The following is a 72,089-nucleotide window of genomic DNA, read 5'->3' on the forward strand; positions in this document are numbered from 1 at the left end:
GGTAGTTTCACTTGACATGACATTGTCAGGTTTTTTTTTTTTTTTTGAGAAGGACATGACATTGTCAGTTAATTACAATGTTGGCAAAAGAATCCTATAAAGTTGTGTTGAATAATAATGGAACCGTGTGGAAACGTTTGAAAATCAAGTGGGAAATAATAATCTCACCGTTTCCTCCCACGTGTTAATTTGCTTATTATTATCAGGAGTCAGGACCCTAATAGTAATTTTTATCATCGCTGTTAATGTAAGAAAGGAAACTTTTCCACAGCTTCTCTAAAATTTATTTATTTATTAAAATGGAAATGAGAAATTAAAGAAATCATAGAACTAATAATCTTTCACTAAATATTAGTTTATCAAGTATTCATTGACACATTGTATAGGCCAGAAAAAAAGAATATATTTTGATGGATTAATAATTTCAGTTTCAACTTAATTATATTATTTATATTTGCATCGTTTTGCTTTGTTTTATAAATTTCTATATTAATTAATGACAACATATGTAAGAGTAGATAACCGACAAGAAGAGCTCCACACCTTGGGCTGGCAATCCACTATGAAGAGTGGGGCCACCAGTTTTCGCTTTTGCTTTAGAAAAATAGGCTTACACAAAAATAAAGGCATTCCCTAAATGCCTTTTGTTTTGGCTTAGTATTTCCTAAAGCATTAATCCTCCTGGCATTTTGGTTTCTTTCCTGAGAAGTTTGAAGCTGAAGTAGTGAAAAGTTTTCTTCCTCCTTGTATAAGTATTTTTAGTTGAAATGTTGTCGCTGTGACTGAGTTTACTGCTAGTACGTATATCCATCTTTCAAAGTGGTTGGAGAATATGCAAGATTCTGAATAGACAAGGCTAAGGTATGCAAAATATCAACTAATTTTGACACAGTTATTCTACTTTCTTTAATCATGTTACTTAATTTCCTCTGGTGCCATGGCCCTGAATTAACTCGATCGTATGTTGTACTCCACACTCATTTCATTTTATTTTTGTCTATACAGAAAGGGGAAGAAAAAAATACAAGTAAAACAAGAAAAGGGGACATTGAAGATCAAATAAGGTAATTATTGGAATTATATTCATCCAATTTATTTATTTTTTGACAGTAAAAAAAAAGGTAGACATATTCAGCCATGTTAAAGATCAAAGGAAGTAAATGAAAAGTGACAGATCTAAGCCATCTCATTGCTCTTAGGAAAACGATAATAATATGCCTTCTCTAAGTTATTATACTAGTCAATTTAATTTAATTCAAGAAGGTGCATCAAATTATTTATTTATTCTCGTTAAACAATAAATTTTGATCATGCGTTGTTAGAGATATCCTATCCAGACTTGGACCCGGCCGAATCGTTCATCTTGGTGGAATTTGAATTGAAGGTTGTTCGATCCGATCACTTGGTCTATCGATGGTGGGTCTGTCCCGAGCAAACTCAACTATCTTGAATCAATGTAGGGTTTCCTCGTCTGAAATCCAACTTCAATTTTGACTCCAACTCCGACTTTGGCCAAAATAGTGCCATTCTTAGTACATATGGTGACACTAAAACCTGCCATGAATGGGTCGATCGCTTGGTTGACACTAAAACCAACTTCAGTTGACCCATGGAGAGCCCTATGCATAATAAAGTCATACACTTAACCCTACATTGGAGTTTAGTTTGTGAAATTTTTTATCCATGGAATCACATCCTAACTATATTAGAATATAAGATTATCACATTTGGTTTCCTATTCATATTGGCAAAGCTTGGGTCTAGTGCATTGGATCACTAGAGCCAAACCATGTCCTATTCATATTACATTGGAATCTTTGACAAAAATATCTATAAACCACTAAATTGACCAAAATAACCCTGTGACCTAAAAACTAATCAAAATAACTCGATCTCCTAAATGATAATAAATCCTCTTGAAATCTTTAAATGACAGAAATACTCCAAAACTTCCAAACTAAACAAAATATTTATGAAATTTCCAAAATGATCAAAATACTCCCCACCAACTACCTAAAAAACTTGAAAGTAACGAAAATACTTCCCAAAATCTGCAAAATAACAAAAGCCCTCCCAAAATAACCAAATAATTCATGAAACCTCCAAATAGCCAAAATATCCCCTAGATACCAAAGTCACAAAAATGACTAAAATATTCCCAAAGATCTCCAAAAATACGCCCACAATCCTTCAAAATTATCAAAATATCTTCAAACCTCCAAGATACCCCTAAAACCTCTAAAATGATAAAAATAACCACAAGATACCCAAAATACCTCTCCCCAAAAGCTACAAAATGCCAAAAATATCCCTAAAATTTTTTAAATATCAAAATTATATATATACACCTTATACAAACACAGCAAAATGCAAATGCTTTAAACATTTATAAATTATTTTTATTCTCTAATAATATAGGATATATGTACAAGATACATTTTAGATCCATAAACCTCCATGTGTGAAGCTCATAAAAACCAAAAAAATAAATAAAAACTGCCAAGTGAAGTCAAAGATTCCAACTTCTTAAAGCCCTTCATTTAGTTTTCTAGGATTCTTTACTTCCTAAAAAATGTATTAGGGTGAAGGTGATGGTGCATTTGGAACTAACGATAACTTCAATTCTCTCAACACAATATATATATACACACTCACACACACTCCCACTAACCTCATCACACCCGTTTTGCACGTGCAATAACACTTTTTATTTTTTATTTTTTATTTTTGGTCTAGTGTCATAATTTTCCTTTTTTTTTAAAAAAAAAAATTTGCATAAATTAGTTTTGAAGACATGGATTAGTAGGAGAGCATCCTATTTTGTAGGCATTTAAGGTGGAGTTGGAGATATTTTTTACCGAGTTGTTCTCAAGTTTTTTTCTTGTTAAATTTAAGGTTTCAGGGTATTTTTGAACCACATAAAAGTCAAGTCCAAAGTAGAAAATTAAGAGAAATATAATAAATCATTACTGGCATTATCATTTTCCCTTGGTATATACAATATAGCCTAGAGTAGAAAATTAAGGAAAATTACACCAATCTTTATAAAAAAAATTTGACATTAATCTAAAATTTTTAGGAAATGAGAGTCTCACTCCTAAACTCTGTGATAAATATTATTAACATATTTGATCAATATATGTGATTCGTCTTTGACTTATCCTATTTTTGTTGACTACTTTTTCTTTGTTAATTAATAATGTTTTTATTTTGTCTTTGACTTATTGATGAAATAATTTTTATCCCTAGGTTACTTGATTTTTCCAAAAAATTAGAAAGATTTGATTAAAATAGGATAATCCAAGGGTGTAAAAGAGATTTTATAATATATGTTATATTTATTATAGAGCTCAAGGGGATAATTTGAGGATCGATGTTTCTTTATACCTCAAGAGAGGGGGAAATTTTCCGTTTAGAATTATTTTAGCAAATATGTTGTTAGTTAGTGTGTTTTTGAAACATTTTAGCAAACTATCATCTCGAGCCTTAGGTGCTCTAGTTCTTTGAGGGAATTCGAGTCTTTAATACTCGAGTTCTAAGTGTGGCAAAACTGAGGTGATCATAAAAATCCATGTGTACCTGCTTTCTTCTTCCTTCTTTCTTCTTTCTCCAAATCTTTTTTTCTCCTTCTTCAACCTACTTTCTACTTTCTCTAGCTTTCTTGTTCTTTCTTCTTTCTCCAGATCTTCTTCTTCTCCTTTCTCAAACATCCAAACCCATTTCTCAAGCACCCAAACCCAAAAATTAGAAAAATACTCATTTATCCATACCTAAATCAAAACATAACCCCACGGTACGTAGCAACAAACCTCCATATTGAGGTTTTGATCTTGATACTAGAATGGTGTGAGCAATGTTGGTGTATGTAGCTTGGGTTTGTTTTTGATCCGGCTCTTTTCTCTCTCTCTTAGCTTGAGCTTATTTTTGGTTTTACGGTTTAGGATGAAATGCAATGATGTGCTTTAGAGAACTCGAGTTCCACGTGGATAATTTTCCACATCAGCTCTTACCAGCATATGGAACTTGAGCCTTAAAGACTCGAATTTGATAAGCAATCTCGAGTCCCACAGACTTGAGATTCTAGTTCTAGTTTACAAATATGTTTCATAAATATGCTAACTAACGAAATTGTTCCAAAAACCATGTTAAATAGCAAAAAAATCTCTCTAGAGAGATTGATGAAATTTTCCTAAAAATTAATTAATTATATATATATATATATAAGTTGAAGAGTGAAATTTATTGTTGTTACGTTTCTGTTGAGCCACATCATCCGCTTATTTTCTACCTCTTCTTTCCTCTTTTTAAACTTTTCTTCAAAAAAAAAAAAATTATCTTCTCCTTGTTAGTCCACAGCCCACACTTACTATTACACTTCCTTCAATCTTTCCTCTCCATCTTTGTCTCTTTATCTCCCAACTACTTTCTACTTTACCATTACACTTCATCATATTCTTTTTTCTTTTCTTTTTTGGTTGAACACTTCATCATATTCCCTTTCTTATATTTTGACTCTTCTTCTCCCTATTTTATTTTGTATAAATTTGATATTATTTCTCTCATTTAATCCATATTTTTCTCACACAAAAATTGTTAGTACTCTCTCTCTCTCTCTCTCTCTCTCTCTACTTTCTTTTGGTGGATTTATGTTCTTTCTTATAACTCTAATTAAGTTTGATAGTTTTTATTTTATTTTATAAATATGTGTTTTGGCATTGTGTTTTTTATAACTTTGGTTAAATTTTGGATTGGATTAATACTTAGTTTTTTTAGGAAATAAAAATTTGAGTTTATATCAAAACACAATCTACATGGCTATGTATTTGAATATGCCTACCAATTGTTTGAATAATAAATTATTATGAAGTCTATCTTTTATTTCTTTGGTTTCATTTTAATTTTTGTTAAAATAAAACTGTAATTTTGTGATGAGTTTTGATTATTATGATAATCTCCTTATTCCTTAAAAAATGATAAATTTGAAAACTATAAAATTAGTTGTATATTAAGCAAATATAACATACTACAACAGAAGTGAGAAAAATACAGTTCACCTTTAAAATAAAAAAATCAAACAAACCAAAAGTAATAGAATGATATATTTGTAAAGAAGGAAAATTATTGTAGAAATCTTCTTTTTTTTTTTAATAGTCAATAATTGAAGTAATTGTTACTTTAATAAGGAAAACTTTTTTTTTTTTTTTTTTTGAGAGACAAAATAAGGAAACTAATTGAGCTTGTGTTGTATCATTTATGCCTTACCACTGGTGGACTACGCTTATTGAGGAAAGTAGCATCCATGTAAAGAGAAGTATTATAGACTTATAGTAATAATCTTTTGATTCTTACGGTACATTGAGTAATCTTGATACCAATTGCTAAAGTTGATGATTCAATTCCTTTTATATATATAAAAATAAATAAAAATAAATAAAGGAGAAAGAATCTCTTACCATCTTTTTTCATCTTGACAGGTGAATAGCAAGGAGAATTGGAAGCAAGTGCAATTAATTCCTCAATTTACTTAATTGCGCAGTTGGTGGCAATTGTTTCCTTGTCACTTATACCCACTAGTGTGTCAACGAGGTATACCTTGAATTTTGAAATTTTCACTTTATCTTTAATCTTGTTCCCTGTTTAAGAAGTATAACAGTCTTTTATTTTCAGATAGGATGGACATATTGACGCGATGCACGGGCTCCGTTGCAGCTGAAGTTGTAAAATGCACAGCAAAGCCCGTCATACGTCATGTTGGTTATTTGTTCCGTTTCAAGAAAACTGTCGATGATCTTACCAAAGCAAAAACAGACCTGCAATTAGAGCAGCAAAAGGTGCAAGAGGCTATCGAGCGAGCTGCAATGAACACTGAGGTTGTTGAGAAGGATGTAGAAAGGTGGTTGGCAAATGTGAATCAACTCTTGGAAGAAGTACAGGCTTTGGAAAATAAAGTACAAGTAAACTTGAGGTTCTGTAACGGCTGGTGTCCTGATTGGATTCGGCAATACAGGTTTTGTAAGGAAGCCATACAGAAGACAAATGTTGTCAAAGAACTCCAAGTAGATAAGGGCAAATTTTCTGAATTGACCCATCGTGCTCCGACTCCTGGCATAGAGATCTTTTCATCTAGTGATTTCGAGGTGTTTGAATCTAGAAAATTGGCTTTTCAACAAATTATGGAGGCATTGCATGATGATAACAATAAAAGGATTGGACTGCATGGAATAGGGGGGATTGGTAAAACAACCCTGGTGAAGGAAGTATACAAGAAAGTCAAAGAACTGAATATTTTCAAAGACATTTTGATGATTGTTGTGTCCCAGACTCCGGAAGTTAGAAGAATTCAAGGTGAAATTGCAGATTGTTTACAGCTGAAACTTGAAGAGGAGAGTGATACTGCAAGAGCGAAAAGAATATGCTTAAGAATAAAGAATGTAGAGAAGATCCTCATAATCCTTGATGATGTTTGGAAAGATGTCAACTTAGAAGCTATTGGAATTCCATCTTGTGATGATCACAGGGATTGCAAGATGCTTTTGACTACACGAAGTGTACATGTATGCAATTTAATGCGTTGTCAAAGGAAAATTCCATTAAATTTCTTAGTGGAGGAAGAATCACTGGCTTTGATGAAAAAAATTGCTATAGTTGATGATTGCGCAGTCTTGAATGATGTGGTACTAAAAGTTGTTAAAGAATGCAAAGGTTTGCCTATAGCAATCATTACAGTAGGAAAGGCTCTTATAGGAAAATCTCTTGATGATTGGAATGCGGCAATGCATCAACTAAGAAAGTCTAGACTTGTTGATATTGAAGGTGTTGATGAAGAAAAAAATGCTTATGCATGTCTTAAGTGGAGTTATGATCAATTAAAATGCAAAACCAAGTTATGCTTTTTATTGTGTTCTTTACTTCCAGAAGATTATAATATTCCTATTGAGGAATTGACTAGATATGCCATGGGACTAGAGGAAGATGAAGATTTTCAATCACTTGATGAAGCAAGGAGCCAAGTGCATGCAGCAATCAATAGCCTCAAAGATTCTTCTTTACTACTAGAAGGTTCTAAAAAAGAATTTGTGAAGATGCATGACATGGTTCGTGATGTTGGCTTATGGATAACATCAAAAGGGAAAAATGAATTCGAGCTAAGAGCCTGCACTCGTTTAGAGAGAAACACAAACTTAGAAAGAGCCACAGCAATCTCATTGATTGATTACAACACCGAACAACTTCCCGACAACTTGGTATGTCCAAGACTCAACATTTTGTTATTGGGTAGAATTCGAAGTTCCAAAGAAATCTCTAACGCATTGTTTGAAGGGATGAATTGTCTCAAGGTTTTAACACTACATGGCAAAATCTTATCATCACAATCACTCGAATTACTGACAAACCTTCGAACCTTATATTTGGAAGGTTGCAATTTCAGTGATGACCTCTCTTCATTGGGAAAGCTAAAGAGACTTGAGACTTTAAGCTTTAACGGGTGTAGAATGGTTGCATTGCCAAGTGAATTAGGGGAAATGGCAAGTTTAAAAATGCTAGATTTGACCAATTGTTATCGACTGAAATGGATTCCACCAAATGTGATACAAAGTTTATCCAAATTAGAAGAACTAATCATTGAAAGAAGCTTCAATAATTGGGATGTTGAAGGGCCAACCTCAAAAAAAAGCAATGGGAGCTTCAAGAATTGGAATGTTGGAAGGATAACCTCAAAAAAAAGCAACGCTAAGTTATCAGAGCTGAACTTTTTACCCAGATTGGTTATTCTCTCTATAGAGTTGAACTCGGAGCATTTACCCAAAGGCTTTGTTTTCCCGGACTTGCAAAGATATTGCATATCAATTGACGGCCAGCAACTGAATCCTTTTTCAATAGAAGAAAGAGGATTAGGTTTATTTTTCCAAGAAAGAAATACCAATTTTAGATTTATTAACTCAAGTATCTTAGAAATCAAAAATTGGGATGCCTCCTCAATTAACGCATTTAAGTTGTTGTTTCATACCGTTAAATATCTTAGGATTCAGCGTTGTGACACGAAATGCATCGTTGATACAACTGGAGGAAATGATCAGTATGTATCCTTCAGTAATTTGGTCGAACTACGTCTATGGAAAATGAGACGTCTACGGAAAATATGTGAGGGGCCCAACCAGTATGTATCCTTCAGCAATCTCACAGTTTTAGTTGCACATGGATGCCCGAGATTGATCAGTCTCTTCTCGCCGTCCCTTGCTCAAAGTCTAAAAAAGCTGAAACGACTCTCTCTTGACAGATGCGATGAAATGAAGCAAATAATTTCAGAGGAGGGAATGATATTGGAGAGTCACCGTCAACCAATATGTCTCTCAAAATTAGAGACTCTTGTGGTAGAGAAATGCGGAAAACTGGAATATATCTTTCCTATCTCAATTGCTCGAGGTCTTCAGCAACTAGAAAGGCTAAACTTGCGAGATCTTCCTCGATTAAAGAAAGTATTCGGTCAGGAAAGAGAAGGAGAAGTTGGGGATTGCGAAATAGAGAGTCACCATCAACCTACAGGCTTCCCAAAATTAACGACTATTGAGGTAGTGAATTGCGAAAATCTGGAATGTCTATCAATTGCTCGAGATCTTCCCCAACTAGAAAGTCTATCATTACAAGATCTTCCTCAATTAAAGCAAGTATTCGGCCAGAACAGAGAAGGAGAAGTTGGGGATGGGAACAACAATGTGCAATTAGAGAGTCACCATCAACGGACAGGCTTCCCAAAATTAAAGACTATTGAGGTAGTGAATTGCGAAAATCTAGAATGTCTATCAATTGCTCGAGATCTTCCCCAACTAGAAAAACTATCATTAGAAGATCTTCCTCAATTAAAGCAAGTATTTGGCCATGAAAAAGGAGGAGATGATGGGGATGGAAACAACAGCGTGCTATCTAAGTTGAGAAACTTAAGATTATGGAACTTACCAGAGTTTGTCAGTTTTGGCGGAGGAAATAGTTCTTCAGTTTGGCCATCATTGGAGAGCCTATACATGGTGAACTGTCCCAAAGTGAAGTTGTCATTTTTTGCTAATGTGGAAGCGAATGTGCCAGCTCTGCAAAAGGTAATTTCCTAATTCTATTTATTCTACTCTTTCTTGGGTTTTGCACTTTTTTTTTTTTTGGGACAAAAACTAGTGCACCGGTGTTTGAATTCCATTTTTGTTTGATGATCATGAGGTGAAAATAGTAAACAAACCAAAATAAATAAATCGGAATACTAAAAGATTTTCAAGTAGTGTACTGTTGTTGTACTGTTGCTTAGGACTTAGGAGTTAGGATTAGCACGTATTGAAATGAAAATAAAAAAAGAAACTTGTTACGCTTTTAAGTTTTAATTAAAGCGATGTCCCATACTCACATGTAATAATAATAATAATAATAATAATAATAACATTTGTCATGGGCATCACAAATTTAGATTTTTCCACTAACAATCCATTTGTTTTAAGGAAAAATCTTATGTAAATATAGTTTTTTTCCCCCTTCATATTTTCATATGCTTGATAATATTAAAAAAGAATTATTTTCATAAATTATTTTAATGTCATTACCAAATATAGGAAAATTGTAAATCCAACCCACGTGACTAGCCCAAAGGATTCGCTTGCCATCCAAGATTAAGGATTCCTATCTCTGATAGTAATAGGAGTAGAAAAAGTCAAACATATATAAATGGACAAAGTTTAGCTACAAAATTAGCTATAGTCTAAGGCTACAACCTTACTCAATAAAATAAACATTACTGCATACTTTGAAAATCTAACTGTTATATTGCATATTCTTTACACTCTTAATACGCATGTCAAATTTTGTGTCAATTGAATATTATTTACTGTATGATCTATAAGCTTATATTTTATACATAATTTTAAACTACAAAAATTTGCAATTTAAACAATTTATTGATAACATAGCTATTGATCTTTAATTTTTTAGAAATTTTGCAAATATGGAGAATTAAAAAGATGTCATCTAATGGTGAATTTGTAAAAATTCACCTTCAATAAAAAAATACTTAATAAAGTTATAGCCTAAGGCTCCAATCAATTTTGTAGGTAAATTTTGTCCTATATAAATTATAAAAAGCAGCGTGCAGGGTTTTTTCTAATGATAGGGATAGAGAGAAACAAGTAGAGAGGGGCAGCTACATAAAGAGAAAAGTGAAGTGTGTTGCATGGAGTGAAGGAAAAAAAAAAAAAAAAAAAAAAAAACAGNAAAAAAAAAAAAAAAAAAAAAAAAAAAAAAAAAAAAACCAGTTATACTTTTAATTGAAGCCATGACACATACTCACATGTAATAATAATGATAATAATAATAATAATAACATTTGTAATGGGCATCACAAATTTAGAATTTTCCACTAACAATCCATTTGTTTTAAGGAAAAATCTTATGTAAATATAGTTTTTTTTATCCTTTATATTTTCATATGCTTGGTAACATCAAAACAAAATTGGGTTAAGGAAAACTGTCTTTAATTTATCTTATTTAGCTTAACATGAGATAAAGTTGTTTTCCGCTAAAAAAATTTTAAAAACAACTTTATCTCACACAAAGTTAAAAAGAGAAATAAAAAAATATTTTCTTAAATTATTTTAATATCATTACCAAATCTATATATATATATATATATAAGTAGAGACCTCATGTACGAGAGTATGAGGTTCTGTCAAATGGCGTATTGTATGGCATTTTTTTCATTTGGGCTTTCACCTCATCTAAATTTAGCATTTATATCAAACTATTAAGTAATGACATATGCATTTATTTTGATGTATTAATAAAATTCAAAGAATTTGTATTCATTTATTATTTGAAATGCTTTGGATAGATATGGATGGATCTAAAAAAATCATGGGGAAGATAGGAATTAAGAAAACTTTTCAATTTTATGCATAAGATTAACTTCAATGAAAAATTGCAAGAGTCAAATTCAACAAAGATTGAGTAATATGATCATTTGTCTCCACATTTGTCAAATATAAATCCCCATTTCCTTTGGACTTAAAAATCAAACTTCCATAATTTCCCTCACAATATCTTTGGTTCCCTTTCTGAGAGGTACGTTAACTTTCAAAATATTATGTTCGTCTTTAATTTTTGTTTAGATTTTATGTATTTGTTTTTATTGATGTAGCATTGTAATGTGGTTAGGATGGTTTTTTGTATGATGCATATACTTGGTAATGATTTGGAGTATATTTGGTGTTTTGGCTGCTTTTAGTTAATTTAAAATTTGGAGGTTAAATTGTGATATTATTGCGTCATTATGGCATTATTGTTTTTGTTGTTGTATTCTAGCAATTTTTATAGCTAATCGATTAAGATATCATTCTTTCAACTTTCACCCTATTATAATTAAGGTCTTAGAAAATCAAACTTTTCTTTAATTAAAATATTAATGGGCCTTAATTTTATCTCATATCAATTCTAAAACTAAAGAAAAGTTACTTTCACTAACATAAAAATTATAGGTGTTGATATAGGGGGGATAGAGACTTTAGTGGCAAAAGAAATATAGAAATTAACACTATAAAATCTATATATGAAGCATAAATCATACAAGAAAGACACCTAAGAACTACCAGCATTGTAGGTGCTAATGTGAGCGTAATATGGTGACATTTGTTGGTTGCATGACTTACAAGAATTTCCCCCCAATTTATTTAGTTTCAATTTTGTTTTACTAGAAAACTTTATAGTTGAATTATGACAAACAATAATAGTATTCATGAAATCAATGGATCATAAATAATATTTTACTAAATTTATCAAAATGCACCGCGCATCATGCGGGATATCCACTAGTATAAGAAAATTGTGAGTCCAACCCACTCGACTAGCCCAAAGGATGAGCTAGCCATCCAAGATTAAGGATTCCAATCTCTAATAGTAATAGGAATAGAAAAAGTCAAACATATATATGTAAGATAAAATTCAGAGTTACAGCCAAAAATAAATAACATAAACATACCTCCAGCCATAGTTGTCTAAGTCTTTGAAGAAAAGAAGACTCATTATATGATGATAGTGTATATAAAAGGGTCTTCTAGTCTATGGCCTTTACCTCACACATTTCCTATTGATGGAGACAGGCTATATATATATATATATATATAGGTTAGACAATGGACCCTTTTAAATTAAGATTTGTTCCATAATCTCCTTCCATTAAGGAGTTTAAAACTTGTAACTTCAAGATGTTTATTAAACAAAGGGGTTATACCAATTGAGAGTTACTTAGAAATTGTTAGTCACCATAATGTCTTTCACAAATAAAATACTTATGACATGAGTTTTCATTTATCATTTAAATGTGGGCCATATAAAATTTTCTCAAAATCTTACAATATAAATTATAAAAAGCAGCGTGTAGGGTTTTTTTCTAATGATAGAAGATTTTCTTTAACCCTGAAACATATACACAAAAGAAAATTAATTCAAGTTTTCTCTAATAATAAATTGTTTTGGGTACTACAATCATAGGTAATTTTGTGACTGCAGATTTCAAGTGAGTTTATATTATTCTTAGAGAGGTATTATTGTATTTGGTGTAGATTTCAAGTTAGGCATAAACCTGAGAGCATATTGTAATTGATTTGATAATATTGAAGAGGTAGGTACATTGTCGAATCACGTAAATCTTGTCTTGTGTGATTGTTTCTTTTGGCTCATATTTTCTCTATTTTTCACACCTCACAAATCTAGGAATTGGGCTAAATTTCTAACAAAAATGATATAGTTTTTAAAAAAAATGTTTTTTTGGAAAATAATCCAATTTCCAAAATGTTAATGTCAAAACAAATTTAGTGTTAGTGTCCACTTAGATGACTTTTCCCATGACGATGATATTTAGTTCTTGATAAAATTTGGGTAGTGTTTGAATTTCTTAGAAGAGTTTTGAATATCTTTAGAGTGTAGAAAAGTATTGAGAGTTTGTCAAGTATGTAGATTACATGAAGTACGAAAATTATGAGAAATATGAAGATTAGAGGCTATGAAGGGAGGGGGGGGGGGGGGGGGGGGGGGGGGAACCCAATNGGGGGAGAGTGGGGGGAACTCAATATGAGAAGCCTGGAGAGGGTTTGATTCATTAGGCAGATGGTCTTTGACCACTTTTCTAGTTTTTACTAAGAACTAGTCACAAATTCACGCAATGTGTGGGAATGTATAAATATTATATAATGGGGTGTAATATAAAAAAAGCAACAATTACTTCAAGTATTGTCTATTTAAAAAAAAAAAAAAAGATTTCTACAAATTTTTTTTTCTTTTTAACTCGACAAATATATCATTTTTTTTTTTTTTGTGTATTTGATTAATATTTATTTAAGGTGAATTATATTCATATAACTTAAATTTGCTTAATATACAACTAAAATTTATAAGTTTCAAATTTTTATTCAAAATTTTCATATCTTAAGGAATATGGAGATTATCATAATGATCAAAACTCATCACAAATTACAATGTTATCTTAATCAAATAATAATTAAACCAAAGTAAAGCCGCCAAAATTTAATACAGGTGCGTGCCGCATATCGAAGCGCCAGAAACGTGCATTAGATAGGTGAAAAGACTCCAAATGCTGACCTAGGACCAGACTGGACAAACCACGATAAAGGCCTGAAGATATCGAAATCCTCATCCCCGTCCGAGGATCCGAACAGTAGGATTTTGAGGGGCTATTGTGGGGCCAGAGAATTTGGTATCCCCGGCCCATTTCATATCAGGCCCAAGGCCCATGCCGAGGAGAAGGAAACGCCCGAGGACGAAGTGCGAAAGTCCAAAATTGTCCAAAAACCTTGCTGAGGATGACCCTGTCCTCGGCAAACCGAGACCATGGAATTAGGAAGTAACGGGCCAACTAAAGCAGCCTTCCAAGGCATCTAAAGAGAAGTAACAAGTACAACGTGCCAGCCGAGGAAGCATGGTGGAGGAGCAAGTCCATGATGAACTGTCACCTCTACATTAAATGCGTACAACCAATGTTCTGGCCGCATTAATGAGGAAATGACCTCTGGGCAACGCTTCCTCGGTTACTGCGACTCATAAGAGGTTTGGTAAAGTGGCTAATGGGACAGGCTGTCAAGAGGAGACATGGATGATCAATAAGTGGAGGAAAGAGATCGTTGGAGGAGGACTATATAAAGGAGGAGAAACAGATTAAGAAGGGGGATGGATCCCTATGGAAAAAGGGCGACTAACAAACTCCTCGGACCGGGCCAAGGACAGATTCTTGAGGATGGTTTCGGTTCGCTGGCGTTCAATGGTGGAAAACACTGTGTAGGGCGTTGTCTGCTTGCTAGGGCCTAGTTCTTGAACCCGCTTTCTACAAATTCATTGTATTGGGCTAGCTGGGCTTGAGTCCACTCACTCAACAATAGAAGTGCTCAAACCCAGTCCCTGCATAAATATATATATATATATAAATGAAAAAAAGAAGAAGTGTTTGTCTAGATATTTGGTCAAGTTTCTTGATTTGTGCAAGGTGTTTAGATGGCTAGACCTGTATATGATTTGTCATTTAGTTGGATTTCCTACCGAGCATTTAGAATGTTGGACCTATGAATGATTAGTAATTTTGTGTATATATAATTTAAGATTAAGTTTTGGAAAGAGCAATCGGGAGTTTCCTTATTGTAAGTGTTGTCAAATGTGAGGATACTAACCAAAATACATGCTATACATACTAGCTCATCAGAGGTCAACAATTTGAAGAAGACATGCCAAGCTTCGTATCAATCTTCAACTTTGAACTACATGTATAGAAAAGGTAAGTCTTGACTCTTCGCCATTTGAGCCCCCTAGGAAGAACTTATTTTTTTTCTTTTCTTCTGGCTTGTAATAGAGAGAAATTCTATTTAGCAAATCTAATTTCCCTTAAGTAACAGATTGGTTTCTTTGTCAATGGGTCCCTCAAGCTTGTGTGCTCACTCTTTTGATGCTTTTTGTCCTCTAGTAAATTGAGCTTTGCAAGTAAGGCTACGCAAGGGAGAGAATCAATTAGTTATTATAACATACAGTAACACCACTTAACCCAAAAACCTAAACTTATGAGTTTAGGTCCAACTATGTTATTTTAATCACCAATTCTTCTCATTATTATTTAATGTGGAACTTCACTTACACATATATACCCAACATTATCGGATTCAAAAATGATATTCCACCAATTAGAGCATGCATGGGTCTCATGAAGTTTCTTATTTTTCTTAAATGTGAACTTTTATTGGGAAGGCCAATTCCACGAGATGTGAGAGAAATGATATGGGTCGTGAGCCTTGATTTGTTAATAAAATATATGGCCATGAGATAAATCCGTATTTTAGTCATTTCAAAGTGTTTTAGAAAAAGATAACTACTTTGTGTAATCATGACTTTTAAGACCTAATTTATTATATAGGATCAATCTTATGTCCATACAAGACATGACTTAATCAAGAATCGGATATAAAATAAAAAATATTTCAATAATATAAATATAAATTATTAAAATAAATAGTAAGACTAAAAGAACAAAAATTACTTCAAGTTACGTGACAAGTGCACCTTGCATACATCCAAGTTTTTATAAAACCAAAGATTATACTAAATTATAAAATAATTTGAAATTTAAAATAAAATAAAAGCCTTTTAAATATCTTTAGACTTTTGATTATTGAGTTTAATCAGAATAAGATTCATTTTTTATAACAACAATTGCATACATCCAAGTTTTTATAAAACCAAAGATTATACTAAATTATAAAATAATTTGAAATTTAAAATAAAATAAAAGCCTTTTAAATATCTTTAGACTTTTGATTATTGAGTTTAATCAGAATAAGATTCATTTTTTATAACAACAAAAAAACAGTAATAGAGTTTCACCTGAAGTAAACTATTGTTAATAATCGTAATGTACTTCTAAGGATTTAAATTGTAAAATTATGTTGTACAGCTTGTAATACTTTCATTTTGCCATATAATTTGACATGTAAGGATTTTTTTTTTTTTTTTTTAGTGTATAAATAGATTTTAGTCACAATTTATGTGAATTCCTACTGCTTTTAACTAATAGAGATATAAATTGGTAAATGTGTAGCTTCAAAATTTACAGATCTTGTCTCTGCACGATTGGAATGGAATTTCATTTGATTGGACTCAAGGTTTGTCAAATTTGGAAGAATTAGAAATTAAAAATTGTGGAGGAATCCAAGAGGTGATTAAGCTTGAAGGGCTTCTTACTAGAAAAGGAGAACAACAAGATTTGTTGCTCCCAAGATTGAATAAAATGTTGTTGATTGATCTACATGAATTGTGGTGCATATGGAAAGGCGCAACTAAACCTATAAATCTCAACAATCTTGAAGATTTAAAAGTCATCGGGTGCAAAAAATTGACGCATCTCTTCACACCAGCCCTCGCTCAACGCTTACAAAAGTTGAAATTTCTTGAAATTGCAAGGTGTGACGAATTGGAGCATCTAATTGTTGAAAATGTAGAAGAACGGGTCTCATCAGAGTGTCATCTCCAACCTTTATGCTTCCCTAAACTGGAAAGAGTCAATGTCGGATACTGCAATAAATTGAAATCTCTCTTCCCCATGACCATCGCTGATAGTCTTTTAGAACTACAGGTTTTCCTAGTAAAAAAAAACCCTCAATTGATGGAAGTATTCACACATGAAGGAGACGCTGGAGTTCAGAAAGATGTAACGCTCCCTCAACTAAAATTGATGGGACTCAAAGGTCTACCAAGCCTTGTTGACTTCTGCCCGAAGAACTATCAGTTTATACTGCCAAAATGAGGACGACTTTTACCCGTACTCCAGACAGAAGTGTGCTTATAAATGGAGAGGTAATCCAATATTCCTGCCTCTTTTTTATTATCTGTTCGCTAAATTAGAGTCAATCATAGTAGTAGTATACATATATATTACTACTAATAATAATTATTTGATTTGTAACACCAAATATCCTATATGTGTTGTGCATGTGCTTAATTATAATCAACCCTCACTGATAACTGATAAGTACCGTTTGTCTAGTTGGGAGTTTGAGACGAATTTTATTAAATTTTAAAAATGTTATTATTATTTTATTTATTTCCTCTTGCGTTGCCAGAATATATAAATGCTTGTTGGCTTTCGATTTGGTTGTTCAGGTAGCCCAGATAGACGAGGCTACAGGGATTTCAACAATTTCTCCAGCGCTTACCATATGTCCTGCCAACAACGATATAACATGGGGTACAGGTTTTAACTTTTAACTACACGAACCTTTTATTATATTTAATTTATTTTTTCCTTACTTCTTGCTTTGACAAAATAAACTATTGTTGTGTTCAATTAATTTAGATCTGTGAGACGATCCTACATCGAAAACACCTGTTTTTGACCGCGAATGGCATGTGGATGACGAGTTGGCTTAAATTTGCGGCGGGTTCATGGATGGATGGAGGTGCTACTTCTATGGAGGTCTCCGGCCTGAAGATTGTCATCTCTGTATTTCACAACTCTTTTGCTTTCTATTTATTTTCTTTTAACATCGCTATATCGTTGGTGTATAATTCTACTTTCCTAGTTCCTTTACACTTTATGCTTTCAGCAACACAAGACAAAAAACAAATAATTTATTTGATGCGTGTGTTTTGTTTTATTTTATTTTTTGATAGATAATGTGTTTTTTCTTTTTATTTCTTGAACAAGAGACAAATATTTGTGCAACTTTGTTAAAGTGATTTTATGATTAGAATATAATTTTTACTCTTTTTATTATACACCAATCACGTACAACAAATAACTGACAAATATTTCATTCTATACAACATCCAATCTGAAAGGGATCATAAAAATCTTATTTAGATTTTAATTGGCATTCCAATTTGTCTCATAATAATAGGGCTATGATTTAACAGATTAAAATAAACATTTAGGATGCTTTTGAATTTAATATTTAAATGAGAAAACAATTGTTTCTTTCAAAGAACGTGAAATGTATACAATCTAAAAACAGTCAGCTTGAATTTTCTCAAACCTTAATTGCATGTCTCTCATTTGTAAGAGTTAAAATGTATGGAGCTTGTTATTCAGAAGAGGTGTGGCAAAATGTAAGAGTTAAAGATCTCTTTGAAGGGGCTTGTGGAGGGGTTGTGAGAAAAGAGAAAACTTCTCTTTGTATTAGCTAGGTGCAACCCCAAACTTTGTACCGAGTCCCAACCTTCGTATTGAGAGAGAACTTTGTATTTGTATGAGAGAACACTTTGGGCGTATTGGAATTTGTGCATTGTGATTTGTGAGGGTGCTATTATAGCATTTTGTATTCTCCACCTTTATTAGTGAAAATATCTTCTGTCAATGCCCATGAATGTAGGCTAAAAGCTGAACCACATAAATTATTGGTGTTTTCTCTTGTGTGTGTTTGTGTCTATTTTCTTGTCAATTTTCCCTCGTTTCTATTATTTATTTGGTGATATGTTTCAAAGGTCTATAATATTTTCACAATCAATATTGTGTGGAGTGCTGTCTAGAAGCATTTTCTTGCAATAATTTGGTAGTAGAGCTTCTGCTATTTAGAACAAAAACAAATTGTATATCCAGAGAGATTTGAAGACTTAGCCATTAATAAACCAATAACAAGAATTACAACAAATCCATGAGTAAAATAACATTGGCAATTTGGCATTCGAGTACAACTTTGTTGCCATGACATCCCTGAATACTGGCGGCATTAAGATTTCTGTAATTCTCATTTGATGACTGTAAGCCTGTAACATAATGTTTCAAACCCACCTTCATTAACTTACAATTTACAACCATCATTGTACTAGTCATGTATTTTAATGTTTTGATATATTCACCTTTCTTAAAAATCATGGAGTTCAACTACACTCTGCACACTACCTTTCAGGGCATAAAGTTATTCCAGAATCTCTAATTTTACTAATAAATCTTGGGAGTTTATCACCCTTCAAGCTCTTATAATGCTTTTTTCCAATTCATACACTCCAGATCTGTCCACATTTAAAGGTGATAATACCTGCAAACTTAATGATTTTCTTGAAATTCCATTAGCAAAAATGACTCGAGAGAGTTTGACAAGCATGGAGTTCATCCATCTTCTGTGAATCAGTTAGTTCCAATGAAAGGTCCTTCCATGACCTGTAAAAGGACCCGTACAAAGAACATGCTAGGTCAGACTAGTTTGAAGAAGGATTAGAACATACATATTAGAGACCCAGCCTTCAAATAAAATATAATAGCATTGCTGTAAAAGCAGCCAACATGCAAGAGATTAGAGAGCAGGATTACAAAATCAATGCTGGTAATCAACTTTTTGATGGCCTTAAGTTATTCATAAAATCTTTAGCAGATTTACTAAGTTAGATGAATCCTTTTTTATTTCTCACTAATGAAACCATACAAATGTCAAAGATGCGAAATTGTATATTAAGGCCTTCTTCGAATGGAGTTCTTGGGGATTTTCTTTATGGAATGCATGCTCCTATCGAAGTCATAAAATTGGCACTACTACTTAGTTTAATTTAGTGAGACCACCTCTAGAGAGGATACAACATATTGAAATTAAGGAAGTGAAGGTTTGTTTGGAGATTAAGAAGCTTACAACCTTTAATTAGGCTCTGTTGGGGAAGTGGCCTCAGTGGTTTGGGGTAGAGGTAAGACAATTATGGAAGCATGTGATAATTTTGAAGTTCAGAGAGGAGTGAGGTGGTTGAAAAAAAAAAATCTGTTTGAGGTACTCATGGATGTAGTTTATGGAAGTGAATTAAGATGATATGGGATAAGTTTCTACTAAATATTCATCAGTTTGATGTAAGCCTTGGTAACCAGATCCAATTGCATGACTATTGGTGAGGTGAACAGCCTTTGAGGGTGGTTTATCTTCTCTTCTATGATAACTCCATAAATCGATAGGCTTCAATGGAGTCTATGTTGGTGAGGCAAGTTACAGGGAAGAGGAGGCATTGGGATGTTAGATTTATTCAACACTTTAATGATTGGGAGTTAGACACGGTGGCCTCATTTCTCCATTGTTTAGATTCTCATATCCCTAACAGAGAGGATGGTAGTCAGTTTCTAACAACTTTCTCTAGCTCCTTATTTAATTTGTCCCGTGCATAGGGTTTTACAAATTGTGATTCCATTGTGACATTTATATAGTTGTCTTTTGTATATAGTTCTTTCTTTGTAATTTTTTAGGCTGCTACATGCCCATTGCTTATGAAGTGGTCTTTCTTTAAGAAAATTATACTAATCTATCCAAAAAACAAAATCTCCCATTCCTCAGCAACAATCTGTGAAACTTGAATCAGAAAGAAAACAATTAAACAGGACAATCACCTTGGGTCACAGGCAAGGGCGGAGCCAGAAATTTTTGTTTGGAGAGGCCGATTTGTGTTGCTAATTTATTAGTCTATACAAACTTTTATACACATTCACAAACACATGTATCTATACACATACACAAAAAATTAGTATCTTTCATAATGAATCCTTAAAATTAAATGCTTCATAGAATTAAATTAATCTTTCACCATCTTCCATAGTGAAATCCTTACAATTTTCATTTTCAGTATAAGTTACCAAATTTTCTACCGTTGTGAGTAAAAAAATTTCAATTGAATTAATGAAGTGTTCACAGACATAAATGATCCAAAACTTTAAAAAATATGAGAACACATTTTACCATAAAAAATGAATTTGAGAAACAATACGTTCTCTATAACTACTAGACAAATTGGACAATTTTTTTTAAGATCATTATTGGACCAACTCAAATAGTTGGGGGGGCCAAGTCCCATTTTTTAGGGCTAATTATTAAAATATTAAATATTTCTATATAGTAAAAAAAAAATTCAAAAATGTTGGCCCCCCCACCCTAACATGTATCTCCGCCCTTGGTCACAAGTTAACAATTATTAGTTAAATACCTTGTTTAGTTCCAAAATAATCATCAAACACCCTTCATTCCACATATTGTTTACAGAACAGACAATTGAGAAGGCAAAAAGAAAGAAGCTAGAAGACAAGATGTAATACCATCTCTAGGCAAGATTAGCTTCAGCAGGGCAATGTATCTTCGAACACAGTGATGCCACCAGGGTCTTACGATCTTGGAAGATATCTGATCTGGATTCCACAGAAATATAATATTAAAAGCCAGTAAATTTATATTTTACAAAATGGAAAATAAATAAATGTCTACTCATAAAAATATTTTTGTATATAACATTTGATTACATTAAAGTGGATTCAAATTTTTTAACATTTGCTTTCATAAGAGAAAGTCAAAGCCTATAACTTCAACGGACATGAACGCAAACATTACTAATTACAACATGTCAACATTGCATGTTGTTCATCAAAAAAAAAAAAAGAAGAGAGAGAGAACATAGAATGTTGGCCTAAGTTGTGACAATGAACTCTTCAATCTATCTTAAATTGTAAAAAAATTCCGATAAATAATTTTCAAAATCAAATGATCAAATCTGTTAAGCCACTCAAACAGATTAACAAGTAATACTGGATTTTATTATTTGTTAGTGTAGTGGGCATTTTATCGTAACTCGTCTTATTCTTATTCCAGCTACAAAGGTTTGGATAGACTTAGAAGCTCAAAAAAACTGGCTGTTTATAGAAGGGTATTCTCTATTACAACTGTATCATCTATTCTTTACTCGCAGCACAGAATCAAATTCTATTTGTGAATACACAACAAAACTATCTATCACTCTCTCCTCTTTGTCCTCAAACAGGTATATAGTGCTAGAACTTTCTTGTTTTGTCAAGAATCCCTTGTAGCATTCTCAAAACGCCCATACTATTAAAACATTGTTTCTCAACAGCCAAGCAATTTGAACCATATATATTACTCGACCTTAACGACACCATTAGTCACAAAAACCCTCCAGAAGTATTTCTTCACTTCATCTATCCCACATTAGTAAGCAACATTCTATGCAACTTTCCGTCTCTATGGCAGATCGAATCACAAAAGTCAAGATGTTCAAAGTAAATATCCACACTATCAATCTTTAACATTTCACAATTTTTTTTCTTTTTTTTTTCTTTTTTTGTTTCAAAAGAAATGGAGTATAACATGTACCCGGGCCGGGAAGTCTTGAACCCACAACCTCACCCTCCACCTCGCTCTTACAAGGAGAAGAGGCACCATTTGAGCATAGAGCTTATTGGCAACATTTCAAATTTTCTACACCAATATCAAACAAAATTTATATATTATCTACAGTCAACAAATGCCTCAATATCTTGATGCCAAAGTTCCCAACAATGGTGTACCCTCACCACCAAAAACAAAGTCAATATAGAAAGTAGACCACAGTCACCACACAACTTAAAATTCAAAAGCACATTGGCCCAACTGCCTCCAAGAGACCAAAATGAAATTTAGACCGCACTACATTCGTTCATTCCTAACAAAATCCTATAATTAAGTATAAGAGCAAAATGCCAATCCTTGATGTTAACCTACTGTAATCTCTCCTTCAATTGTTACAAGTCCTCAATCACCATCCCAATCCCCAAAACTAGTGGCTGCCTTTCAAAATTGATTGCCACAATTTATTCTGTCAATCAAAAGTCTACAAGGATGACCTCCCTATCCAGATCAACCACACCTTATGCCTGCATTGATTTCCGCTAAAACTATGTTCTAGGATCAGTTCAACATTCCCCACCAATTACTAAGACTCCCTGCTGGGCAAAGTATAATGTATATGGGATAAGATTTCTCCCATTAAATCCAACTTCCTCCAATTTTTATATAGATGTAAGACGTGGCATTTAAAAATCAAATAAATGCCACGTTTCTTACATTCGACTAACTGACTAAGAATGGGAGGGGAACATTTCCCATAGAGTTTATTTGAAGTACAGACTACAAATTTAACACAGAAATTGAATCTTTCCAGAATCCAAGTCCAAATTCCCTAGCTCCAGCATTCAACCCAATATGCCAAATCAACTAAACAAAATAGCATACCTGAAAAACTGGAGGCAAAGGAAAAAAAAAAAAAAAAAAAAAAAAAAAAAAAAAAAAAAAAAAGCCCAAACAGAAAAGTTTTGGAAAAAAAATCAAAGGCCCAATTGGCCCAAACACCAGGCCCAAAAACCGAAACCGACCGAAAAACCGACCAAAACCGAAATAAACCGAAACCGACGGTTTTTCAGCTATTTCGGCCGGTTTCGGTGGAGACTTTCAAAAATCGAAAATTTCGGTTTCGGTTGGCCGGATTAAAAAAACCGACCGAACCGAACCGATTACAGCCCTAACACCAATATCAAACAGAATTTATATATTATCTATAGTCAACAAATGCCTCAATATCTTGATGCCAAAGTTCCCAACAATGGTGTACCCTCACCACTATTAACCTTCAACATTTCACAATTTTTCTTTTTTTCTTTTTTTTTCCTTTTTTTTTTCTTTTTTCAAAAGAAATGGAGTATGACATGTACCCGGGTCGGTAAATCTTGAACCCACAACCTCACCCTCCACCTTGCTCTTACAAGGAGAAGAGGCACCATTTGAGCACAAAGCTTATTGGCAACATTTCGAATTTTCTACACCAATATCAAACAAAATTTATATATTATCTATAGTCAACAAATGCCTCAATATCTTGATGCCAAAGTTCCCAACAATGGTGTACCCTCACCACTATTAACCTTCAACATTTCACAATTTTTCTTTTTTTCTTTTTTTTTTCCTTTTTTTTCTTTTTTTTGTTTCAAAAGAAATGGAGTATGACATGTACCCGGGCCGGTAAGTCTTGAACCCACAACCTCACTCTCCACCTTGCTCTTACAAGGAGAAGAGGCACCATTTGAGCATAGAGCTTATTGGCAACATTTCGAATTTTCTACACCAATATCAAACATAATTTATATATTATCTGTAGTCAACAAATGCCTCAATATCTTGATGCCAAAGTTCCCAACAATGGTGTACCCTCACCACCAAAAACAAAGTCAAAATAGAAAGTAGACCACACAACTTAAAATTCAACAGCACATTGGCCCAACTAGCCTCCAAGAGACCAAAATGAAATTTAGACCACACTACATGCGTTCATTCCTAACAAAATCCTATAATTAAGTATAAGAGCAAAATGCCAATCCTCGATGTTAACCTACTGTAATCTCTCCTTCAATTGTTACAAGTCCTCAATCACCATCACAATCCCCAAAACTAGTGGCTGCCTTTCAAAATTGATTGCCACAATTTATTCTGTCAATCAAAAGTCTACAAGGATGACCTCCCTATCCAGATCAACCACACCTTATGCCTGCATTGATTTCCGCTGAAACTATGTTCTAGGATCAGTTCAACATTCCCCACCAATTACTAAGACTCCCTGCTAGGCAAAGTATAATGTATATGGGATAAGATTTCTCCCATTAAATCCAACTTCCTCCAATTTTTATATAGATGTAAGACGTGGCATTTAAAAATCAAATAAATGCCACGTTTCTTACATTCGACTAACTGACTAAGAATGGGAGGGGAACATTTCCCATAGAGTTTATTTGAAGTACAGACTACAAATTTAACACAGAAATTGAATCTTTCCAGAATCCAAGTCCAAATTCCCTAGCTCCAGCATTCAACCCAATATGCCAAATCAACTAAACAAAATAGCATACCTGAAAAACTGGAGGCAAAGGAAGAAGACGCAGTGCAGATATAACTAATGAGAGCACTCAACAAGTAATGCCATGAAGCTGTTGGCAGTCAATAATCCTCACAGCCAAATCTATTTTTGATGCTTTCATGACATTCATTTTCAATAAGATCCAATAATAGATTGCAGAGTTCCAAATTTAATTCGGTTTGAAATCTTGGGGTCAAAACCATTAGATTTACAAGAAACCTTCCCAAGAATAATAGCAGCAGTTTAGCCATCATAAAAGTCTAGTATCAAAGAATCCACATGAATCTCTTCCTCCAAAAAAATGGCTAAATGGGAATAAGATTCTTGAAGCTGAAGCATTCGTGCAGAGTCTGATCTCAAAGCAGTGAAATTTCCCACATAAGAAAACTAGAAAACTTTTCTCAATTATGTGAAAGTACATAAAAACAAAATTTCAATATATATCTTGAAACCATAAGGCCAAAAATGATTTGGCACCAAAAAATAAAAACTGAACTATATGGGGAAACAAACAAGAATCAATCTAACAACTTTTTTCTTTTGATAAGTATGAATCACTCAAACAACTTAAATGTGAAAATATATAACTCAAGTCTGTCAGCAAGGTGTTCGGAAGGATACACTAGAGAACCCCAAGCGAAGAAGGCTACATTTATGCACGCTCAATTATTTTTTGATAATTTAATAGCTGGCAATGGGGGGATTTGAACCCTGAATGTCCCCTATTAAAAATATCAAGAGTTGTCAACCAATTAAGCTACAAGGCTTTTGGCTATACACAAGCTCAAGTGTGCATCATATAGGGGAACAGATGGACCCCTAGGATGGCTGAACAAAAATTGACACTAACCAAAGCCAGCAAAATATGCACAGTAAATATAGGTAGAGAAAAGCAATTGATTCCCTAAGGTTAGCCAGCCAATGAAACTGCAAGCAAGCCTAAACCAGCAATCTCCACAGGTTCAATATAGACATAATAACAAGAATATGAACTGAAAAAAGCAAGATGAAGACAGTATCATAGCGCTCTATATGTTCAACAATAGGAGAACATGCTTTCACAAAATTCAAAGTTCTGACTTCATTCTGGATTCCTTGCTTGAGAGCTGCCCAACCCTGCATCATTTGATTGCTAGAATAAGAACCATGGTTTAAAGCACCAATGAAGGAGTCCAGTCCAGCAACTTCAGTGCCTCTGAAAGAAGCCTTAGTGTACCATACTTCACAAGAAAATCAGAGTGAAGCAACCCCTTATTAATTAATGACCAGCTGAAAGGACAAGGATACAAGCATTCTATGATACTCTGCACATCGTCACTATCAAACAAAGCGGGATCATGAGACTGAGAAACAAGGAAACCAAAAGTTCAAAGACCTAGGGGCACCAAGGACTCTTCCACAAGAACCATCTCCTTTAATGTGGACAAAACATAAATAAAATTTTCATCATCATCATCATTCCCAAGACCATGAAGGACACCAGAATACATTTCCTTATGCTGCAGCACCCACTTCAACAATCATGGCCGCCCCATCTCAAAGATGACATTGCAAAGCCAACAAGTGCCTTCCTCAATGAATGTGTCATCTTCTTCTCCTTTTGGTTATATTTATATTCTGTTAGCTTGGAAAATGCCTTAGGTTTTGAATCAAATTTCTTTGCGACCTTAGAGGCCATTCCTGACTGACTCTGAACAATCAAAGCCATTAGCAAAGGTGCGGCCTTCTGGTCTTTGCTTCTTTACTATTTAGTTTCTTTTGAACGGCTACCATATATTCTTCAATGAGCAATCTGGAAAACTTGTTGAGAACCTTACTAATAGCTTTTTTCTCCCCATCCTTGGGATTATATACCCCATCCCAAAATAGTAGATATCAATGACAATACATAAGACAACCAGGTTTCCCTCATCAAAACTTTTGAGCATCTAGAAGCTCCGAGCACTTAAAAGAAGTGCGTACATATAAATGAAGCACTTCACTTTCAGTATTACCTTTAGCAACTTAATGAACTCCTTTACACCATCAGAGCATAACTTAATTTCAATAGAATTAATCTTGTGCAATATTTCATTAAGTTTAGCTTCATGGGTCACTTTAATTTCAAACCTTGGAATTTCTCCCCCTTTAACCTGATCACCACCATCACCATCTACCATAACTGCAATTGAAATATAAAGCAAATTATTACCATTTCATGATGCCTCATCAACAAAAATCATTTTATTTCATATCTTTTTTCTTCATTATACAATCGTACATAGATAAATTAAGCCTTACTTTCTATTTAGAAACAGAGACATTTAAAAACAACAAACATGGAATTACTTTTCCTTCCACTCAGCTGAGCCTAGTAAGCATATCTTGGCCTGATAGTAGGTGAGTCTTTCATTTTTTTTTTTTTTTATTCAACTTTAGAAAGAGAAAGAGTTAATTGACTAAATAAATAAACTGACTTGACCCAGTTTCTTTTCTTTTGCTATATATATTTTCTGAGCAACCAAACATGAATAACCAAATATAAAATTCCAGAAGGGGTATGATTTGAATGTGCACCTTGATTTTCTGAGGCTGAGCTTGGTTCCTCCATTGAAGATTTTAGTTTTAAAAAGTGGAGTTTAAGGACAGAAAGATTGGAGGGAGGGACATTGGGTTGAATTGTTTTGGGTTTGAAACTTCTGCAGAAGACTTGAATGTGCACCTATTTGCATGCGAGGGGATTCATAACCTTCTCGAGAATAGAGTTGTCCTTTGCTCCCCGTAGAACTGTTTGGGGGCTATTTTATGAATTCTTCTTTCTAATGTAAATCGGTTTACGATCAAGTTTTGTTACAGATTGAAAAGTGTAAGATAGCAGAGGATGAAGTTCTCCCTGGTGATGAAGACAAAGAACCTTCAGATGCTCTCAGACTTGCAAAAGGCAAGATGAAAACGGTGTCGTAGTAAGAAGCAGCCAACGCACCGTATCACAAGCCAACGCACCATATCACTAAAACTCAAAACACTGTCGTTTTGATTAAGTCAGATAGTTAGGATTAAATGCAGTGATAATAATGTGTTAGAGGTGGTTAATCTGTTATAACAACCTCCATGATTTACGCTTCATCTCTTTCTCTATCTGATTGTATATATACTTAGTACAGCTCAGTGATGTTGAGCAGAGATTACATTACAGAAATAAAGTTTTCTAGAACTCTCTTTTGCATTTTGTTTTTCTCTCAATCTATCTCTCTCTGCTTTCTTTGTGTCTTCGTTCACAGATTACTACATAGGGCAGCACGTCCTTACCGTAGAAAAAAAAAATATCGGTCAATTCTAGATTTTATTTGTATTACAAAATAAAGATATGAATCATTTGATTTTTAAAGTATATGAAGATTCACATTAATAAAAAGAGACATTAATTTTAAGAATTTTGATAATTATGTCGTAAAAAGTTAATCTAATTCGTTTAAGAATTTTGATCAACCACAAAGTTAGATTAGCTATTTAATATATAAATATTTATTTAACTATAATAGTTTTTTAGTACCTACTTGCTAAAGAAAATATATCTATTCTCTAAAAACTTCTAAGAATTATAACGAATATCATCATCTTCCAGCAATAAACAACTGAGTTTTGGTAAGAAATTTAAAAATAAAAATAAAAAATAAATAAAAAATAAAAATAAAAAAAAAAACCCCTGAACAAAGGGTAGAGTTGCCCATGGTCAATTTTTTATAAGTCAAAATAAAATAATAAAATATGAAACTGTGACTAACTATAACTGAAAATAAATGTTTTATGAGAATATTGTGACACTTGTTGGTAAATGTGTAAAAGTTACAGTACTTTTGGTTTGTTTAATATGTATTGTTCATCACTTTTTTTTAAATTTTAAATTTTTATTTTTTCCAGTCATCGATTTGTGCTCTTTTTTTCTATATATAAAAAGAGCAAGTATTATATGTTTACCTTTTACTTGTAACGTAAGCTTACATTGTATACACACTTGTATATATTTGCAAAAAAAAAAAAATTGTACAAATTTTGCAAATGTGTACAACATTTACCAATTTTTATGTGTTTACAATATAAATTTACATTGTAAATGCAATGTATGTTTATATATATATATATATATTATATAAAAAGAGTAAATGAGAAAAGTTACAGTAATTTCGCTACAGTAGTTATAATTTGTTTAACTTTCTGGCCTTTTTTTTTTTTTTTTTTTTTTTTTTGTGAATGCATAAAGTTGTAGTATATTTGCTATATTATTTTTTGTTTGTCAACAATAATTTTCACAATACTTTCATAACAAATCAAATATAATAAATTGTTATTGGTTCTAATTTAAACTTACCAATGAAACTACTTTTTTGCCCACCAATAACAACTTGTAGTAACCTACTACTTATGATTTGTTGTGAAAATTTCATGAACATAACATTTTTTTGTGTGAAAAATGTTAAGACATCTTGATGTTGTCACAATATTTTCAAAACTGCTGAGCTGTCAATTTTTTACAAGTTGAAATAAAATATAACAAAATTATAAAGGTATTATGAAAATGTTGCATCATTCTATTGTGTTTTTAGAAATTTTTTGTTGGTTTAATCAACTTTGTCGAGCCAAAATTCACTATTCCACATACAATTTTCTTGGGTTGACTTTTTGTATATTTTTTTTCTTTACACACTATTTTAAGTAAAAACACATAGTTTTGCACACAAAAACAAAAACAAAAACTTAGGAAAAAAACATTTTTCATCTTTTATGTTTGGGGTAGTTTACAATTCTTCCTTAAACTATAAAATCATGCAATTTTTCCCTTAATATTTTGGAAAAAAGCAAATATGTCATATTGTTATTCTCTTAGTTAAACCTTAATGAAAGCTTATGATTCTTAAAATATTTTATTGTGTAATGTTTAAATTACTCCTGCTAAATTTTCACATCCTAAAAATTTTATTTACATATTTTGAGTTTTAAATGATAAAAATTCTTAGAAAGTTAGAATGATGATATTTGATGACACAAGCCTTTTGTTATCTTTTTTTTTTTTTTATTTTTATTTTTTATTNCATTTGAACCCCCTGAACAAAGGGTAGAGTTGCCCATGGTCAATTTTTTATAAGTCAAAATAAAATAATAAAATATGAAACTGTGACTAACTATAACTGAAAATAAATGTTTTATGAGAATATTGTGACACTTGTTGGTAAATGTGTAAAAGTTACAGTACTTTTGGTTTGTTTAATATGTATTGTTCATCACTTTTTTTTAAATTTTATTTTTTTTTTTTCCAGTCATCGATTTGTGCTCTTTTTTTCTATATATAAAAAGAGCAAGTATTATATGTTTACCTTTTACTTGTAACGTAAGCTTACATTGTATACACACTTGTATATATTTGCAAAAAAAAAAAAATTGTACAAATTTTGCAAATGTGTACAACATTTACCAATTTTTATGTGTTTACAATATAAATTTACATTGTAAATGCAATGTATGTTTATATATATATATATATATTATATAAAAAGAGTAAATGAGAAAAGTTACAGTAATTTCGCTACAGTAGTTATAATTTGTTTAACTTTCTGGCCTTTTTTTTTTTTTTTTTTTTTTTTTTGTGAATGCATAAAGTTGTAGTATATTTGCTATATTATTTTTTGTTTGTCAACAATAATTTTCACAATACTTTCATAACAAATCAAATATAATAAATTGTTATTGGTTCTAATTTAAACTTACCAATGAAACTACTTTTTTGCCCACCAATAACAACTTGTAGTAACCTACTACTTATGATTTGTTGTGAAAATTTCATGAACATAACATTTTTTTGTGTGAAAAATGTTAAGACATCTTGATGTTGTCACAATATTTTCAAAACTGCTGAGCTGTCAATTTTTTACAAGTTGAAATAAAATATAACAAAATTATAAAGGTATTATGAAAATGTTGCATCATTCTATTGTGTTTTTAGAAATTTTTTGTTGGTTTAATCAACTTTGTCGAGCCAAAATTCACTATTCCACATACAATTTTCTTGGGTTGACTTTTTGTATATTTTTTTTCTTTACACACTATTTTAAGTAAAAACACATAGTTTTGCACACAAAAAACAAAACAAAAACTTAGGAAAAAAACATTTTTCATCTTTTATGTTTGGGGTAGTTTACAATTCTTCCTTAAACTATAAAATCATGCAATTTTTCCCTTAATATTTTGGAAAAAAGCAAATATGTCATATTGTTATTCTCTTAGTTAAACCTTAATGAAAGCTTATGATTCTTAAAATATTTTATTGTGTAATGTTTAAATTACTCCTGCTAAATTTTCACATCCTAAAAATTTTATTTACATATTTTGAGTTTTAAATGATAAAAATTCTTAGAAAGTTAGAATGATGATATTTGATGACACAAGCCTTTTGTTATCTTTTTTTTTTTTTTTTTTATTTTTATTTTTTATTATTTTTTAGTTTTTGAACCCCCTGACATAAAATATATATATATATATATATATATATATATATATTTGTGGGGTCCGTTTTTGTAGCCCAAGCCCAAAGGGTTTGGATTATGAGCCCAACAAACCCTGAACAATGAATTTGTAGAGAGTGGATGAAAGAACTGAGCTGGTTGTGAATTAAACGGTAGTTAACGATGGTATTTAAGAATGAGTTAACATAAGATCATGCTTGAAAAGTTGAACACGTGAATGTCCAAAGAGGCGTTTTATTTACTGGAAGGTCATTACAACTCTTAGTGCTACAGTAAAGATATTTTTCTCCCTTTTTTCCCCCACTACTAGAGATCTCTTCTCTTTATATAGCCCCTTCTCCCATCATCTTCATCGTTCACTTGTACTTCATATAGGCGTCCACTTGAGTGTATGTCTCACCAAGCACCTTTTTCAGCTCTCTGTGAGTTGAGGTAGTTGAAATTTCACTATTCAGGGGTCTTCTCCACATAAATGCGGTCAGAAAAGTTGCTGCAGTGCATTAAATACGGTGGTAGCAGCTTTTCCTTGAGATATTTCTTCATTCTTATCATTCCTAGACATGCCCAGAGCTTATCCCTATCGTTGGGGTTGCTAGGAAGGTTATTCGGACCTTCCACACACTTGTTTGACCAAGACTATTCGTATCCGAGGAGTGAGACCTCTTCGGACCACTGGCGACCTCTTCGGATTGTACTCTCCCTCCATTTTAGGGTTTCTTTCTTCCAGATGGACTCTACAACAACCAGTTTTCTCTCTTCAGACACATAGTAATCTTCAAACAGGGCCCCAGGCCCAATGCGTAGATTTGGGCTTTTACCCCCCCACAATATTTATAATATTTTTTTTGTTAGTTTAATAGTATTTTAATTTATTCTTAAAAATATTTTTGCACACTCTTATTTAAATCTTATACACCCTTATTACAAGTATTTCCAACTCTTAGAGTACAAGTAAGTCTTTGTGAACTGTAAGTGTCACTCTTTATTATAAATTTATATTATTTGTGTATGAGTGTGTTTAATATTAATTGTGTGCATTATTTTTTGTTATAATGTTAATTGTATGAATAATGATGTGTGTGGATATTTGTGTGTACAGTATAAATATAATATAACTTTATATAATTCAATAATTAGGAAATAGGGAGGGTTTATTATATGTGTATATTGTTATCATATTATAATAACTTTTTATTATAAAGTCAGAAAAATTCAAGAAGAAAAATTGTAAAGTTAGTGATTGTTTAAGCATTTAATTGGTTAAGTAGACACATAGTATATTATTTTATGTATGAATGAGTGTGGTTGTGTGTGTCAATAATTAATACAGAACCAATGAGTTAAGTTTATTCGTTTAGTTTAAAATATTTTTATAAAAACAATGACAAATTAATAGATAATAACTGTGGGTGGTCGGGATTTTCACCTCTTTGAGGCTTGACACCCTATACCTCACCTAGGCATGCATGGAACGTTCTAGGCATGCATGCAACGTCCTAGGCCGTCCTCGGATGGCCTTGCATTCACCTCGGCATGCTTTTGCATTCACCTCGGCATGCTTGGCATTCACCTCGGATGGTGGCCTAGGAGTCCCACATCGAAGGAAAACCCCCCCACTTTCTACCTTATAAGCTTTGAAGCGAAGGGAGTAGTGTACCACTAGTTTATAGTTATTCGAATAACTAAACTAGTGGTACACTACTCCCTTCGCTTCAAAGCTTATAAGGTAGAAAGTGGGGGGTTTTCCTTCGATGTGGGACTCCTAGGCCACCATCCGAGGTGAATGCCAAGCATGCCGAGGTGAATGCAAAAGCATGCCGAGNTTCAAGTTCTCTTTTTATTAAATTTTGTAATTTAAGTTTCTTAATAAACCTCCTAAACAAAATTTCTGAAGCCACCACTGAAATTGACACCTCAATAATTGTGAAAATATTATAAAATTTGGTTGTGTCAGTATAACAATATTATATATATATATATATATATGCGAGTTCTTATAAATATTTAAAAGAAAAAAAAGTACAAACAGAAGACTAAAAAAAAATAATAATTAAATAAAAATAATTATAGTTAGCTAAGTGCCACTTGAACAAACTGTAGCAACTATTCAAAACTTGGGGGGGGGGGGGGGGGATGGCTCACTACACCAAAAGGGCATTGTAGAGATATTGTCTCTTCTTATATAGTTAGTAGAAAAAAGAGCACAAATCGATGAAAAAAAAAAAAAAAAGTACATATTGAACAAACTAAAAGTATTGTAGTTTTTACATTTACCTAACAAGTGTCACAACATTTTCACAAAACATTTATTTTCAGTTGTGGTTGGTCACAGTTTCATATTTTATTATTTTATTTTGACTTATAAAAATTGATACCTCAATAATTATGAAAATATTGTGAAATTTGTTGTGTCAGTATAACGATATATATATAAAAAAATACAAACGGAAGATTGAAAAAAAAAAAAAAAAAAAAAGACAAAGTGGCTCAACAAAATGACACTGTAGATGTAAGTTAAAAACACTGAATGTACAGTGTTTACTACAGTGCAAATACGCACATTCGCTCTTTTATGTATAAGACATCAAACGTCTCTGAATGATCAGTTAGATAACTGGTAAAGACAGAATAAGAGTCCATGCTCTAGGCACTAGTCACCATGTGTAAATCAAATATAATGTTCAGTGAATATTAAAAATAGTTAGTGTTGTAGGGAAAAAAAAAAGTTAATTCTTATTCTTCTAAAAAAAGAAGAAGCTAATTCTTATATAATAACGTAATAGTAACTCATATAACTGATTTCCAATCATTTTATTTTTATTTCAAATAAATAAAGAAAATTTATATTTTATTTATTCTTATGCATTTCTATTCACTCTATCATCCAAAATAATTATTTTTCTTTCTTCTTTATTCTTATGCATTTGTAGGGATGAACGGCCTAAGAATGTGTATTGGGCCATGGGCCCTGTCCGAGGACATTTAGTAGTCCGAGAACAAGTATACGTTTACGAGGAAGTACGAGTTAGTGAGGTTCGGACGGATTATGGTCATGAGGGTTTGAGAAGGCAGTCCAAGGAGAAATGCCTCCTTGGCTTAACAAAGTAGAGGTCAGAAAGGTTGACCTACCATCAAGAGCAACGCTCAAAGCAATTCTACTGGTAAGGATAAACATCAGGAGGGAATAGGACAAAGAGAAGCTAAGAAATATCTAAAGAAAAGATGCTACCACCACATTAAATGCTCTGCAGCTAACTTTCTAGCCGCATTAATGTAGAGGTGATACCTGAACAGTATTATATAGCCTTACAGCTACCTCCAAAAACTTAAGGAAGGTGCTGATGAGACAAGGATCAAAGCAAACAACTTGAACTACACGTGGAGGGTGGAGATGAAACAAAAGAGGGGGATATAAGGAAGAAAGACACCATTATAGGAGGGGGGCATCTGAGAATTTGTAGAAGGAAAAAGACTGTACCACTAAGAACTGTAATTATAATCAAGTCTAAGAGAATATATTCAAGAACTAGTCTTTTTGGACTTTGTCGAGGAAGGATTTCTTCGCCATAAAACCTATTTTTCTTTGTTTTATTTCCATCTTTAATCCATTGTGAGTGTTGTCCAATTCATTGAAACCTAGTTTTCAACCCACTCTCTACAAATTCTTTGTATTGGTTTTTTTGGGCCTTAATCCTTTTACCTTTTGGGCCTAGGATCCAAAAACAGCCCTTACAGGATTCTTCCAGGCACAAATTTCATTATTAGTGAGATAATCAGTTATGATTGGCAATTTGGTATACTATAAAAATGACATTAGTGATAGTCCTATATAAAAATAGTTTTGCACTTATTACAATTTGTCCTCTTAATCATTGTCCAAAAAACAAAAACAAAAAATGTATGCAGCATTAGTATTAATAGAGTACATGAAATGAAAGGTACCTTGCAAATCCCAATTTCTTCATCTTTCTAATATCGAACATTTCGCCCTTTTATTGCTCCAATGGGTGTTCATTATTTAAAGTGTATACGTGACTACTGTATTCACAATTTTAAAACATTAATATTACTATTTTCGTGTGTGTTCTAATAAGTATTACTGTTTATTCCCAAAAAAAAAATTACTTTGGCTAATTGAGTTTCATTTTTTTTTTTTTCCCTTTCTTTATAAGGACATGCATAAAGTGTTTTGAGTTTTGAGTGAGCTACTTTTGGTTTTGGCCCATGTTTTACATAATCAGTTTCAATGACCTCTTTTATTTCCTCTCAAAAATAAATAACAGATCCCAACAAAAGCTATCTAAATGGTTTGGAACCATGTTTAATCAACGACTAATTGCTCATTTTCATTTATTATTATTATTATTATTTTTCTCCACATAATGATTATAGCAAAAAAAGAAAAGAAAAAAAAGAATATAAAATAATCAGGAACATGTTTAGTGATGAACCAATTGAACATCTTCCATTTGAGTTCCTAGAGGCTAAAAAAGTTTAGAAACCAACCAAATTGCAATTCATTAATCAAATTTTAGTATTTTGCCATTGACAACACTGGAGTTTCCACTTTAATGTGGAAATTTCCACATTTGTAATCCTTACTAGCTCATAGGTATCAAGCATTAGATTATTTACAAAATATCTTACATTATATAATGATTGAATGTAAAATGTATTATATTTATATTTTCTTGAAAGAAAAGAAAATCTTACAAAATTTAAAATACTTTCAAATAACAAATACGGTAGTTTAGTTTAAAAAATCTAATATATTATATCAACTATATTTTGTTAGAAAATAATCACATTATTTAAAAAGAGTTTGAGATTAACACTTATAAGTCTCATCTACTATTTGCATTTTACACTAACCAAAAAAAAAAAATCTTTAAATTTTTCCACACATCACTCGGGGCAACTAGTAATATTAATTTCTCACCAAAAAAAAAAAGTCAATACAGAATTTCTTATCACCTTTGCATGATTGCACTTTTCACCATCTTTGAAATGCTACATTCCTACAGCTAAAATAACAAACATGAGATCACCTTATACATTAAATAGCTTCATGAATCATCAGCTGGCCCATTCTATTGTTGCACAAAGAAAGAGTGGAAATCAACAAGCGGAGAATAACAAACTTTAGCAAACCAAAATTTATAAAACCCACCTACACACATAAGAATCAGTCCTTGAGAGCACTTAGATGTCTACACATTTCAATCTTACTCCAATAAAAAAGCAATTGGTACTTACAAACATACTACTAGTTTCACCAAAAAGGTATAAGCACTATAGACTTATATTACAAACAAAAACTTGAATTTTATATATTAATGTTATCACATGGTTCTACTTTAGAAGTAAAATTTAATACTGAGTTAAGGCATTAAGCAATAAGCATAGAAATTGAGTAATGCTAAAGGCACAAACTATTTTACAACATTTTTACAAACTGCTGATGTGACTTTAGTATTTTCCAAATATTTATTATAAATAAAAATGTGATGTTAATTATGAACCCATATTAGAATTAGTAAGAATTTGCCATATTAGTAATTTGTAAAAATGTTATAAAATAATTTGTAACCTTTTTTTTTTTTTTTTTTTTTTTTGGGTTGATAATTTAATAGTTGGCCGTGGGTGGATTTGAACCCTAGATGTCCCCTATTGAAAACATCAGTAGGTGTCAACAAATTAAGCTACAAGACTTTTGGCTGTGCACAAGCTCAAGTATGCATCATTTAGGGGAACAGATGGACCCCTAGGATGGCTGAACAAAAACTAACACTAGCCAAAGCCAGCAAAATATGCACAGTAAATGTAGGTAGAGAAAAGCCATTGATTCCTTGAGGTTAGCCAGCCAATGAAACAGCAAGCAAGCCTAAACCAGCAATCTCCACATGTTCAATATAGACATAATGACAAGACTATGAACTGAAAAAAGCAAGATGAAGACAGGATCATAGCGCTCTATATGTTCAACTTTAGGAGAACATGCTTACACAAAATTCAAAGTTTTGACTTCATTCTGAACTCCTTGCTTGAGAGCTGCCCAACCCTGCATCATTTGATTGCTAGAATAAGAACCACGGTTCAAAGCACCAATGAAGAAGTCCAGTCCTGCAACTTCTGTGCCTCCGAAAGAAGCCTTAGAGTACCATGCTTCACAAGAAAATCAGAGTAAAGCAACCCCATATTAATTACTGACCGGCTGAAAGGACAAGGATACAAGCATTCCATGATACTCTGCACATCCTCACTATCAAACAACGCGGGATCATGAGGCTGAGAAACAATGAAACCAAAAGTTCAAAAACCTAGGGGCACCAAGGACTCTTCCACAAGAACCCTCTCCTATAATGTGGACAAAACATAAATAAAATCTTCATCATCATCATCATCATCATTCCCAAGACCATGAAGGACACCAGAAACATTTCCTTATGCTGCGGCACCCATTCAACAATCATGGCCACCCCACCTCAAAGATGACACTACAAAGCCAACAAGTGCCTTCCTCAATGAATGTGTCATCCTCTTCTCCTTTTGGTTATATTTATATTCTGTTAGCTTGGAGAATGCCTTAGATTTTGAATCAAATTTTTTGCAACCTTAGAGGCCATTCCTAACTGACTCTAAACAATCAAAGCCATTAGCAAAGGTGCGGCCTTTTGGTCTTTGCTTCTTTACTATTTAGTTTCTTTTGAACATCTACCATATATTCTTCAATGAGCAATCTGGAAAACTTGTTGAGAACCTTACTAATAGCTTTTTTCTCCCCATCCTTGGGATTATATACCTCATCCCAAAATAGTAGATATCAATGACAATACATAAGACAACCTGGTTTCCCTCATCAAAACTTCCGAGCATTTAGAATCTCCGAGCACTTAAAAGAAGTGCATACATATAAATGAAGCAATTCACTTTCAGTATTACCTTTAGCAACTTAATGGACTCCTTTTCACCATCAGAGCATAACTTAATTTCAATAGAATTAATCTTGTGCAATATTTCATTAAGTTTAGCTTCATGGGTCACTTTAATTTCAAACCTTGAAATTTCTCCTCCTTTACCCTTGTTCGAGATATATTAGACATATTAGCCCAATGTAATAGGCCTAAGCCCAGTCCTACTTCTACTAGTAGTTTAGGGTTTAATCGTCTATATGTACTCATATTAAGATTCATTATAACACAAGTTTTGTACTACACTCTTATAAAGATATAGCCCTTAAAGGGATTCTTCCGTAGATGTAGGCCGTCAAGGCTGAAACACGTAACCCTCGTGTTCTCGATGTTCCTATTTTATGCTTCTTCTTCCACATCCACTCTAGCATGTTAAGATTCATTGTAACACAAATTTTGTACTACACTCTTGTAAAGATGTAGCCCTTAAAAGATTCCTCCGTGGATGTAGGCCGTCAAGGCTGAAACACGTAACCCTCGTATTCTCGATGTTCCTATTTTATACTTCCTCTTCCACATCCACTCTAGCATATACAACATGGTATAACACATCGCGTTGCCAATAATATATTTAACAAACCTTACCACCTTTATCATCTGCAACAACTGCAATTGAAATATAAACCAAATTATTACCATTTCATGACACCCCAATAACAAAAATCATTTTATTTCATATCTTTTTTCTTCATTATACAATCATACATAGATAAATTAAGCCTTACTTTCTATTTAGAAACAGAGACATTTAAAAGCTACAAACATGGAATTACTTAACCTTCCACTCAGCTTAGCCTAATAAGCATATCTTGGCTTGATAGTAGGTGAGTCTTTCATTGTTTTTTTTTTTTTTATATTCAATTTTAGAAAGAGAAAGAGTTAATTGCCTAAAAAAAAAAACTGACTTAAGCCAGTTTCTTTCTTTTTGCTATATTTATTTTTTGAGCAACCAAACAGGAATAACCAAATATAAAATTCCAGAAGGGGTATGATTTGAATGTGCACCTTGATTTTCTGAGGCTGAGCTAGGTTCCTCCATTGAAGATTTTAGTTTGAAGAAGCAGGAGATTGGAGGGAGGGACACTGGAAACTTCTGCAGAAGACTTGAATGTGCACTTGTTTGGATGCGTCATAACCTTTCCGTGAATAGAGTTGTCCTTTGCTTTCCGTGGAACTGTTTGGGGATATTTTATGAATTCTTCCTTCTAATGTAAATCGGTTTAAGATCAAGTTTTGTTACTGATTATATCAAGCGTCTCTGAACGGGTCCTGATCAGTTACATAACTGGTAAAGACAGAATAATAGTCCATGCTTTAATAAGTTATGATTGGTAATTTGGTATACTATAAAAGTAACATTAGTGATAGTCCTATATAAAAATAGTTTTGCACTAATTACAATTTGTCACCTTAATCATCATGTAAAAAAATGTGTATGCAGCATTAGTATTAATAGAGTACATGAAATGAAAGGTACCTCACAAATCCCGGTTTCTTCATCTTTCTAATATGTTCGCCCTTTTATTACTCCAAGAGTGTTCATTATTCAAAGTCTATACGTGAATACTGTATTCACAATTACTTGGCTAATTGAGTTTCATTTTTTTTTTTTCTCTCTTTCTTTATGAGAACATGCATAAAGTGTTTTCAGTTTTGAGTGAGCTACTTTTCGTTTTGGACCATGTTTTACATAACCAGTTTCAATGACCTCTTTTATTTCCTCTCAAAAATAAATAACAGATCCCAACAAGAGCTATCTAAATGGTTTGGAACCATGTTTAATCAACAACTAATTGCTCATTTCTCTTTATTATTATTATTATTATTATTCTCCACATGATGATTATAGGATAGCAACAACAACAACAACAAAAAAAAAAAAAAAAAAAAAATGCAAAATAATCAGGAACATGTTTAGTGATGAACCAATCGAATATCTTCCATTTGAGTTCCTAGAGGCTAAAAAAGTTTAGAAACCAACCAAATTGCAATTCATTAATGAAATTTTATTATTTTGCCATTGACAACATGGTGTTTCCACTTTCCACATTTGTCATCCTTACTGGCTCATAAGTATCAAGCATTAGATTATTTACAAAATATCTTACATTATATAATAATTGAATGTATTATGTTTATATTTTCTTGAAAGAAAAGAAAATCTTGCAAAATTCGAAATAGTTTCAAATAACAAATAAAGGTAGTTTAATTTAGAAAATCTAATAAATTATATCAACTATATTTTGTTAGAAAATAATCACATTATTTAAAAAGAGTTTGAGATTAACACTTATAAGTCTCATCTACTATTTACATTTTGCACTCAAAAAAAAAAAAAGAAAGGAAGAGAAGAAGAAGACAATACAGAATTTCTTATCATCTTTGCATGATTGCAATTTTCACCATCTTTGAAATGCTACATTCCTACAGCGGAGAATAACAAACTTTAGCATACCAACATTTATAAAACCCACCTACACACATAAGAATCAGTCCTTGAGAGCACTTAGATGTCTACACATTTCAATCTTGCTCCAATAAAAAGGCAATTGGTTACAAATATACTACTAGTTTCACCAAAAAGGTATACACATTGTATAATGTAGACTTATATTACAAACAAAAACTCGAATTTTAATAATTTATATATTAATGTTATCACATGATTCTAACTGTAGAAGTAAAATTTAATACTGAAGTTAAGGCATTAAGCAATAAGCATAGAAATTTATTGGCACTTTAAAGAGTATGGTTTGGCTTACTTCCAGTAATTTTTTAAAATAAATATTTTTTTTTTAAGTTAAAAAAGGTCACATTACTCACTAACTAAATAAAAGGTGAGGATTAAAACCTACCACTTACCATTGTATATTTAAAACAAAATGACATATTCAATTAAAAAAGTACTGAAAATAAGCCATACCCTAAAGAATATTACTGGATACAAAACAAAAGATATGAAATTCTTAAATTTTCAACAAGCTACAATATACTTTGTTTAGATGTTGAATTTCAATTTATTGATTGCATACAAAAATAGCCTTTGAGGTCCTACATGCCCACCCAGTTCACTGTTCACCTAGCCTCCATACCACCTGTGTGTATGTTGAGCCTCATATTTCTTGTTAAAGAACAAGAATAAAAGACAAAATTTTATTTCAAACTGGATTAGAGGAATCTCTTCTGATCCGTTATGTAATTGTCTATAAGAACTTTAGTGCACTTCTTTTTTTTTTAATAACTTTTTAATGCACATTTAAAGGAGAGCAATTAAAATGTGCCTTTAATGAACATTTAATTGCTTGACCCATTAAGACATCTTTTTTTTTTTTTTTTATAAATATCAAATAAATTATGTAATTAAAAATACATGTAAATGCTTTTTAGAATCATGAATCATCATGTAATAAGATAAAAAGATAAAAAAATAAAATAAAATAAAAAAACTTTCCTCCCTATGAATAGAAATTGTGTGAAACAATATATAGACCTTAAAATGTGACAAAAAAGGAAAATATGTGAGTTTGAGAGAGTGAATTATGAATTATCCACATATAATCAAGAACCCAATAAAGTTGTTTTTGGTTTTAGCCTTTGTTGTATTTTCCACAAAAATGTTGCATTTGTGGAATAATGGTAATTAATGAAGTAGGTTAAGGTTGGTGAATCTCGTATTAATGTTTCCACCCACTTGGCTTTTAATGGGTCTAGCTAGGGGTAGTAAGATTGGACATGACTTGTGAATCCGACACAATACGATATGAAATTAGCAGGTTATGGGTTGAGTCTTAATGGGTTCATGTCATATTTGGGTTGACACGATTGACCAATTTAATTAATGGGTTGGGTTAGTATTCAATATATGGAACTCGCTTAATTAAATGACATTTTACCAATATACATTTCAAATCCTAGATATATAAACTTATTAGTTGTTGTGGATTATTTTCTTTGACATATAGTGATTGATTATTTGTGATATTGAGATATGTTTTAGTTTTGAATCACTATTTTGTGATGCAATTACTCGTTAGTTCTAAATTTTATATTAAAAATATTTTTCTGTTTGTTTTTTCATAATTTTTTTTTCTTTTCATTTTGAAAATATTTAATAAACAGGTCGACACGACTGACCCATTTAATAAATGAGTCGTGTTAGGATTGAGAAATTTTGGTCCGTTTAATAAACACGTTGGGTTAATGTTGACTTATATAGTCAGATACTCATGAGTTGACACAACACGAATCCGACACGCGAACACAAATTACCACTCCTAGATCTAGCCATCTAGGCATTTGTGGAATAATCCTCAGGCTTTGCTCTTGAGTCTTGACTAATGTCTCTCTCTTTTTTTCTTTTCTTTTTTTATAGTAATTTTGAGTTGTTAGTTTTATGCGGAAGTGAAATTGGGTTGGGCTAGTGTTGATTTTGTATAATTTGGTAGTGGGGTTACATTTCTCTTGAAGGTAAGTGAGCAATGGTGATGACACTAAATGCTAATCAACATGTAAGCCTAAAAAAAGGAGTCAAATAATAGCAATGAACCATTTTTTCGCTTCTTGACTCACACGTTGGGATAACGTGGAAGGGTATGTTTTCCAAGCCTACATGCTTCCTTTTTCCATTGAGCTCAGAAGGATTTTTTTTTTTTTTTGGGTTAAAAAAATATCTCTCTTGGGCCCTCCAAGCCACACCTCCAGAAGTTCCCCAAAATAATTCCTTCAAGTGGCCTTGGGCTGTTTTGTTGGTTGGGCTTTCAAGTTGGCCTCTGTAAAAAAGAGGCCATCAACTAAGGCCCATGTGTCCACCTAGTTCACTCATCCTTCATACTTCCGGATATGTTGAGCCTCTGAGTTTTATTTTTCTTGTTAAAGAACCAAAAAAAAAAAAAAAAAGACAGTTTATTACAAATTGTGTTAAAGGAATCTCCTCTAATATGTGATGTGACCGTTTATAAGACCCTCAATGCATATATGATCTTTTGACCCATAGACATTGAACAAATTTTATAACTATTAAATAAATAATGTGAATAAAAGCACATATAAATACTTGTTGGAGCAATCACTTAATAAGATAAAAGAACTTTCCTCCACTCGAAGGAAAATTATGAAAAAGCCAAATCACATTGTGGGAGAGTAAGATCTTAACTAATTAAAGAAACAAGTCTAATGCTTTAGGATTATGATCATCTAGAGTTTTTAGGGTAACATTACTATAGAGTTCTTAAAATATTATCAATTCATTTTGAAATGCGTAGATTATATTTGACTATGTCATCAATAATTTAAAAAGTATTATATATATATATATATATTTCAATATTGATGATGTGTTAAAATTCAATTTATTCATTTCAAAATTAATGAAAAGAATTTAAGAATAATAAATCTAACTGACAGCACAACAAATTTCACAAATGTTGAGGTTGTAGATTGGGATTAGTATACAATAAAAGCAATGTCAATAATAATTCTATTTGAAAATAACATTACACTAATAATAATTTAACAAGAATGTAAACTGTAAGATCTATACAATCCAATAATTTAATTTAGACTTAGGGCAGTAAGCAAGTGGATTCAAACAAACTAACAACCCCAGCCAACTAACTAAAAAAGGTTTATAAAAAAAAAAAGACTAATTAAAAAAAAAAAAAGGCACAAGTTGTATTTAATGTAATAATGCATCAGACACGTTATGATTTAAACATGTAATTGAATCACCAAAGCCCAAAGAACCCAAAAAGAAAAGGCCCAAAATCCACAACCATATAAGCCCAAAAAACCCCAACAAAACAACCACCACGCAGCCCTGCCCTATCACAACCCCAGCCAATACTTGCAATCCACGTGTCTCTCTTTCTCTCTCTCTCTCACAAACCCCTCTATATAAACTCCCCCTCACCCCTAAAAATATCTCGACTCTCTCTCTCTCTCTCTCTCCCTCACTGATTCCCTATCCCTCTCCTTCTCTAGGGTTCAAAACCTCCATTCCGTTAGATTCGACTCATTCTTTTTTTCTTTTTCTTTTTTAATATTCATATAAAAAAACAAGTTCCATCATGATGCAACAGCCAGCATCCGGGGTGGTCCCACAGCAGATGCCGTCGGAACAGCAGTACCAGCAGGCGCACGCCGCTGCCGCTGCGGCGGCGCAGCAACAACAGCAGCAGCAGTGGATGATGCAACAGCAACAACAGCAGCAGGTCCCACAACAACAGTCCGGGTGGGCCCAGCCTCAACAGGCCCAAGCCCAGGCCCAGTACTCGGCCCAACAGACTGCCGGGTCGGAAGAGATCCGCTCTCTCTGGATCGGAGACTTGCTTCCCTGGATGGAAGAGAATTACCTCCTCAGCTGCTTCGCTCATACCGGAGAGGTATAACTCTTTTGAATTTTCTGCGTATGTGTGAGATTTAGGGTTTTGTTTGGTTTGGGTTTTTGAAATTTTTGGAAATAAAGGTTGTCTTTTTTTTTTTTTTGTATTTGATGTGGAATATTGTCAAATTAGGGTTTTTGAATATTGGGTTTGCGATTTTTGATTGATGGGTGTTTGGTTTGGGTTTTCCTTTTGTTAGACCTATCAAGATTGAATTTTGATTGCAAAGCTGAATGTGGGTATGTTTGGTAGTGATTTCAATTTTCGTTTAAATTTGATTCTGTGAAAACTAGGCATGAAAAGAAATTTCAAAAGGATTGAAATCTTAAATTTTTGAATATTATGGTTTCGTTTCATTTTGTGCTTAATTCAAAATTAACATAAAGATTGATTTTTCTTTTTTGTATTCTATTCCTTTTAATCCAATCGAATTGTTCCATAATCTTTATTTTTTATTTTTTTATATATGTAATAAAAATCCATTGAAAGGAAAAAATGCATAAGGCTCACAACCCTAGTACATGGGGGAGTATACAAATGAAATTGTTTCATTATCTGTTTTATTGTTCCTGTGTAATTGTGGTATTCCAATGATATCTTATTGTCTGTCTCATTGTGTTATCTCAGGTTGTATCTGCTAACTTATCCGCAATAAGCAAACTCAGATATTTAATGGTTATGGTTTCGTTGAATTTTTTAACATTCTCTTTCATAAGAGAAAGTCAAAGCCTATAACTTCAGCGGACATGAACACAAACCTTACTAATTACAACATGTCAACATTGCATGCTTTTCATCAAATTTAAAATAAAAAATAAAAAATAAAATAAAAAATAAAATAAAAAAGAAAGAAAGAATGAAAGAAGAAGAAGTGAACATAGAATGTTGGCCAAAGTTGTGACGATGAACTCTTCAATCTCTCTTAAATTGTAAAAAAAATTCAGATAAATAATTTTCAAAATCAAATTATGAAATCTATTAAGCCACTCTAGCAGATTAACAAGTAATACTGGATCTTATTATTTGTTAGTGTAGTGGGCATTTTATCATAACTCGTCATATTCTTATTCCAGCTACAAGGGTTTGGATAGACTTAGAAGCTCCAAAAAATTGGCCGTCTCCAGAAGGGTATTCTCTATTACAACTGTATCATCTATTCTTCACTCACAGCACAGATTCAAATTCTATTTATGAATTGCAAAACAATAACACATAATTGACACAACAAATATCTATCACCCTTTCGTCTTTGTTCTCAAACAGGTATATAGTGCTAGAACTTTCTTGTTTCGCCAAGAAACCCTCGTAGCGTTCTCAAAATGCCTATACTATTAAAACATTGTTTCTCAACAGCCAAGCAATTTGAACCATATATATTACTCAACCTTAACAACATCATTAGTCATAGAAACCCTCTGGAAGTATTTCTTCACTTCATCTATCCCACAATAATAAGCAACATGCTATGCAACTTTCTGTCTGGCAGATCGAATCCCAAAATCAAGATGTTCAAAGTAAATATCCACACCATCAATCTTCAACACCTCACAATTTTTCTTTTTCTTTTTTTTTCTTTTTTTGTTTCAAAAGAAATGGTGTATGACATGTACCCGGTAAGTCTTGAATCCATAACTTCACCCTCCACCTTGCTCTTACAAGGAGATGAGGCACCATTTGAGCATAGAGCTTATTGGCAACATTTCGAATATTTTATACCAATATCAAACAAAATTTATATATTATCTATAGTCAACAAATGCTTAAATATCTTGATGCCAAAGTTGCCAACAATGGTGTACCCTCACCACCAAAAACAAATTCAACAAATTCAATATAGAAAATAGGCCACACAACTTAAAATTCAAAAGCACATTGGCCCAACTGGCCTCTAAGAGACCAAAATGAAAATTTGGAGCACACTACATGCATTCATTCTTAACAAAATCATATAAGTATAAGGGCAAAATCCCAATCCTTAATGTTAACCTACTGTAATCTCTCCTTCAATTGTTACAAGTCCTCAATCACCATCCAAATCCCCAAAACTATTGGTTGCCTCTCAAAATTGATTGCCACAATTTATTCTGTCAACCAAAAGTCTACAAGGATGACCTCCCTATCCAGATCAACCACACCATATGCCTGCATTGATTTTCACTGAAACTATGTTCTAGGATCAGATCAACATTCCCCACCAATTACAAAGACTCCTTGCTAGGCAAACTATAATGTATATGGTATAAGAATTCTCCCATTAAATCCAACTTCCTCCAATTTTTATATAGATGTCAGACATGGCATTTAAAAAACAAATAAATGCCACGTGTCTCACATCCGTCTGATTGACTAAGAATGGGAGGGGAACATTTCCCATAGAGTTTATTTGAGGTCCAGATTACAAGTTTTTCATAGAAATTGAATCTTTCCAGAATCCAAGTCCAAATTCCCTAGCTCTAGCATTCAACCCAACATGCCAATCAACTAAACAAAATAGCATACTTGAAAAACTGAAGGCAAAGGAAAGAAGACACAGTGCAGGTATAACTAATGGGAACACTCAACAAGTAATGCCATGAAGCTGTTGACAATCAATAATCCTCATGGTCAAATCTATTTTTGATGCTTTCATCACATTCATTTTCAATAAGATCCAATAATAGATTGTAGAGTTCCAAATTTAATTTAGTTTGAAATCTTAGGGTCAAAACCATTAGATTTCCAAGAAACCTTCCCAAGAATAATAGTAGCAGTTTAGCCATCATAAAAGTTTGGTATCAAAGAATCCTCATGAATCTCTTCCTCCAAAAAAATGGCTAAATGGGAACAAGATTCTTGAAGCTAAAGCATTTGTGTAGAGTCTGATCTCAAAGCAGTGAAATTTCCCACATAAGAAAACCAGAAAGCTTTTCTTGATTCTGTGAAAATACGTAGAAACAAAATTTCAATATATATATTCAAACCATAAGGCCAAAACTGATTTGGCACCAAAAAAAAAAAAAAAAAAAAAACTGAACTATATGGGGAAACAAACGAGAATCAATCTAACAACTTTTTTCTTTTGAAGTATGAATCACTCAAACAAGTTCAATGCGAAAATATATAACCCCAAGTGAAGAAGGCTACATTTATGCAGGCTCGGCTATTTTTGGATAATTTAATAGTTGGCAATGGGGGAATTTGAAGCCTAGATGTCCCCTATTGAAAACATCAGGAGGTGTCAACCAATTAAGTTATAAGATTTTTGGCTATGCACAAGCTCAAGTATGCATCATATAGGGGAACAGATGGACCCAAGGATGGCTAAACAAAAATTGACACTAACCAAAGCCAGCAAAATATGCGCAGTAAATATAGGTAGAGAAAAGCCATTGATTTCTTCAGGCAAGCCAGCCAATGAAACTGCAAGCAAGCCTAAACCAGCAATCTCCACAGGTTCAATATAGACATAATGACAAGAATATGAACTGAAAAAAGCAAGATGAAGACAGTATCACAGCGCTCTATATGTTCAACAATAGGTGAACATGCTTGCACAAAATTCAAAGTTCTGACTTCATTCTAAATTCCTTTCTTGAGAGCTGCCCAACCTTGCATCATTTGATTGCTAGAATAAGAACCACGGTTCAAAGCACCAATGAAGGAGTCCAGTCCAGCAACTTCAGTGCCTCCGAAAGAAGCCTTAGAGTACCATGCTTCACAAGAAAATCAGAGTGAAGCAATCCCTTATTAATTAATGACCAGTTGAAAGGACAAGGATACAAGCATTCCATGATACTCTGCACGTCCTCACTATCAAACAAAGCGAGATCTTGAGACTGAGAAATAAGGAAACCAAAAGTTCAAAGACCTAGGGGCACGAAGGACTGTTCCACAAGAACCCTATCCTTTAATGTGGACAAAACATAAATAAAATTTTCTTCATCATCATCATCATCATCATCATTCCCAAGTCCAGGAATGACACCAGAATGCATTTCCTTTTTCTGCAGCACCCACCTCAACATTCATGGCCGCCCCACCTCAAAAATACCAGTGCAAAGCTAGCAAATGCCTTCCTCAACAAATGCTCACCCTCTTCTCCTTTTGGTTCTATGTATATTCTGTAAGCTTAGAAAATGCCTTAGATTTGAAATCAAATTTCTTCGCGACCTAAGAAGCCAATCTTGAATGACTGTGAACAATCGAAGCCATTAGCAAAAGTGCGGCTTTTTGGCACTTCACTTCTTTACTATCTAGTTCCTTCTGAACATCTACCATGTATTCTTCAATGAGCAATCTAGAAAAGTTGTTGAGAATCTTACTAATAGCTTTTTTCTCCCAATCCTTGGGATTATCTACCCTATCCCAAAATAGCGGATGTCAATGACAATACATAAGACAATCAGGTTTCACTCATCAAAACTTTCGAGCATCTAGAAGCTCCAAAAACTTAAAAGAAGCGCGTACATATAAATGAAGCACTTCACTTTCTGTATTACCTTTAGCAACTTAATGAACTCCCAAACACCATTAGAGCATAACTTAATTTCAATAGAATTAATCTTGTGCAATATTTCAGTAAGTTTAGCTTCATGGGTCACTTCAATTTTAAACCTTGGAATTTCTCCTCCTTTAACCTCACCACCATCATCATCTACCATAACTGCAAGTGAAATATAAACCGAATTGTTACCATTTCATGACACCCCAATAACAAAAATCATTTTCTTTCATATATTTTTTCTTCATTATACATAGATAAATTAAGTCTTACTTTCTCTTTAGAAACAGAGACATTCAAAAGCTACAAACATGGAATTACTTAACCTTCCACTCCTAATAAGCATATCTTGGCTTGATAGTAGGTGAGACTTTCATTGTTTTTATTCAATTTCAGAAAGAGAAAATTTTAATTAACTAAAAAATAAACTGACTTAACCCAGTTTTCTTTCTTTTGCTATATATATTTTCTGAGCAACCAAACAGGAATAACCAAATATAAAATTCTAGAAGGGGTATAATTTGAATGTGCACCTTGATTTTCTGAGGCTGAGCTTGGTTCCAGGACAGAAAGATTGGAGGGAGGGACACTGGGCATTGGGTTTGAAACTTCTGCAGAAGACTTGAATGTGTACCTGTTTGGATGCAAGAGGATTCATAACCTTTTCGAGAATAGAGTTGTCCTTTGATCTCTGTAGAACTGTTTGGGGCTATTTTATGAATTCATCTTTATAATGTAAATCAGTTTACGATCAAGTTTTGTTACTGATTATATCAAACGTCTCTGAAAGGGTCTTGATCAGTTAGATGAATTATGTATAGATCATATAATTAGTTACGACCTTTGACAATTGATGTTGAATATTCCTATAAAAAAAGAAAAAAAAAAAAAGAAAAAAAGAGATAACTGGTAAGACAGAATACAACCTTGCGCACTAGTCACCATGTGGAAATCAAATATAATGGTCAGCAAAATTAAAAATAGTTAGTGTTGTATTTGAGAGTTGAGACTAAACAAAATGTAGGGCAAAAAATCTTATATAAAGTTAATTCCGTTGAGAATAATACACAAAGTAATAAAGGAAGAATAAGGATAACACAAACGACAAAAAGAAATAGATAACTTAGAGGTACAAAATTATATTCCTTAGACAATATTTGCCCCCACACTCTTATTGCTAAAGGGTTATAGAAAATTTGTCTCTAGGATACAACCAAGTTATTAGATTCTACAGATAACAATTTCAGAGAATAGCTACAAGATTTCTTGTATTTCTTTCTAACTTACTATTTTGTGGAATTAAGCCTCTATTTATACCCATGGGATTATATTTCATCAAAAAGCACGTACGCAGAGTTAAAATGCTACATAAAACTGTTCATAAGGCTTGAAACCTTTTCAAACTCTCTAAACAGTCAACAGAAAATTCAGTTTTTCAAGTTTCGATCGGTCAAGAGTTCCTTTCAATCGATCAAATGCCTTTTTCAATCAATCAAACAGGAATTGAATAGCAATTGAATCATCTAGAGACTTTAGGATTATTTTCTCCATTATTTCGATTGATCGAGCAAAAGTTTCGACCAATCGAAAATCTTTATTTTCGAATTTTACTTAAAAAATTCCAAAACTTGAATTTTCACTTTATGAAACAATATTCTCCAAACTCAAACATCATTATTACAACCTAACTATGTATGTACCTATATATACAACAAATTATTTATTCTTATATAATAGCATAATAGTAACTCATATAACTACATTTCCAATCATTTTATTTTTATTTCAAATAAATAAAGAAAATTTATACTTTATTTGTTCTTATGTTTTTCCATACTCTATCATCCAAAATAATTATTTTTCTATTATTATTTTTTAAAGTAAACAATAGTAGTTATTTTATTGATTTTTTAAAACGGGTGTATCATTATCTATATTACAAAAGCTAAGCATGGAGGGAATTCATCCAGCCACAAATTTTATAATTAGTAGGATAATAAGTTATGATTGATAATTTGGTATACTATAAAAGTGACATTAGTGATAGTACTATATAAAAAAAAAAATCAAAATTAAAAAAAGTGTGTAAATCAAATATAATTGTCAGTGAGATTAAAAATAGTTAGTGTGGTATTTGAATTGGAGACTAAACAAAATGAAGGAAAAAAATAGAAAAATGCCAGACTAAACAAATCATTTCCTATCATTTTATTTTTATTTCAAAATAAATAAAGAAAATTTATTCTTCTTTTTTTTTTTTCCTTTTCCATTCACTCTATCATTCAAAAAAATTCTTTTATTTTTTAAAAGCAAACAATAGCAGTTATTTTATAGTTTTGTTAAAATGGGTGTATCACTAGTGACATTAGTAATAGTCTTAAATAAAAATAATGTTACACTAATCATAATTTGTCACCTCAATCATTATGGGAAAAAAAAAAGTGTATGTAGCTTTATTATTTTAAAAGGTGTAAAAAGTTTACGATCTTAATAATCTGATAATTGTAATTTCATGTACAACAAGCAATGGATTCAGGCCTAAGAACAAAAAAAAACACCTTTGATACAGTTTTTTGCACAATACATTAGACAGTTTTTTGGATAGCTTCTTTTGGCCCATAATTTACATAATCAATTTCAATGACCTCTTTTATTTCCTCTCAAAAAATAACATAGCACAACAAAAGCTAACTAAATGGTTTGAAACCATGTTTAATCAACGACTAATAACTCATTCCCTTTATTATTTTTTTTCTCCACATAAAAATTATAGCAAGTAAAAAGAACAAAAAATAACCAGAAACATGTTTCTTGTATTTGAGTTCCTGGAGGCTAGTAGTTTAGAAACCAACTAAATTGCAAACTTTGGATTCCTTAATCTTTCTCCTCCATTAAAAAAAAAATCCAGTTGTAATGCCTACTAGCTCATGGTCATGGGTATCAAGCATTAATGGGAATTAGAAGAGAAAATTGAAAAACATTAATAAACCACAGCAATTTGAAAAAAGAAAATTTAAAATTTCATCCATATTCTATAGAATCATGACTTAATGAGTCGATAATTTGTTGACATTTGCATTGATGACTGATAAAATCATGACTCATAACCAATCATAAATTACTTGATGACCGATTAATAAAACAGCACAAAATTGCTGAAACATGAGAAGTAAATAAGTATACATGCCAATACAACCACTTTTTGGTGGAATATGCCACTTGGACTGTTTGTCATGCATGTGGCTTATAAAAATATAAACCCTTTGATTAATTTTCTTAATATCAATATATATATATATATATATATAAATAAAGAGCAGAGACCTCATACAAAAGAATATGAGATTCTGCTATGTGACGCACTCTATGAAAAAGAATTGGAATACCTTAACCCACATCAGAGATAAGAACAAATTAATTATTGATTTTTGGTTTTATTTGGTTCAATGTTTTAAGATTTTCCAAATTAAAAAAAGATATTCTTTGTATTATTTGGTTCAATGTTTGAAGACATTTCAATATCTCTCACACATACACACAAAACACTTTGCATTTTAGTTCACTCTTTTCACCTCTTACACTTCTAGCCCTTTATATATACCTACCTATTGCCCTTCATGCTATCCCATGTCAAATACACATAAACAAAAAATGATGTCATTTACCTTCAATCTTTTGACGACACCTACCTAACTCTAACATTGTTGCTTCATTTATCTCTACCCTGTTTGAGTAGGCTACAACCAAGGAAGGAGGGCTTGCGTTTTATATTGAGTGACAATAGCGATTACGATTTTGATGTCAAAGTCGATGTTGTAAATTTGTGGATTTTGTAAACGATGTGAGTAACCATGAATGTTTGATATGTGTATTTTGTTTTAGAATTAAGGAGAGAGAAAGACACATTCTATAAGAAATTTTATTCTATAATTTTTCTCCAAAGGTTTTTATTTTTTATTTTTTATTTTTTATTACTTCAATTGAATAATTATAATGAATGTGTGTATGCAATTTATAATTGTTGCTTTTTACTAATAAAATTTTATAACAACTATGCTATAATACATATACAACGTTCTCCAAAATCATCTTACATAAAACATTACAATATTATCCGTGCATCGCACGGGTAACTTACTAGTTTCATTGAAATGCACTTATCTCATATATTAGCTCTAGGTTTCTTTGGTCATCCAACTTTCCAAAATATCTAGTCCTGCCAATATTTTTTGGCGTCAATATCCTAATATCTTTTGCGTTTATTAAGAATATTCTTGCTAACCTCAAAAGTCAGTCTGTACTATTCAAATTTCTTATGCTGTATCTAAGATTGTATAGTGAAAGAAGGAGAAAAAACAAATGCAGTGGGATACTTTTTCTTTTATTGTTGAATAAAAGTGAAATATAGTTGGAAGCATGGAACCTCACATTTGTTATTCACAAAAGACCTCATTTCTTTTTTCCTCTTCAATATTGCCAATTTCAATAATAAAAATATAAGAAATTGGTAAGTTTAGATAAGAAGAAAGATTAGTTTTACAATGAAATCAAATATACTCATCGAGCAACTCCTCTTTATTCAGAGCTCCTGATTCCTTAAGTAGCCTTCAAAAATTCTTCCAGTCGTCTAAGGTCCCAATTTTTATAAGCATCGATGGCAATCCTCCACATTTTCCCACAACTTCTCTTGCCACTGTGTTGAAGCTTGGTGAGTCAATAACCTCACCGGCAAATCTCCTAAACAAAGCCCATGAATCTTCTTCCGATAAAACAAAACGTTGACTGGTATCTTCTTCATTAGGGAAAATAGGAGCCATCACCAATTAAGTTAATACCTTTTTATACTATACGCGGATGTTGTTAATTCATTCTGGGAAAAGGAAATCTCTAGTCATTCATTTCCTAGGATAGGAATAGATTATTTATTAGTTAGTCTACTAAAAACATCAAAAACCAAAATTAAAACCACCAGCGAGTGTGGTACAACTGGTAGGTGACTGCTGAGGCTTCACCACATCCCAGGTTCGAGTTCTCACGAGGACTGTACGTAATTGCAATTTTTGGAAGTCCCAGAAATCAATAGAGCTTGGGGTGTGTGTGGGTTCGGAGTTTCCGAGCTCCAGTTCGAGCTGGTGGTACCCATGGGCTTACCCAACTGTACCATGGGGCGTGGGACAATGACTGCCACACGTGAGTCCCCCTTTTTTTTCTCAAAAAAAAAAAATTAAAATCAAAATCAGGTTGTTCTTCTCTCCAGGTCCGGGTGGGTCGGATCAAGTCCAGATGTTTATATGTTCTTTGGATTCTAAGTTTATAACGATACCCAAAGAATAAAGTCAACTAGTTCTCCAGCATTTTTAGTATTGACATCTGGGCCCAAAATACACGCCACACACTCTCTCTAGCTCTCAACTTTTATTAATTAGACTAGTCGCAGACCCGCACGTCGCGCGTGATTATTTTTTATGGTGATCTCATTATTATTATTATTATTTTGTAATTTGAACTAATTTAATGAAAAGTAATGCATTTCATAATCATATTTATCACAAAATAATTTTTTATTATTATAGAATTGTTTTATTTAAAATTTGAAACCTTAATTCTACCATAGTTGGTTGACTAATTTTTACATCTCTAAGTCAATTAAACATGTTTTGCATGCTACATGTAAACCTTCTTTTCCATGAGGGTTGAAATAATGTGCGTAATATTTTTTTTCTATGGAAGTTAAAAAGAATAAAATTCACCTTGTCTTGATGTTTTCTAAAAATTAAATTTGGAGATTCTCTTTCAATAATTGTGAAAATTCCAAGCAATAATTCAGAAGGTAATACATGTTATATGTTCATGTTTTGATTGTGTAATTGTATGATTGATTGGGGTTGTAATTTATAAGTTGAATATGGTGGTGTATATCCAAAAGGGTCTAACTATGTTGTTTAGGATATTGAATATAGTGTTATATGTGATTTATAGAGTAACGACGGTTGTAGTAATTAAAAATTGGTTTTTCATTGTCTTTTAAGTTAATAAAAACCTTATATATTCTCTTTTTTTTTTTTTTTTTAAAAGCTTTACATATTTTTTTAACGTGAATCTTTACATATACCTTAATAAGTAAAACCTATACATTTCATTTTCTTAGATGCATAAAAAAAAGACATCTATTCCATTATAATAGTGGCTAATTAGTTTTTTCATGTTCTCATTTATAACGTTTCTTACTATTATCATATTTTACTGGCTTTTGATTTTCATAATAGAGGCATTAAATGAGAGTTAAATTCTTAGAACCTTTCATTAGATTTTAAAAGTCATGGTGTGTGAAGAATATAAGCATTTAAGGAATTTTTTTTTATATTTTATTATTTATAAATAATGTTAAATGAAATATGAAAAAAAAAAGATTTTGAAAATTTTCATCTTTATTTCTTATATATTTCTATTATTACTGAAGAACGTTTTCCTTTTAGTTTTGATAATAAATATGATTTTCTAGATTAGAGTTTGATTAGTCTCAAGTTTAAATTTTGTATGATTTTATTTAATTTTTATTGTATGATTTAATTAAGTGAATTTAACGATTTATTTATTTGCATTGTAAAGTTTATAATAACATTCATAAGGTCATCTTTAATTAATTTTTTACTCCTTTAGCCGTCAGTCTCTCTTTGTTTTCCAATTAACGGTTACTAATTAATTTATTTAATTGACGTTTAATTTCTTTTACTAATCTCTTTCTCTCCCTCTTTGTTAACATCCTAATGTTTTCCCAAATTTGATGATAATTCTAATGTACTAAATATGCATATTGTAACTTTTATTTTTATTTTTATTTTATCCCATTTTGCTGCCATGAAGTTAGCACATCCATAACTATTAGTTTATTATTTTATGATATGTTTGGTTGATATTATTATTATTATTATTATTATTATTATTATAAATTTAGTGTTTCTAAAATAGCATGTGTTTTGTATTCTCTTTTTCTATTAATGCATTGTAACGTTTAATGGGAATACTTTATAAGAAAATTGTTTATTCTTTTCTTTTCTTTTTTTAATTGAGTGTTTATAAATTGATATTTGTTTTGTATTTCATTTTTCCATTGATGCATTGTAACATTTCATGGGAAGACTTTATAAGAACAATTTTTATTTATTGAATAAAATATTATACGTTTAATTTAAAAAAAAAATGAGACAAAATATAAATAATTATGATATGGAGGATGTTGCTAAATTTAAATGTTGAATAAAATAAGATGAGAATAAAATAATAAAAATGAAATGTATAGCAATAAACACCATATTATTTTAGTTATGCTATGTAATAAAATAATATTATATTTTTATATACTATATTTATAATGAATTAATATAAGATTTAACAACCAATGAGAATAAAAAAGATAACAACATAAAATATAAAACTAAATCGTATTAAGCTGGATTACCTGTCAATTCCAATTTTGGCAAACTAACTGACTTCTAATAATCTAAAACTGATTTCTGCAATGCATTTGGTAGAGCTTTTAATACTGCATCAGTATGTTTTGATGGTCAACCTGTTACACTAAAATTTAATATATATATATATATATTTATATATACCAAAAATTGAAGGAATATATATATATATATATATAGAGAGAGAGAGAGAGAGAGAGAGAGAGAGAGAGAGAGAGAGAGGGGCTTTTGTGTGTGGAAAAATAGAAATTATGCATGGAATAAGAGGGAGAATGACAATTTTATAGCATGAGGATAAGAATAAGAAGAGTCAAAAATAAAGGAAAATAAAAAGATAGAATAATATTAATATTGAGAGTAGTGGGGATATGAAAAGTTGAAATGGAATGAGAAAGATTGAAGAAAGTTAAGGTAAAGTGTAGTAGGGATATGAAAAATTAAAATGGAATTGAAAATTTAATAATAAATAAGAATAATTAAAAAGAAGATAAATTAAATATGATATTTTGATTGTAAAATAATAGAGTTTTCAATTCACTTTAAATGTTAAAAAATTGTATAAAAAAAGGGGAAAAAAATTGATAATGACATAGCTGCTGACGTGACTCAATAAGAGCGTAGCAACATTAAATGCTACGCTTCAATTTTTAGTAATATATAGATTTGGCCCTTATGTCCCAACCCAGGTCTTTTATTTGGATCCCACTTGGTCTATCTACAATACAAACCCAACTCTTGTTTAGCCTGTTTCCACGTAGAGTTCTTCCACACTCTTTTTGAGCAATGCCACACAAATTAACACAAAGTTCTTCATAACAAATTTAATAATGATTAAGTTGTCAAGTCATTATTGATCCTTATTTAGGCCCATCATTGATACTACGTCATTGTCTAATAATTACCACTAGTGACTTACCACCTTGAAAAAAATTGTGATTCTAAAGTCTAAACTTGCTGTGTTTTTTGGATGCCACCTTTTTTGTTCTCTTCCTCTCCTTCCTTCTTTCACCGTCGTCAAATTGAAGTTAATTAGATTTTCCTAAGGGGCGAAAAAGAATAAAGCTCCTATTATGGTAATGGAAACAAACTTCTCTTAATTCTTATCAACCATCTTAAAAAACTTTCCACTACCATATAGGTCTTGTAAATTTTCCAAGATGTCTTCAATGAAATGCCATGTTTTTGTTAGACCTCGCCGCCTTGACCCATGTTTGAAATGCTAACCCGTGTCAAATGTTTGTCATGTGTAAACCTCCCAACGGATCTAGTACCCAATCCTTACATTGTTCAATGGAATGGTGCTTTTACAGCCCATGTGGAACAATATTTTCCATTTAGCAAGTGTTTTTTTTTTTTTTTTTAATGAGACATTTGGCAAGCGTTCGCCTAATAGTAAGTACCAATCGAAAAATCTCGAAGGGAAATAACTTGTACTTACTTTTTTCTCCACACGCACGCAAATGGTGGACAAACGGTAAATAAAAATTTACCCACTTTGAAGACTATGTATAATGCACTTTGTAGGGGATATGTTTTCAAGCCTCCACGCCCTCTATGTTCCACATAAGCCCATTCTACTTTGAGTTTGGCTAAACTCCAGTAGTTTTTTAACTGGAGGTGTCCTTTTGTTTTAGATCGATACACAATAGTAAGTAGTAATGAATTTTAATCTCCATTTTTTATTTAGTTAGTAGATGATGTTTGCAGCTTCTCATTAAAACAAAAGGAGATTCTAGTTAAAAAAATATGAGAGATCAGCTTAACCCTTCTACTTTTCCTTCAAATTATTTGTTTATTCATTACTTTTTCTAAGACAAGGACTTATTAATATCTTAGAACACTAGCATTAAGAGATGCACCCAAAAAAAAAAAAAACCCTATTTTACAACTCACCTTACATTATCAAACACCATTTTATCTATTTTACTAACCTATTTTACAACTCACCTTACATCTTAGTCCATTTATTTTAACTACAACCCAAGAAAATAATATAAACTACTTAATAAAATAATAAAAAATATTATATATGCAAAAAGAGAGAGTGAAAAAGGTTTTGAATTTAGTCCAGTTGAGGATACACATCTTATAAACATATTATACTAACTCACTGTAGTTAGGATGAAAAAAGTTTTGAATTTACATACCCTAATGGAGCATAGTTTTAAAGTTTTAGGAGGTAAAATAGCAACTACGGTGTTTTTACGCCCCAATACTATTACTCTTGCGAAGGTGCAGGTGGTTTCACACTTTCACTTCGCATCTTCAACATTTTACATTGGTGGCAAAAGAATCTATAAAAGGTATGGTTCAATAATAGAACCGTGTGGGATATCGAGGTGTGGAAAGTTGGAAAAGAAAGTGACATATCACCATTTCCATCCTCGAATTATTATCAGAACTTAACATTTCAAAAACTATTAATTATTATCTTTCTTAATATAAAAAATGGAACTTTTCTACCTCTTATCTAAAATTTATTTATTTTTGGAATGGATAGGAGAAATCAAAGAAATCATAGAACTAATAACCTTTCACTAAAGATTAGTTTATCATGAATAGGCCAGAAAGAAGAATATATTTGATGCATTAATAATTTCAATTTCAACTTAATTATATATTTTGTATTTGCATAGATCGTTTTGCTTTATTCTTCAAATTTTTATATTAATTATACACTAATTGATGTGAATAATTTTTAAACAAAACTGTGTAAATTTTATACAATTTTCTATTATATACACACACTAAGTGCAAGCAAGGTTTTGAAACCTGAACCGGACCAAACGGTTCGACCGGAAAAACCGTGAACCTCTCCCAATCACAGTTCTTTAAGCTTAAGAACTGGTCTATGCCAAAAAAGCAGGGAACCATTCGAACCGCGGTTCAACCGCACAGCTCTGAGAACCGTGATCAAACCTCTTCTCACGGTTCCCTTTGAATCTGAACCTAAAAAAAAAAAAAAAAAAAGAACAAGCCGATCTAACCCAGTCTAGTGGTGGGGAGGAGGACGAACGACGACGGGGCGGCGGACGAGGTAGTGCTGGTGAACGCCGATCTTTGCTTGCCTTCAATCTGTGCACCATGATCTCCGCTGGCCTTCGATCTCTGGCGCTTTAGATTCTCCTCTCTCTCTCTCTTCTCTTTTCTCTGATGTGAACTGAATATGTGAATGTGAATCTTGAGAGTTGAGTAATAAATTGGGTCCGTATGAAAATGTGTGGTGGTTTTTATCCCTTAGTTTTATTTTTATTTTTTTTAATGTAATCGTGTGGTTTTTTTTTTTTTTTTTTTAAATTCAAATGTGTGGTATTTAATATTAAGAAATGGCAATTAAGAAATACAACCACAATATTTTCACAATAAATTTTAAGTAATAGATTGTTATTAGCTAATATTGATGAGTAAAAAAATAATTTCAGTGGTGGGTTCAAATTAGAACGTAACTAGTAACAACTTTCCACATAAAATTTTGATGTGATTCTTGTAAAAATATTGCGAAAAATATTGTGGATATAACATCACAATTCTTTCTTCATCTGCTTTTGTTTGTATTGCTTTTTTATCTCTTCCTTTAATTTCATTCACTTTCGTTTCTAGTGCTTTTTTAGGTTTGTGAATGTGACCTAGACAACTGGTCACGTGAGCATTAGAAAGTGGAACTTGGAAAGACAGTATGATGCTTTTAAATTTCTTTTTGTAAAAAGGGTTATTATTATTATTGGATAGATATTTCATATTTGGGCTATAGATGGATATATTAGACATAGTTAAAATATGGATTTATAGTTTTAATTGGACAATTTTAGTTAATTTTCTATTTTTTATTAATTTTATATTTTTATATATATATTTAAAATAATTATTAAATTAATTATGACGTTATCACGGTTCGACCTCAAAAACTTTGAACCTCTCACTTTTTCGGTTCAATAAACGGTCCGAGTCTGAAAACCTTAAGTGTAAGACTGTTTCGCATGGCATTGCAATCCACCACTGTTGGCAAAAGAATCATATAAAGTTGTGTTGAATAATGGAACCGTGTGGGGGTAATATGTCACCATTTCCTCGTAGTGTGAAAAAAAGAAAAAAGAAAAAAAAAAGTGAAAAATAATGTTTGGAAAAGAAAGAAAGTGATTTGGAAAAGTTGGAAAAGAAAGTGGGAAATAATGTTTGATTTTTTGTACCTAAATTATTATAAAAAGTTATTTTTTTCATTTCTATTTTTTTTCTCTAAACTATTAAAAAACCTCATTACTTTAAAAATGAACTTTTTAAAATTTGGAAACTAAAAACAAACTTTTAATAATATTTAGAGACCAAAAATAGTATTTTATCATTTTTCAACCGCATGAATGAAGTTGCATTTTTTGTGTTTTTTAGCGGCAGGTATTTAGCATTTTCCAATGGAGTACTATTGGCATCAAAATATTTGTGCAAAAATTTCTGTCCATTTTAGAATAAATTTTTTTTTCTATTGTTTGTTAAATTTACAAGTTTGATAAATTGTTTCTCTTTCTTCGTATACAACAACAATAATCCATTCTCTTTTTTTATCATTAGGAATTGTAAAAAAATTAATGAAAAACTAAAAACAAAATAAATAGTGTCAATGCAAATTTACACGATTATTATAGCAAACTCATAAATTTATATAATTATACACTAATTGATATGAGTAATATTTAGACAAAACTATGTAAATTTTATACATTTTTCTATTATACACCCACTAAAATGAGCAGTGTCATTGTCGATTCTAGGAAAGTGCTAGGTAGTTTCGCTTGGCATGGCAGTTCAACACTGTTGGCAAAAGAATCTTATAAAGTTTTGTTGAATAATGGAACCGTGTAGGGTAACAAGGTTTGGAAAAGTTGGAAAAGAAAGTGGGAAATAATGTCACCATTTCCCCGAAGTGTCCTGCTTATTATTGTCAGGACCCTAACATTAATTTCAAAACCTATATGGTTGTTAATTATAAAGAATGCAACTTTTCTACATCTTATCTAAAATTAATTTATTTTTGGAACGGATAGGAGAAATTATAGAAATCATAGAGCTAATAATATTTCACCAAAGATTAGTATATCATGTATAGGCCAGAAAGAAGAATACTTATTTGATGGATTAATAAGTTTAGTTTCAACTTAATTATATATTTTGTATTTGCATCGTTTTGCTTTGTTTTATAAATTTCTACATTAATTAACGACAATATATGTAAGAGTTCTTTTTGTAGATAACTGGCAAGACGAGCTCCACACCGTGGGCTGGCAATCCACTATGAAGAGTGGGGCCACCAATTTTTGCTTTTGCTTTAGAAAAATAGGCTTACAAAAAAAAAAAATAAAGGCATTCCCTAAAAGCCTTTTGTTTTGGCTGAATATTTCCTAAAGCATTAATCCTCCTGGCATTTTTGTTTCTTTCCTGAGAAGTTTGAAGGCTGAAGTAGTGAAAAGTTTTCTTCTTCCGCTTGTGTAAGTATTTTTAATTGAACAATTGTCGCTGTGACTGAGTTTACTGCTAGTATATCCATCTTTCAAAGTGGTTGGAGAATATGCAAGATTCTGAATAGGTAAAAGGCTAAGGTATGCTAAATATCAACTAATTTTGACACAGTTATATATTCTACTTTCTTTAATCATGTTATTTAATTTCCTCTGGTGCCATGGCCCTGAATTAACTCGATCGTATGTTGTACTCCACACTCATTTCATTTTATTTTTGTCTATACAGGAAGGGGAAGAAAAAAAATACAAGTAAAACAAGAAAAGGGGACATTGAAGATCAAATAAGGTAATTATTGGAATTATATTCATCCAATTTATTTATTTTTTGACAGTAAAAAAAAGGTAGACATATTCAGCCATGTTAAAGATCAAAGGAAGTAAATGAAAAGTGACAGATCTAAGCCATCTCATTGCTCTTAGGAAAACGATAATAATATGCCTTGTCTAAGTTATTGTACTAGTCAATTTAATTTAATTCAAGAAGGTGCATCAAATTATTTATTTATTCTCGTTAAACAATAAATTTTGATTATGCGTAGTTAGAGATATCCTATCCAGACTTGGACCCGGCCGAATCGTTCATCTTGGTGGAATTTGAATTGAAGGTTGTTCGATCCGATCACTTGGTCTATCGAGGCCAAAATAGTGCCATTCTTAGTATATATGGCGACACTAAAACCTGCCATGAACGGGTCGATCACTTGGTTGACACTAAAACCAACTTCAGTTGACCCATGGAGAGCCCTGTGCATAATAAAGTCATACACTTAACCCTACATTGGAGTTTAGTTCGTGATATTTTTTATCCATGGAATCACATCCTAACTATATTAGAATATAAGATTATCACATTTGATTTCTTATTCATATTGGCAAAGCTTGGGTCTAGTGCATTGGATCACTAGAGCCAAACCATGTCCTATTCATATTACATATCTTTGACAAAAATATCTATAAACCACTAAATTGACCAAAATAACCCTATGACCTAAAAACTAATCAAAATAACTCGATCTCCAAAATGACAATAAATCCTCTTGAAATCTTTAAATGACAGAAATACTCCAAAACTTCCAAACTAAACAAAATATTTATGAAATTTCCAAAATGATCAAAATACTCCCCACCAGCTACCTAAAAAACTTGAAAGTAACGAAAATACTTCCCAAAATTTGCAAAACAACAAAAGCCCTCCCGAAATAACAAAATATTCATGAAACCTCCAAATAGCTAAAATATCCCCTAGATACCAAAATCACAAAAATGACTAAAATATCCCCAAAGATCTCCAAAATTATGCCCACAATCCTTCAAAATTATCGAAATATCTTCAAACCTCCAAGACACCCCTAAAACCTCTAAAATGATAAAAATAACCACAAGATACCCAAAACACCTCTCCCCAAAAGGTACAAAATGCAAAAAATATCCCTAAAATTTTTTAAATAACCAAATTATATATATACACCTTATACAAACATAGCAAATGCTTTAAAAATTTATAAATTATTTTTATTCTCCAACAATATAGGATATATGTACAAGATACATTTTAGATCCATAAACCACCATGTGTGAAGCTCATAAAAACCAAAAAAAATAAAAACTGCCAAGTGAAGTCAAAGATTCCAACTTCTTAAAGCCCTTCATTTAGTTTTCAAGGATTCTTTACTTCCTAAAAAATGTATTAGGGTGAAGGTGATGGTGCATTTGGACCTAACAATAACTTCGATTCTCTCAGCACAATATATATACACACACACACACACACACTTACACTTGCCTCATCACACCCGTTTTGCGCGTGCAATAACACCTTTTTTTTTTTTTTGGGGTCTAGTGTCATAATTTTCCCTTTTTAAAAAAAAAAAAAATTGCATAAATTAGTTTTGAAGACATGGATTAGTAGGAGAACATCCTATTTTGTAGGCATTTAAGGTGGAGTTGGAGATATTTTTTACCGAGTTTTTTTCAAGTTTTTTCCCTATTAAATGTAAGGTTTCGGGGTATTTTTGAACCACATAAAAGTCCAATCCAAAGTAGAAAATTAAGAGAAATATAATAAGTCGTTACTGGCATTATCATTTTCCCTTGGTATATATAGTATAGCCTAGAGTAGAAAATTAAGGGAAATTACACCAATCTTTATAAAAAAAAAATTTGACATTAATCTCAAAATTTTAGGAAATGAGAGTCTCACTCCTAAACTCTGTGATAAATATTATTAACATATTTTATCAAAATATGTGATTCGTCTTTGACTATTTCTATTTTTGTTGACTACTTTTTCTTTGTTAATTAATAATGTTTTTATTTTGTCTTTGACTTATTGATGAAATAATTATTTATCCCTAGGTTACTTGATTTTTCCAAAAAATTAGAAAGATTTGATTAAAATAGGATAATCCAAGGGTGCAAAAGAGATTTTATAATATATGTTATATTTATTATAGAGCTCAAGGGGATAATTTGAGGATCGATGTTTCTTTATACCTCAAGAGAGGGGGAAATTTTCCGTTTAGAATTATTTTAGCAAATATGTTGTTAGTTAGTATATTTTTGAAACATTTTAGCAAACTATCATCTCGAGCTTTAGTTGCTCTAGTTCTTTGAGGGAATTTGAGTCTTTAATACTCGAGTTCTAAGTGTGGCAAAACTGAGGTGATCATAAAAATCCATGTGTACCTGCTTTCTTCTTCCTTCTTTCTTCTTTCTCCAAATCTCTTCTTCTCCTTCTTCAACCTACTTTCTACTTTCTCTAGCTTTCTTGTTCTTTCTTCTTTCTCCAGATCTTCTTCTTCTCCTTTCTCAAACATCCAAACCCATTTCTCAAGCACCCAAACCCAAAAATTAGAAAAATACTCATTTGTCCATACCCAAATCAAAACATAACCCCACGGTACAGAGCAACAGACCTCTATATTGAGGTTTTGATCTCGGTACTAGAGTGGTGGTGAGCAGTGTTGATGTATGTAGCTTGGGTTCGTTTTTGATCTGGCTCTTTTCTCTCTCTCTCTCTTAGCTTGAGCTTATTTTTGGTTTTACGGTTTTGGATGAAATGTAATGGTGTGCTTTAGAGAACTCAAGTTCCACATGGATAATTTTCCACATCAGCTCTTACCATCATATGGAACTTGAGCCTTAAAGACTCGAATTTGATAAGCAATCTCGAGTCCCACAAACTTGAGGTGCTAGTTTACAAATATGTTTCATAAATATGCTAACTAACGAAATTGTTCCAAAAATCACATTAAATAGAAAAAAAAATCTCTCTAGAGAGATTGATGAAATTTTCCTAAAAAATTAATTAATTATATATATATATATATAAGTTGAAGAGTGACATTTATTGTTGTTACGTTTCTGTTGAGCCACATCATCCACTTATTTTCTACCTCTTCTTTCCTCTTTTTAAACTTTTCTTCAAAAAAAAAACTATCTTCTCCTTGTTAGTCCACAAACCACACTTACTATTACACTTCCTTCAATCTTTCCTCTCCATCTTTGTCTCTTTATCTCCCAACTACTTTCTACTTTACCATTACACTTCATCATATTCCCTTTCTTATATTTTGACTCTTCTTCTCCCTATTTTATTTTGTATAAATTTGATATTATTTCTCTCATTTAATCCATATTTTTCCCACACAAAAATTGTTAGTACTCTCTCTCTCTCTCTCTTTTGGTGGATTTATGTTCTTTCTTATAACTCTAATTAAGTTTGATAGTTTTTATTTTATTTTATAAATATGTGTTTTGGCATTGTGTTTTTTTATAACTTTGGTTAAATTTTGGATTGGATTAAGACTTAGTTTTTTTAGGAAATAAAAATTTGAGTTTATATCAAAACACAATCTACATGGCTATGGATTTGACTATGCCTACCAATTATTTGAATAATAAATTATTATGAAGTCTATCTTTTATTTCTTTGGTTTCATTTTAATTTTTGTTAAAATAAAACTGTAATTTTGTGATGAGTTTTGATTATTATGATAATCTCCTTATTCCTTAAAAAATGATAAATTTGAAAACTATAAAATTAGTTGTATATTAAGCAAATATAACACACTACAGCAGAAGTGAGAAAAATACAGTTCACCTTAAAAATAAAAAAAAAAATCAAACAAACCAAAAGTAATAGAATGATATATTTGTAAAGAAAGAAAATTATTGTAGAAATCTTTTTTTTTAATAGTCAATAATTGAAGTAATTGTTACTTTAATAAGGAAAACTTTTTTTTATTTTTTGGAGAGACAAAATAAGGAAACTAATTGAGCTTGTGTTGTATCATTTATGCCTTACCACTGGTGGACTCCGCTTATTGAGGAAAGTAGCGTCCATGTAAAGAGAAGTATTATAGACTTATAGTAATAATCTTTTGATTCTTACGGTACATTGAGTAATCTTGATACCAATTGCTAAAGTTGATGATTCAATTCCTTTTACATATATAAAAATAAAAAAAGGAGAAAGAATCTCTTACCATCTTTTTTCATCTTGACAGGTGAATAGCAAGGAGAATTGGAAGCAAGTGCAATTAATTCCTCAATTTACTTTATTGCGCGCAGTTGGTGGCAATTGTTTCCTTGTCACTTGTACCCACTAGTGTGTCAACGAGGTATACCTCGAATTTTGAAATTTTCACTTTATCTTTAATCTTGTTCCCTGTTTAAGAAGTATAACAGTCTTTTATTTTCAGATAGGATGGACATATTGACGCGATGCACGGGCTCCACTGCAGCCGAAGTTGTAAAATGCACAGCAAAGCCCGTCATACGTCATGTTGGTTATTTGTTCCGTTTCAAGAAAACTCTCTCTCTCTCTCTTTTGGTGGATTTATGTTCTTTCTTATAACTCTAATTAAGTTTGATAGTTTTTATTTTATTTTATAAATATGTGTTTTGGCATTGTGTTTTTTTATAACTTTGGTTAAATTTTGGATTGGATTAAGACTTAGTTTTTTTAGGAAATAAAAATTTGAGTTTATATCAAAACACAATCTACATGGCTATGGATTTGACTATGCCTACCAATTATTTGAATAATAAATTATTATGAAGTCTATCTTTTATTTCTTTGGTTTCATTTTAATTTTTGTTAAAATAAAACTGTAATTTTGTGATGAGTTTTGATTATTATGATAATCTCCTTATTCCTTAAAAAATGATAAATTTGAAAACTATAAAATTAGTTGTATATTAAGCAAATATAACACACTACAGCAGAAGTGAGAAAAATACAGTTCACCTTAAAAATAAAAAAAAAAATCAAACAAACCAAAAGTAATAGAATGATATATTTGTAAAGAAAGAAAATTATTGTAGAAATCTTTTTTTTTAATAGTCAATAATTGAAGTAATTGTTACTTTAATAAGGAAAACTTTTTTTTATTTTTTGGAGAGACAAAATAAGGAAACTAATTGAGCTTGTGTTGTATCATTTATGCCTTACCACTGGTGGACTCCGCTTATTGAGGAAAGTAGCGTCCATGTAAAGAGAAGTATTATAGACTTATAGTAATAATCTTTTGATTCTTACGGTACATTGAGTAATCTTGATACCAATTGCTAAAGTTGATGATTCAATTCCTTTTACATATATAAAAATAAAAAAAGGAGAAAGAATCTCTTACCATCTTTTTTCATCTTGACAGGTGAATAGCAAGGAGAATTGGAAGCAAGGGCAATTAATTCCTCAATTTACTTTATTGCGCGCAGTTGGTGGCAATTCTTTCCTTGTCACTTGTACCCACTAGTGTGTCAACGAGGTATACCTCGAATTTTGAAATTTTCACTTTATCTTTAATCTTGTTCCCTGTTTAAGAAGTATAACAGTCTTTTATTTTTAGATAGGATGGACATATTGACGCGATGCACGGGCTCCACTGCAGCCGAAGTTGTAAAATGCACAGCAAAGCCCGTCATACGTCATGTTGGTTATTTGTTCCGTTTCAAGAAAGCTGTTGATGATCTTACCAAAGCAAAAACAGACCTGCAATTAGAGCAGCAAAAGGTGCAAGAGGCTATCGTGCGAGCTGCAATGAACACTGAGGTTGTTGAGAAGGATGTTGAAAGGTGGTTGGCAAATGTGAATCAACTCTTGGAAGAAGTACAGGCTTTGGAAAATAAAGTACAAGTAAACTTGAGGCTCTGTAACGGCTGGTGTCCTTATTGGATTCGGCAATACAATTTATGTAAGGAAGCCATACAGAAGACAAATGTTGTCAAAGAACTCCAAGATAAGGGCAAATTTTCTGAATTGACCCATCGTGCTCCGACTCCTGGCATAGAGATCTTTTCATCTAGTGATTTCAAGGTGTTTGAATCTAGAAACTTGGCTTTCCAAAAAATTATGGAGGCATTGCATGAGGATAACAATAAAGGGATTGCACTGTATGGAATGGGAGGGATTGGGAAAACAACCCTGGTGAAGGAAGTATACAAGAAAGTCAAAGAATTGAATATTTTCAATGACATTGTGATGATTGTTGTGTCCCGAACTCCTGACGTTAGAAGAATTCAAGGTGAAATTGCAGATTGTTTACATTTGAAACTTGAAGAGGAGAGTGTTACTTTTAGAGCAAATCGAATATGCTCAAGAATAAAGAGTGTAGAGAAGATCCTCATAATTGTGGATGATGTCTGGGACTTTGTCGAGTTAAAAGATTTTGGAATTCCATTTCCTGATGATCACAAGGGTTGCAGGATACTTTTAACTACACGAAGTAAGCATGTATGCCATTTAATGCTTTGTCATCAAAGGATGATTTCATTAAATTTCTTATCGGAGAAAGAATCGTTGGCTTTAATGAAAAGCATAGTTGGTGATAACCCAGACTTGAATGATGTGATGCTGAAAGTAGTTGAAGAATGCAAAGGTTTGCCTATAGCAATCAGTACTGTAGGAAAGGCTCTTAAAGGCAAAACTCTAAATGAGTGGAATGTGGCAATGTATGAACTAAGAAGGTCTAGACTTGTGGACATAGAAGGTGTTAATGAAGAAAAAAATACTTATGTATGTATTAAGTGGAGTTATGATCAATTAAAACGCAAAACCAAGTTATGTTTTTTGTTGTGCTCTTTATTTCCAGAAGATTATAATATTCCTATGGAGGAATTGACTAGATATGCCATGGGACTAGAGGAAGATGAAGATTTTCACTCACTTGATGAAGCAAGGAGCCAAGTGCGTGCAGCAATCAATAGCCTCAAAGATTCTTCTTTACTACTAGAAGGTTCTAGAAAAGAATTTGTGAAGATGCATGACATGGTTCGTGATATTGGCTTATGGATAACATCAAAAGGGGAAAATGAATTCGAGATAAGAGCCTGCACTCGTTTAGAGAGAAACACAAACTTTGAAAGAGCCACAGCTATCTCCTTGATTGATTTCAACACCAAGCAACTTCCTGAAAAATTGGTATGTCCAAGACTCAACATTTTGTTATTGGGTGGAATTCGAAGTTCCAAAGAAATATCTAACTCATTGTTTGAAGGGATGAATTGTCTCAAGGTTTTAAAACTACATAAAATAAGCTTATCATCACAATCACTCGAATTATTGACAAACCTTCGGACCTTATATTTGGAAAACTGCAATTTCAATGATGACCTCTCTTCATTGGGAAAGTTAAAGAGACTTGAGACTTTAAGCTTTTACGGATGTGGAATGGTTGCATTGCCAAGTGAATTAGGGGAAATGGCGAGTTTAAAAATGCTAGATTTGACCAATTGTTATCGACTGAAACAGATTCCGCCAAATGTGATACCGAGATTATCCCAATTAGAAGAACTAATCATTAATAGGGGCTTCGAGAATTGGGATGTTAAAGGGACAACCCCAGAAATAAGCAACGCTGACTTATCAGAGTTGAACTCATTACCCCGCTTGGTTATTCTATCTCTAGAGTTGTACTCGAAGCATTTACCCTAAGGCTTTGTTTTCCCGGACTTGCATAGATATTTCATATCGATTGGTTGCCCGTTCCGCACTCCTGTGACACCTCACTACTATAGTAGTTTAACTCAAGAACCTTAGAAATCAAATATTTGAATGCCTCCTCAATAAACGCATTGAAGTCATTGTTCCGTACTGTGGAATATATTTCGATTCAGTCTCGTGAGATGGAATGCATTGTTGATACAATTCATACCGTTACATCTTGTAATTTGGTCAAACTATATCTAAAGAGAATGAGCTGTCTGAGAACAATATGCGAGGGGCCCAACCAGTATGAAATCTTCAGCAATCTCACAGTTTTAGCCGCATCCGGATGCCCAAGATTGATCAGTCTCTTCTCGCCGTCCCTTGCTCAAAGTCTAAAAAAGCTGAAAGAACTCTCTCTTCACCAATGCAATGAAATGAAGCAAATAATTTCAGAGGAGGGAATGATGACGAGGTAAATAAGCACTGATGAAGCCATCAAGCTTTCCCTATGAGAACGATCATCCTCATACGGACGAGAACGTCCTCATGATGAGCAACGTAGAAGGCCACGGTACTGACGAGGATATTCAGTCCCTTTAATGCAGTCAACTGAACGGTTACACTTCCAACTGTACGAACCGTTTGGAGACATTGATGCCTCATTACACAGCCCCGAAGCATTACCCAATGGAGCATTAAGACCTCCATAACTCCTCCAACGGCTAGGGACGATGAGAACAGATATAAAACCCATACACTCCCACGAAGGGGACAGGGAGACAAGTAAGAAAGAATATTGCTGATTTGCTCTTTCTGTTCATTTTGTTGCTTTTCTTAAAAAAGAGAATCCTATATTCTAACTTTGGCATCAGAGGCATTGTGGCAGGCACCACACCGGTGTCTATCTCGGAAGGCCGAAGGATTAGCTCCGTCCGACGAACATCACTGACAGGTTTACACTTATCAGTTTGGCGCCGTCTGTGGGAACGACATTGTTTTCGTGTTCAGACTCGAAATAGTAGTTCCTTATTCTTGTTCTTTTCAAGATGGAGTCTAATCAAGACGCTGCAACCCTAGCTCAGCAAGTTCAAGCCCTTGCAGCCACCGTTGAAGAACTAACTAAGCAAAACCAAGAAATGAGATTACGGCTTCAGTAAGAGGAAAATCGTTCGAAGGGAAATTAGGAAGATGAGGGGGATAGCAACAGAAGAAGTGACCATCGAAGGCCTAACACTCCCGTCGAGCAAAATTCAGATATTCTTCGGGAGATGAGGAGGGAGATGGACGAACTAAGAAACGCCATCAAAGAGAAAATAGAGCGGAGCGTGGATCGGATGGTCCGGGCGACGGATTCGCCATTCACAACAGCGGTTCTCGACTGCCCAGTGCTGTCGAAATTTCGGTTGCCTCAGCTCGAGCCCTTCAACTGGCTGAAGGACCCTCAAGATCATCTAAACACCTTCAAGACGACCCTGGGACTTCAACAGCCCCCAGATGAAATATTGTGTCGCTCCTTCCCAACTACACTAAGGGGAGCTGCCCGAGAGTGGTTCACGAAGTTGCCAACATCGTCAATCGATACGTTCGAGCAGTTGAGCAACGCTTTACTGCGTCACTTTATTGGAGGACAACGACCAAAGAGGACCGCTGACCACTTGCTTACCGTCAGGCAGGGAGAAAAAGAAACCTTGAGGTCATATGTACAACGTTTCACGAGGGAAACACTGGAGGTAGATGAAGCCGACGATATGGTGCAGCTGACGACCTTCAAGGCAGGGCTGAGGTCCAGGGATCTCGTCAGCTCACTCGCGAAGAACTCCCCAAAGACGATGGCTGAAATGCTCCTCAAGGCGCAGAAGTACATGAACGCTGAAGACGCATTGGCTACTATCAAGGACGCGGACAGACCAGGGGACAAAGGAAGAAAAGAAGATGATCGTAGAGGGCAGAAGCGGGACCGTCCAGATCGTCGAATCAGTGACGGAGTCAGAAGAAAGGATGACAAAAATCCACGAACGGTAAAATTCACCCCTCTCGTTATGCCTGTTGCCAAAATTTTGGCGCAGATTAAGGACGAACATTATCTTAAGTGGCCACGGCCACTACACTCATCTCCCAACGTCCGCGACAAAAGTAAGTAC

General features: G+C 32.4%; 2 protein-coding genes, 3 long non-coding RNA genes and 1 pseudogene across 5 annotated transcripts in view; 3 read left to right on the forward strand and 3 right to left on the reverse strand.

The window, feature by feature from the left end:
* The first annotated feature begins 541 nt into the window (after positions 1–541).
* On the forward strand, positions 542–17,672 carry LOC136068157 (disease resistance protein At4g27190-like). The gene is made up of 7 exons (XM_065774914.1): positions 542–861; positions 1,006–1,064; positions 5,475–5,586; positions 5,668–9,092; positions 16,118–16,872; positions 17,179–17,263; positions 17,372–17,672. Exons 4-5 carry the CDS (start codon positions 5,673–5,675, stop codon positions 16,820–16,822), a joined length of 4,125 nt encoding a protein of 1,374 aa, XP_065630986.1. The 5' UTR covers positions 542–861; positions 1,006–1,064; positions 5,475–5,586; positions 5,668–5,672; the 3' UTR covers positions 16,823–16,872; positions 17,179–17,263; positions 17,372–17,672.
* A 997-nt stretch (positions 17,673–18,669) lies between these two features.
* LOC136068145 (uncharacterized) lies at positions 18,670–21,314 on the reverse strand. The gene is made up of 2 exons (XR_010629545.1): positions 21,074–21,314; positions 18,670–19,174 (listed from the first exon to the last, which is right to left on the reverse strand). It is a non-coding gene; the product is annotated as an uncharacterized LOC136068145 (long non-coding RNA).
* Positions 21,315–37,027: 15,713 nt separating this feature from the next.
* On the reverse strand, positions 37,028–39,476 carry LOC136068156 (uncharacterized). The gene is made up of 2 exons (XR_010629566.1): positions 39,182–39,476; positions 37,028–38,782 (listed from the first exon to the last, which is right to left on the reverse strand). It is a non-coding gene; the product is annotated as an uncharacterized LOC136068156 (long non-coding RNA).
* Positions 39,477–59,221: 19,745 nt separating this feature from the next.
* Positions 59,222–59,730, reverse strand: LOC136068146 (uncharacterized). Its single transcript, XR_010629546.1, has 2 exons — positions 59,496–59,730; positions 59,222–59,457 (listed from the first exon to the last, which is right to left on the reverse strand). It is a non-coding gene; the product is annotated as an uncharacterized LOC136068146 (long non-coding RNA).
* Positions 59,731–61,856: 2,126 nt separating this feature from the next.
* Positions 61,857–72,089, forward strand: part of LOC136068158 (disease resistance protein At4g27190-like) — a 74,375-nt pseudogene continuing 64,142 nt past the window's right edge.
* LOC111996605 (uncharacterized) overlaps positions 67,688–72,089 on the forward strand; it is a 21,229-nt gene continuing 16,827 nt past the window's right edge. Inside the window, exons 1-3 of the mRNA XM_024028590.2 lie at positions 67,688–67,789; positions 67,871–69,948; positions 71,133–72,089. The exon at positions 71,133–72,089 is cut by the window's right edge and continues 2,709 nt beyond it. Coding sequence (XP_023884358.2) covers positions 67,876–69,948; positions 71,133–72,089 — 3,030 coding nt within the window. The 5' untranslated portion in view covers positions 67,688–67,789; positions 67,871–67,875. The remainder of the gene's footprint in view (positions 67,790–67,870; positions 69,949–71,132) is intronic.

Source organism: Quercus suber, unplaced genomic scaffold (genome assembly GCF_002906115.3).
Source record: "Quercus suber isolate HL8 unplaced genomic scaffold, Cork oak 2.0 scaffold_101, whole genome shotgun sequence".
NCBI classification, from domain to species: domain Eukaryota; kingdom Viridiplantae; phylum Streptophyta; class Magnoliopsida; order Fagales; family Fagaceae; genus Quercus; species Quercus suber.

Excerpts from the sequence above, each read along its gene's own strand:
- LOC136068157 (XM_065774914.1), top strand. The coding sequence starts at position 5,673 with ATGGACATATTGACGCGATGCACGGGCTCCGTTGCAGCTGAAGTTGTA. Across the intron at positions 9,093-16,117 it reads ATGTGCCAGCTCTGCAAAAG|CTTCAAAATTTACAGATCTT; the intron begins GTAATTTCCTAA and ends GTAAATGTGTAG.